Raw genomic sequence first — 72,089 nt, 5'->3', positions numbered from 1 at the left:
ACTGCTTGAGTTGTCGTGACCACGAGATTCAATCCTTGCCACACAATCATGCGGACCATTGCGGAAGTAGTCGAACGTGGAAGGGGGATATGAACACGCGTTTCCATTTGAATGTGCAAGACTTGTAATGCTCAAATAATAAACAAACTGAAGCATCACGAGCAAAGTGGCAACAAAACATGTATACCTTATTTTATTCTAATTAACTCGCCATTATAGGGCCATTCATCACCATTTCATATTCATCATCATTTCCCTTTTTCCTTCTGGTTCGTATTGTAAAAGTTTTTTGCGGATAAGTGTTAACGTCCAAACGTCCACCGCGGTGGTTAAAAGCCATCGCTCTGCCAAATGAGCTACGAAGACGTCATAATCCGGTGCAGATTTTTCTAGCGGCAGCCAATTTTACTGTTAAGTTCTTTACATAGAAACATATAAACTACTTTTGTGCGAGATCGTGCGTATTTGCTTGTTTTCCGCACAGAACCAATACGCGGTAAGTGTGAAATACCACATTCAGTATTCCCAACGTAACACACATAACAATTTCCCTCTTCTTACCGCTTAAGTGCGACATTCATTTTACTGCTTTAGGCTTTTAACATTTTATTTCTAGAGACGTTTAACATAGTAATAATTATAAATTGGAAACTTACCACTGCAATTTCACCTAAATTGCAATGTTAATTATTGTTTTTAAATATTTGCAAAAATTAAGTAAAGTCTACTACTCCACGAAACTTATTGCATTCCTGATACAAGTAACATTAAGGAAGCCGTGAAAAAATCAACAAGATTCCAGATGCGGATGTTATTACTGCAATATGTTATATAAATAATATTGTTAAAATATTAAAATGAAAAATAAATCATTACATAACCTTACCGTTTGTTTTAAGTTCCAATTTATAGACTGGGGGGGGGGGGAAAGACAGACGTATATCACGGCCTGCTGGAGTATAGTAAACACAGAAAACATTTTATAGCAACAATGTTGAAGAAAGATATTTTGGTTTTCCGAAGTTGCCGTCATTAAACAGAAACCAACATGGAGATTTCATTGCAACTAATTAGAAATTCGTCTTTCAGGTATGTAATAAACGATCTTCGCACAAAATAATGCACGATACACGAGCGGTATGTTTGTTTTCATGTTCTCGGAACTTAAAAAAGCTCAACTACGTTTCGCTTTTTCAATCTTTTCCTCGACCATGAAAACGTCAACATACCGCTCTTGTAACGTATATTATTATAAGAGTAGAGTAATTCTCCATGTTGAATCTTTCGTACACTACTTTTAACACTTGAATATAAATAATTGATTAAATGGCGATCTTACTCGTGTTAATTATGTAAGCATGTATGGCTTACAGCTGTTTCGGTGCTACTTGACACCATCCTCAGAGCGTACTAGATCTCGGCGCTATCTCAACTTCGCTGCCTGTTGTGTGATGAAGAGTTGTGTCAAATAGTGTGTGTGTTCTGAAATTGATCTGTGTGTTGAGAATTTGATAGGTTGTGTTTTAGTATGTATATTTCATATTGTTCTACATAACTAATGCTAACCACACATACAATAACATAAATACAGACATGGAAATCCTACACATACAACCCAAAAACCAAAAACTCAACACACTAGAAAAATACGTAATATACAGACACACTAAAACACACCCTAATCAAATTATCATCACACAGATTAATTTCAGAATACACACACACTATTTGGCATAACTTTTCATCACACGAACGCACCCACACAACACGCAGCGAAGTTGAGATAGCGCCGAGATCTAGTAGGCTCTGAGGTTGGTGTCAAGTAGCACCGAAACAGCTGTAACCCACACATGCTTACACAATTAACACGAGTAAGATCGCCATTTAATCAATAATTTAGAGTAAACCTGTCTAATGAATTGTAAACCTTTTCTACTTTCAACACCTTTAATAATCAAGTGAAATATGTATGTATTTACTCACACTGCAAATGGGTAAATAGAGCCCGGACGAGAAGTTATGGCACCGGCGCGAGAGACGCATTTTAGTTCGTTTGCTTGGACTCGCCCTCACACTCAACTGGAGGGGTGTTGGGTTAGTTGGTTACTAGCATTCCGAGTGTTCAGATCGTTCTGCTACTACCGCTATTGCTAATACTGAAAACATTGTCCTTCTGAGCGCCCTCATTATGGCATTGTCTAAGGTGTGAAATCATAGAGTAGTTCATAGTCAAGGACATGAAATAGCATGCAATGTATGGAAATTCATGTCAGAAGAGGCTGTAAACGGAATACCAATTCCATTGAAAAGCGTGAGTGCAAGAGTACTGGCTGCCACTGGTATTTCAAAGCGAACCTTGGCAAGCATCAGGAAAGAAGGGAAAAATATTGAGGCAGGAACAGCAAATCTTTCTCCAGTCCGGAAAAATCACAGCCGAAGAAGAAAATTGTTGCAGCTGTAGACAGTTTTGATGAGGAAGTCATAAGAAGACTCGTCTATAATTTCTACGCTACGCATAAGCAGAGGCCGACTCTGCAATCCCTTCTTCCAAAAATGGATATCAGTGTATGATTATGTGAAGAAAGTAGAGAATAATTACATTGAAATTGAGCACGTGATGGACAGTATTTTTTAGAACATTTCCATAAACTTAGGGATATCTGATTCCAGCACAGATCAGTCGTCTGATTCGGACGGAGAATAAGAATATAAAGATGGAATAGCGGGCGTAATTCCATTAGGTACCTTCGGACTCTTGAGTAGGAAATTGGTGACACTAAGGTAAGACGAATGTTTTTGGAAAGAGATGAAACGGATATGCCTGCCACTCTGAGCTTGAGAACCGTAACCCAAACAACCCCCACTCCTCTACCCTGCTGGCCGACAATTTAAAACTTCGCGCATGTTGGTGCCATAACATCTCGTCTCAGCTCTACCCGGTGGCAGTGGTAACTACTTACACACAATAATTACAATGAATAATAAATTACAATTTATAATATTTATAATAAAATAATAGCAATATATAATAATATTAACAAGGAACATCCTAAATTAGATGAATCACTTAATATAACATAATTAATTAAAGGTAATCTAATTTATATCAACCCTAAGTTCGAACTTAAAACCACGAGTATATATGATATGTTTATACATGCACAAGTACCTTTCAGCACTACACTCATTTCGCAATCAATTCACTCCCTGCACTGGTCTATGAAACATTTCACTGACACCATCCTGATTTCACTAATACTTCAAAAACATTTCACTGTTCAAATACTTTGCACTACCACTGTAAACTATAGAACTTCACTTCATTCATTCATTCATTTATTTTATTCCATAGATCTTACATGAGCAATGAAGCTTTAAGATGTGGAACATGTCAACATTTTCCAATATTACAATTACAATTTTTACAAATTTTTATAGTTTTACAATTTAGTAATTTTCTACAATTTTTACAATGTTGTACAATTTTTTTTACATTTTGGCGAGATGTAGTGAGATGACATGAGGTCCGAGGATTCCCCAAAATATTACCCGGCATTTGCCTTTTCGGTGGGGGAAACCTCGGAAAAACCCAACCAGGTAATCAAATCAAAGGGGGTAATCAAATCAAAGGTGTTGATGCCAAGGACTCGCCATAGACCATCCGGCTTCAGTCCCACGGCTGTGGAAAACCTCGGAAGAAACCAAAGTCCAAAGGGGGATCCAACCAAGCCCGAACGCAGCTCCGGATCAGCAGCCCAGCGAGTCTGCCGACTGAGCTACATCGATGGCTCTACTAAAAGTATACAATACATAGCCAATCAGATTATTAAATTTACAAACGCAAACGATCATTCATAAGTTGAGCTATATTATAATACAAAACAATTTAATTAAATTTAAGGCATAAACAATTCAACCAGTTGTGATATACAGAAATTGATAATACATATCATGCAAACTACTTCAAATTACAAACACAAACAATTTATCAGTGGAGCTATATAGATTACTATTCAATTTAAAGCATATACAATTCATCGGCCAAAAACTATACAAATATATGCAATACAAAGTAGCATACTTTCTTTAAGCTATACAAATTTGTGCAATTAATATCAAGTAAATTAATTCAATTTATAATCATAAACAATTCATCAGTTGAGCTATACATATTACCATTCAATTTACAGTAGGTCTATATACAATTCATCAGTAGAGCTACACAGACTAGTAATCATTTTAAGAACATATACAATTCATCAGCCAAACTATACAAACATATACAATCAAATAAGATCAATTTACAAACTTATTTTCGTTAAGCTATACAATTCATATGAAGTAGATTAATTCAATTTATAAGCTTAAACAATTCATCAGTTGACCTATACAGTATACTAATCAATTTACAGTACATACAATTCATCAGTTATGCTAAACAAAAAAACAATACATAGTAAACAGATTAAGTCAATATAAAAACATATTTTAGTTGAGCTATATAAAATTGTACATGTCATTTAAGTAGAATAATTCAATTCACAAGCATAAACAATTCATCAATTGTGTAGAAGGTATGAGTATGTAGAAATTTGGTTAATTCTTTTCTGAACCTTTTCTCGTTGTTCTTCAAATCTTCAAGATAATTAGGCAGTGCATTGAAGACTGTTATACATGAATAGCGAACTCCTTTTTTAAAACAGCTTAGACTAACAGAGGGTAGATGAAGATCTGATTTATGTCTTGTATTAAAATGATGAATGTCTTGATTAGTACTGAATTTATCTTGGTTCTTAATATACAGCATCATTAGGGAAAGAATGTATTCACAAGGTAAAGTCAAGATTTCTAAGTTTCGGAAAATATTTTTACATGAGGTCCTTTTATGCACACCGGTCATTATTCTTATAGCTTTCTTTTGTAAAACAAAAACGTGTTTAGCTTCAGACGAGTTACCCCAGAATATTAATCACTGACACAACACACTTCTTCACTGATACAACATTTCAAATAACAAACATCAATTACACCCTTATTATTCCGTAGAATCCTACTTGCTATATTAACCTCAAATCGCTAGCCTAGACCCCATTACAAGCAATTTAGGACGTTCACTATAAATCTGTCTCATTTCTCTGCCACTTTAACTCTCAGAATTTGCTTTTAAGCTCACTGCACTTTCACTACACCACACTGCACACCCAATATAAATCACTGGAGATTCACTATGTTTCTCTGCTTACTCACTATACTTGTAAAACCACAAAACAGTCTGCATAATGTATTACCGTCTATTAGTAAATTCCTTAAGCCTATTTATAGCCTATTGTATAAAAAGGGATTCAATCCACACATCAAATAGGGAATCGAATTCAGGGTACCTTGCATTGAAGTTATAAACACTACATCCATAGCCACAGCGGAAAAAGTTTCACGGATATGGATTTCATTGTACTTACTTGTAAAAATGTGACGGACTAGACACAAGCTCTTTTTTTGGTTTCAAGTGACTGAGAAAATCCAGGAATTTGTTTAGTTTGCAGCGCAAACCGATAATCGGAACGTAAATCTTGCAATAGGTGGACTGGATTGAATTAAAATTCAATAGGGAAGGCACTATGACACAGCACTGTTACCTAGATCAATTGCGCTAATTCTCGAACTAAAGTCATGTGATGTATCTTGTCTCACTGTGAAAAGAGAGAGAAAGATGTCTTACTTCGTCTGTATTGTTATGGCGGTGGGGGAGATGAGCGATGCCGTCCATCCATCCTGTGGCGGAAGGGACCAGTTGATACATTCTGTAGCGCAAAATAAAATTACAAAATATCTCTCTTCGTACTGTGTAGTTCCTCACTGAGCTTGTCTTTCAAGAAATTGAGTTCCGGTAGCCTGTACAATAACAAGGTTTTGAAAGGAATCCTGAAAATTTACAACCCTCCTATAATCACCACCCTCATTTGAAGGGACGTGGTTTTATTGCTACTGAGACAAGACAAACCTTACCAGGTATAGGCGCATTGCAAACCCACACATACTGACTACACTAAGGGTATGTACAAGACGAAGCCGGGCTGGTAGCCTGACCTGTTACCTTGCTGTAAAGAATGCCTAAATATTACGCAGTGGAGATGTTCAAGACGAAGACTGTTCGGTCGATTCTTAGCCCGCTGGTAACTGGTGGAATGGATCCCCTCATTTTTTCCAGCTACCAACGACCTAAATACCTTTACTTCGCATGCGTCCTTAGAATCCGTGCACACTTCCCCACGTGCTATAAGCCTACTGCTAATATTTCGACGTAGGCCTATATAATGGATTGTGAAAGATTAATTTCAAACGTTTACAATAGACCATTTCTTTGGACTCAAGCTCGTACCGACCACCAAAACTGATATGCAGTATCTGATGGAGATATGTTAAAAACTGGTCAGGTTATTATGATTTGCATTTAGGAAAATAGTTTTGAGTAAATGAGCGACAAACTTGCGGAAGGTGAAGCTGAAGTCAATGCATGGTAATATATTTTAATGCATGACTTGGTCAATTTTATAGATATTTTATAGCCATATTCATATACATTCTTAGCGCGGGCTTCCGGTGGATGATCAGCGAACTAACGTTTTTGGTATTCATAAACCAGTGTTAGCGATATGATATGAATCCTGTACAAGTAACCAGTCGATAGCCGGGGCTAGTTTAGCACGTTCATAGCGCGGGCTAGCGAAATGTCTATGCATAGCACCCGTAAAATGTATTTTACGGATATAAAGCTAAAAGTTCATATTAAATTAATATAAGAAAAACGAAAAATTATGTTTTACCAGCGATGATGTATCTAACCCCTTAACCCCTTCAGACCTGAATTTATATTAAAAAAAATACAAAGAAAAAAAACTGGTCAATCATTCTGGGGATCCAGAATTCCCAAATGAAGTCCACAGAAAATCAAAATTTCGGGACAATTTTGACCCCTGAGGCCACAAAATTTTAAATTTTAATTTTAATTCAGGTATAGAAATGTTTCAAAAATATTCTCCATTTCTATCACATTGAATTTTTAAAAATACTTGCAAGTGTCGAAGACAATCCAAAAAAGAAACACTGTACACTATAATGTAGGGTAAAGGTGCCTAATTCCGTGATACCCCTAATCCCGTGATAAAATTTCAATTGATTGCCATGGAGTTGTGGTCTCTGAATTTTAAGTTTTTGAAATACCTAACAGATGCCAGGAGATGTCTTCTTTTGAATTCTATTGATTACCCGCCGCATGAATAGAAGCAGTCGACTGCAGAAGCTTTTGTTCAGTGAAAGGTGGTTGACCAGTAAAGTTTTTCTTTCTCTTGTAACGGCTCCTGAAGAAATATTTTGTTTTTGAGATAAGAATTAATATAGCATTATAAAAATGATATATTACTGTAGATTAAAGTCAGCTGAATCAATGTGTATGATTATTAAAAATTATGAGACAATAACAATGCTACAGGAGCTTTCCCATTTTCGGATTTATTTTCATATTTCTCCTTCTTGGCTCACTCGATCAGTGATGACAACGCTAAATTGTGAAAATTAATGTCTCTGAAAGAAAATAATTCGTGGAAATAATAATAGAAATAAGTTATAGATAACATCAATTATAATTATAATAAAATAATAGGACATATTTAACTAAATTACTGGTCTTGTTAGGGATACAAATAATGAGAAATAATTGTGTTATAATTGAATTTATTCCATTTTAATTTTGTATTGAATTTAACTTTCAGTTTATTTTGTTTATAATAATTATATTAATATGTATTGTATTGTATTGTATTGTATTTATTAACATTCCATGGCATTCGTACATGCTTACAGCTAGAATATGGAACAAGTCAAAAAACTTAATACTATTATAAAATCTTAATTTATAGTCACAGTCTAGATGAAATATATACAGACGAGATTTACAATATAGTCTACTAGTACAACACATAGTTTTAGTATCAATTTCATGAAGTGTTATTGAATGTCATGAATTCACCTACAGAATAGAAGGCGTGAGAAATTAGGTACTTCTTTAATTTGGCCCTAAATAATTTTATGTTTTGAGTTTCATTTTTTATATCGATAGGGAGGCTATTAAAAATTTTTACTGCCATATAACGCACTCCTTTTTGATAGCACGATAGACTTGCCGATGGAGTATGAAAGTCATTTTTGACGTGTATTTATGCTATGAACTGTTGAATTAGTTACAAAGTTTTCACGATTACATACAAGGAAGACTATTAATGAAAAGATATACTGACAAGCCATGGGCATTATTTGTAGTTTTTTTTAAGTAGTCCTACACGATTCCCTAGATTTGGCACCTACTATTATTTTAAATTACTCTTTTTTGTAATAGAAATATATTGTTACTATCTGTGGAATTTCCCCAGAATATTATTCCAAAACTCATTACCGAGTGGAAGTATGCAAAGTATATTGTTTTTAAGGTATTGATATTTACTATCTTCTGCTTAGATCTAATAGCAAAACAAGCTGAATTTAGTTTGGGGGTAATTTCTTTAATATGATTTTTCCAATTTAACACATTATCGATTTTTAAGCCAAGAAATTTGGTTGTTGTTGTTTCTAATAGGGATCTATTGTTAATTATTGCTCTAGAAATTTACGACGTTGAATTTGGACACGATTTAAATTGAATTATGTTAGTTTTGTTACAATTTAATACTAATTTATTGACTGAGAGCCAGTCACATATTTTGAAGAGAATTTCCTCTGTTGAAGATTGGAATGTGTTGGAGTTATTGGCTGTAATTACTATACTTGTGTCATCTGCAAATAATATGGGATGATCTACATCTTTTATAAGGGGGGCAAGATCATTTATATAGACTAGAAAAAGTAGGGGACCTAATATTGATCCTTGAGGAATTCCATTATTAATAGTTCCCCATGTCGATGTAGATTTCATAGTTGTATTGATTTCAACTTTCTGTTTCCTATCTATGAGATATGAGTGAAACCATTGGTGTGCAACACCTTTAATTCCATAATAATCTAATTTATCTAGCAGCATTTTATGATTTATACAGTCAAATGCTTTGGATAAATCACAGAAAATCCCTCCAACTTGTAATTTTTTATTTACTGCCTCCAGAATTTTGTCAGTTAAACTAAATGTTGCATTTTCTGTGCCTTTATTTTTCCTAAATCCAAATTGTTCTGGGACGAAAATGTTGTATCTTTCTAGATGATGATATAATCTTTTATACATTACTTTTTCAAAGATTTTGGAGAAGACTGGTAGAAGTGATATGGGTCTGTAATTTGTATTCCTGTAGTTACACAAGTATTTTCTGTGAAATTTGTTACTTAGGCCCTTTTTCTATGTTGTAATTTCTTGCTTAATCCGTATTAAAACAATATATCATGACTTTAATGCGTTTTTCCAAATACACGTTTGTTTTCTGGGCAGTTAATGAGGATTATTTTAGTATCACGGAATTAGGAAACCACTATCACGGAATTTGGATCCCTGTCACGGATTTAGGAGCCACTATATAACAATGAAGAATCATATATTCTATATCAAACCTCTGAAACTGTTGACACTGAATGTTGTAAAAACTGTAGCTAAAGAACCTAATAACGTCATTTAGGTGTTATTTGAAAAATTTTATTACAATTTTGGCAAAATATAGACTTTATTAAATATGTCAGGGAATTAGTCAACCTTACCCTACATCAGGCCTGAAGGGGTTAATCACGTCTATGGCTATGACAATAATGACAAGTGAATAAAAGATGAAGAAATAAGGAATTCCGCTTCAATTGGTTGAAGGAAAACGTCGGAAAACCCCTAAATTGGTAAGTCTGTACCAACCGGGATTTCAACCCGCTTGTTTCACAAACATACAATCCGTTAGTCCACAGCTGTGGATTAATAACTGAAATACATGGACATCACTTTATTTTTACCAACATTTTTAACATTTACCTGGCTATACTCGGAAACACTTTGCCCCCTTACATTACAGGAGTTTGATGTTACTAGTGCAATATGTAAACAAATCATTTTACTAGCTATGGGAGGAGAGAAAAGTAGTGTATCCATTTATGTTGTAGGGAAATACGATATAACGATTTTCAGTTTGATTATCACTTTTACGGAATTTATCAAAATACAGTAGAGTAGTAACAATTTAAAAAAAAAAACTCAACTTTTCAGGCGGCTATGTTCGTTATGTAATGTCTACTTTATTTACCATATTAATTATTGGTGTTAACATACAATATAGAGAGTGCATTTAAATTGAGGGGCTCATAAGTAAAGGGATGTAAGTGCACTTAAGTTACTTTTGAGAAAATGGGGTTTAAATATTTAAGCTTTCGTAAAATCGGTGAAATTTTTATTTAAATTTTAATGTGTGATGCGATTAAAATATCCCTTTGCCACTAAAATTTTAGATACTTTTGCTTACACTGGATGCACTTAACTCATGTTATTACAAATGTCACTAGCATTCCTTTGCTTCTAGTCACCTCAATTCAAAAAAAGCTAATCGGAATTTTTAAACAAGTTGCTGAAAATGGTTGCCGTTCATTACAATGCAGGCTTCAATTTTTTACGCATATTATTAAAAACATTTTGAAGCATATTCTCTGAAATTGAATTTATCGTTTCTTGAATATAATTTTTTAGTACGATATTATTAATATAGGTTCTTTCTTCTTCAGAAAACGCAATCATATTTATGAAACACACTATACACTGCAGTGTTTACTTCACTGCTTGAAGACTTCGAATGCAACAGCGGCCGTAAGTTTGTGTGTCTGACGGGAGCAAGGACATTAGTGAAGGGGTGGGAGTGAAGTACATTCAGAAATGCAGGTACAATAAAAATGCAAGTGAAAATAAAATGATGTCCCTGTACAAGTATAAGGAAAGTTCTCCTGCAGAGAATGTCGCATTCGTGCTGACGACTGAGAACGAAGTCCGCCTCTCACAGAGCTGCCAATTCCCTCTGGTGCTTGTCTTCGTTGTTGGTGCCATAATTAAATAGATTAAAAAGACTTTAATGAATAATCGGAGCTCTTTCCAATTGAACAACATCACCCGTCGGTAGACTGAACCTCGTTCGGCGTGGCTCGGTCTGTAGATGTCGCTGCCTGCCTTGTTCTAATTGCAACTTGGCCCTTCGAAGTGACATCTGGTTAAAATAGAAAAACTTCGATGGAATCGAAATAGCGAACAACTTCTAACGGAACTGGTTGTAATTAAAATTTGTATGCGGATCATAACACGAAACAAGTTCACATTTATAAGCAGAGTTCGGTTTCTTTTACATCTTACGTATATTAGAATCCCGCTTAGAGTAATTGTTCCATCTTTGTCATAGTCGGGGCCCGGCGCCTTGCTGACTCAGACGACATATTCGTCTAGTGCAGGTTCAAATTTGATCCGAATTTATTTATTTGTGAGCATTACATAACACGTTCAAAATTGTGTCCATGATTATTTTAAAAGTATTCCCCAGTTTATTAGTGTACTTCTTCCAACAACCAGGAATTCTTTAATCCTTCTCGAAAAAACATCTCTGGTTCGATGTTTGTTTGTTGTTTAGTCAACTCAACTGTCCGAGGACATGTCTGAAACACAAAAGTGATACCAAAAAGGCACCACTTATAAGGCAACTATGCCAGGAGATAATGTGCAAACATTAATTCTTTACTTCTTTTGTCAATAAAGTCATTCGTTGCAAGCATTTTGCATCGAAAATATTTGTCTGCGGCTCAAGCAGGTGATAGTTGCTTACAACTTACAAATGGCTTTTAAGGAACCCGAAGGTTCATTGCCGCCCTCACATAAGCCCGCCAGCGGTCCCTATCCTGTGCAAGATTAATCCAGTCTCTATCATCATACCCCACCTCCCTCAGATCCATTTTAATATTATCCTCCCATCTACGTCTCGGCCTCCCTAAAGGTCTTTTTCCCTCCGGTCTCCCAACTAACACTCTATATGCATTTCTGGATTCGCCCATACGTGCTACATGCCCTGCCCATCTCAAACGTCTGGATTTAATGTTCCTAATTATGTCAGGTGAAGAATACAATGCGTGCAGTTCTGTGTTGTGTAATTTTCTCCATTCTCCTGTAACTTCATCCCGCTTAGCCCCAAATATTTTCCTTAGCACCTTATTCTCAAACACCCTGAACCTATGTTCCTCTCTCAGAGTGAGAGTCCAAGTTTCACAACCATACAGAAGAACCGGTAATATAACTGTTTTATAAATTCTAACTTTCAGATTTTTCGACAGCAGACTGGATGATAAGAGCTTCTCAACCGAATAATAACACGCATTTCCCATATTTATTCTGCGTTTAATTTCCTCCCGAGTGTCATTTATATTTGTTACTGTTGCTCCAAGATATTTGAATTTTTCCACCTCTTCGAAGGATAAATCTCCAATTTTTATATTTCCATTTCGTACAATATTCTGGTCACGAGACATAATCATATACTTTGTCTTTTCGGGATTTACTTCCAAACCGATGGTGATAGTTGCACGGGGATAAATCTGGACTGTATGGAGGATTTGACAGCACTACAGCTAAATTCAGTAAGATTATCTGGTTTTCCAAGGAGTCCACCACGCTCTATTTAATTTGCCTCGACATTTTCCACATTGTTTGAAATATTGGGTGTATTGGTTATGTGTATACGGTATATAAATATAAATTAGAATGAGATACAGTGTAGTGTTAAGGAAAGTACTACTGCATTTCATTACTTCGTTTCGAGGATAGATGTCTCACGCAATTTTTGGGATTTCCTTAACTCTCCTATCACTTTTTCCCCAATGAATAATGTTCACGAAAAGTAGGGATAATTTCCGTATTAGAGAAAGATAATCCAATTACTTTCCCAACAGAACAGAGTTGTGTGATTGCCCATTATTTTGGACAACGTCCTTCCCCTGACGTTATTTGAATCACAATATTGAGAAACCCCACATGTCCATTTTTTTACGAAATTGAGTTAATTTATTACATATATGATTTCGCATTCTAAACCTGTAGAACATCGTGTAATCACCGACATTAAAACGGGTACGAGGAGTTTCCTGTACATTGCTGTGTGTTTCATTCACGTACTGAAATCAAGCAGTGGCGGTATCATGTCGCTCAAACACCTCTATCTCTACAAGAAGTAAGAGGTTGTTCCGTAAAGAATGAGGAAAACTTTTTTGTTGTTCTGTCGGAAAAAAATTAATAAGTTTACTTTGCTCAACGGTTCAATTAGGAGTATATAGAAACATTAATTGCCACGCTGAATAATGTATTATTATTAATATTATTATTATTATTATTATTATTATTATTATTATTATTATTATTATTATTACTGACCACTAAGTATGTGTTTCTATAATTCTTTTGTACGTGCATAAATATTGATATTTTAAGATCTTGTCCCTAGAAGGATAAAATTATTAGGTTTTATCTCAATTTTAATCTTATTAATATTTATATGAGGGTAACATTTATTAGTTATTCATTTAGTAATAATATTGTACAAAACTGATTCAATATTATGTGCCAACGAACTGTTAAACACCAGGAATTGACATGTCTTAAATCATAGCCAGGAAGAGAAAGATGAGATAATAGTACATTATGCAACGAGCCTATAATGAAGGTAATTAAGAAGTGAGTATGGATATTTATGAAACGAGCGCAAGCGAGTTTCATAATTTTCATACGAGCTTCTTAATTACCATTATAGGCGAGTTTCATACGACTTTTTATGCTCGACCATATTTCTAACTTGATATTATTAATTTTATTGTATCTAACCTGGAGCAATGTTCCGTATGTTGTGAGATGTGCGCAGACGTGAAAGTATTGATTTTTTCCGAGGAACAGATGTCCACATTGACCTTGCTAGGCCATAAGAACCTACAGAGATAGCATTGAAATTAAATTAGACATTGAAAAACGAGATGACAAATTGAATTTATTTGAATATTATTTACAATTAACGCTAATTATTATAGTAACAGAACATAACCTTCTGCGACAGTATTGGATTTCCAGGCTCCGTGTCTTTTCGCTAATTCTCTTTCGATTGCATATCCGAGAATAATCGATACTTGCGGTTTTATAACGGTAGAAAGCTGACCTGTCATTGGCTGAACAGTTGTAACCTGAGTCGTCATTGGCTGAAAGACCTGACCTTTAATGAGTAGGTGTACTTTAATGACATGCATTAAAGGTCTGCTACCAGGTGTATAATTACTACATTTCGGCATGGTCGAGCATAAACAAATTTAAGGAAGTCAGCTACCTAATGTGCTTTGAAATATCTCGTGCTCTAAAGCCTTTTAATAGAACAGAATTTCTCAAAAGAGTAATGATTAAAATAGCTTAAATAACTCCACAATAACTTTTTAATTTTGAAAAGCAACGAATTTCTCGACCATGTATCGAGAGAAGAATTTAGAAAATTCTTCATTATATTCAAGAGGAAGGTTTAAAAAAGAAGCAAGAAAAATCATTTATTATTCATTGGCTTTTGATGATAGCAGTGACATTACTAATACAGCAAAGCTTGAGATTTTTACCCGTGGGATTGATTAAGATGTTAGTACAGGAACCACCACTGGTTGTAGTTTTCATGCCAAGAACCTTTCCTCCGTCTCCTTACTTCATAGGTTGTCTGTCGCATGTAATCACTGCAGCTCGTGTTTTGGTCACCGCTGAAGTAGACTAATGATATTACGAAGAGAAACCCCACATATTCCCATCAACATTCATTTTAGCTAAAGTGCTAAGAAAAATATAATTTGAGCACAAACTAGGCCTTTGGATCTGTTTTGTATCTCCTGGAAAGTTTAGTTTTCTAGACGTGATGCTTCTCAACATTCCGGTTAATTTACACCTTTCGTTTATGATATCTCTTCTCTATGCTATCTGCTCGTTGAAGCTGTTGGCTTCTTTCTTTCTTTCTTTCTTTCTTTCTTTCTTTCTTTCTTTCTTTCTTTCTTTCTTTCTTTCTTTCTTTCTTTCTATCTTTCTTTCTTTCTTTCTTTTTCTTTCTTATTGTGTGATCAGCACGGCACAGAGCCGCTGATGAGACAACACAGGACAACACATGACGAGAGACTAACATCCAGTTCCGTAAACGGAAGGCAAATCTCTTTCATTGCCCACGCCGGGAATCAGGCGAAGGTCCACAAGGTTGGGAAGCACATACGCTATCCACATAGCCACAGCGACGAACGTCATCGTACCGCCAACTAAATTTTCAAAATTATTTGTGATCCTAGATTAGGCTACACTTATGGAAACTTTATCCAATTGACAAGCCTTCAGTCATTGGAAGATTTCGATACTTCACTACGCTAAATGAAGCGTGGGAAATACGGGTGCGCATCTAATGAAGTTCTAGACCTATTTCAATTCAAATTATTATCGGCCTAGGCTTAGTCATGTTCACTTGTACAGGGACATCGTTATATTTTTACTAACATTTCATATATTAACCTGGCTATACCTTTGGATTAACGGTTGAGAACCGGAAACACGGTTTGCTACCCCTCTTACACGACTGGAGTTCGATGATACTGGCGTAAAATACAAACAAATCACTTTACTGGTATAGGAGGGGAGAAAAGTAGTTCATCCATTTACGTAAACTAGGAAATATCGCGATTTTGAGTTTGATAATTTTCATTGGTTTCTTTGTTTAATCAAAATACAGTACAGTATTAACAATAAGTATTTTTACTCACAAACTGAGCTATCCATGCGAACGTATTCATTATGCAGTGTATGTTATACTGTCTATAGCACATTAGCGTACAATATAGAATATGAAGTTAAATTGAAAAATAATCATAATATATTTAAGCACATCTTTGAAAATGGTGGCCGTTCATTTCTATACAGTTCTTTTGTGCATATTATCGCACTATAGGATATTGTACCTAAATTCCAATTACCAATTTCGTCCTTCGTACTAGTAACTCATGTTGAAATAATTCTGTACCTACTCTATAAAAAAGTACCTTACGTACTGTAACTTCAATCTTCACTTCTGCCCGATCCGAAAAGATAAAATTACTCAGACATGCTATCTACTCTCCGTCCAAGTGGTTTTGTCGCAGGGTAATAGAGAGAGGGGAAATCACGTGACACTTAATTACCTAACGAGACCCTTTTATTTAAGTTATTTTAAACACTTGTATAATATTACGTAGACGTCCAAATCCTAACAGAAATTAATGTTTCCAGAAAATAGCTAAGACAGCCCACCCACTAGCCTTTAGAGGGGGCGAGCAGATGCGGGTGGTGGAAACCGGGATGCGACTTAGGCAAACGGACGACAGTACCTGTGCGAAAGAGCTTGCATATAAATCACTAGTTCGTCCAGTAATGAAATATGGTGCTGCATGTTGGGATCCTTACAGATTAGAACATATTAAGACACTGGAAACGATTCAAAAACGGGTTCTCAAGTGCTGTCATTATAATTCAAAATTAAAATGGGACACACTCACGGACTGGAGAACGCAAATTCGATTATGCGCAATGTTCAAAACATACAGAGGTGAGCCTCCCTGGAGAGAAATAAAAAAATAGTTTGCAGCCGCCAAATTACTCTTCAAGGAACAACCACTCATATAAATTGAAGGAAAGAAGACAGAGGATGGACACTGGAAAGTTTTCTTTTCTCAATCGTACTATCAGGGACTGGAATGCTTTACCTGCAAACTTACTAAAGATTTACCAATAACCAAATATGTATTTTAAAACAGGCTTAAGGACTTTAATAATAGACGGTAGTATATTATACACACTATTTAAAGGGTGTAATTGATATCTTGTTATTTGAAGTGTTCTATCAGTGAGGAACTGTGTTGTGTCAGTGAAGTCTATTGTGTAAGTGAAGTGTGTTGGTGTTAGTGAAGTGGCTGTGCAAAGTATTTGAACAGTGAAATGGTTAGAACTGTTAGTGAAATCAGGTAAAATCAGTGCAGTGAGTGAGTTGACAGCGAAATAAGTGTAGTGCCGAAATGTACTTGTGCAGGTATGAACCTGTCATACTCGTGGGTCTTAGTTCGAACTTAGGGTTAAGATACATATTAGATTTACTTTAAATGTTACTTTAAGTGACCATGCTTCATCTAATTTAGGATGCTCCTTGTTATTATTATTATTATTATTATTATTATTATTATTATTATTTATTGTTTTTTATTATTTGTGTTTATTATTAATTGTCATTATTGAGTGTAATTAGTTACCACTGCCACCGAGTATATACCCATTTGCAGTGTGAATAAATACATAGGTCTACATACGGAATGCGATTCACTATTGAAAGTTCTTTCGTTACTGGAAAACGCGGACATATTTCTGGAACAAACTATACTCACTTACTCAATACTGTTTACTATGACCTAAGGCGACTTAATAAAATGATGTCCCTGTAGTTTCAACTATGAACAAGAATGCTGTGGTCGAGGCGTATTAATTACAGCAAAGTAGCAGACGAATTCGACGCCGGCAGTGATTGAGTGTCTCAAGAACGAGCTGCTGTCATATAAACCAGAAGTTGATAGTAAAAGGACAGACGACTGCAAGCCCAAAGGATTTCGGGCAACAGGGGGACGTCCGTTGTTTTTGAAAAGACGAGACATCGTTTTCTACAATATTTGCTATTTTCCGCCAGCCCTGCATTCTTTTTTGTCTCCCCCACCTTCAAACCCTTTCTCTTCCTCTCTCGCTTTCTGTCGATCTGTCTCCCTGTCTCTCTCGCTCTGACTAAAAGCTTCAGCAGTTGCGAACGTCAGCTTCCTGGCTTGGAGTTTTTCATACCCCCTCCCCCTTATTGACCGGGAGCAGAGTCCAAGCAGTAAACAAGAGTCGGATGCTGCTGAGGCTCGGAATGGCAGCACACACACAAACATACAGTGGGCTGCTTGGTTAGGCGAGGGATGAGGCTTGGCAGAGGTTGGGTCATCAGTCGGGTCATTGCTTTAACGACCACCGCTTGTTTTCCTCTCTCGCTCCCCCCCCCCGCCCGCCGCCCTCATGATACTATAGCGCACTACACTCGCTTCTTATTGTGGATGGACGCTCATTTATTGGGCCTTCGGAATTTCAGAAACCCAATTACCGAAAACTTCATGTCCAAGGAATGGCAATGGCTGTCATTTATTTTATTCGAAATCATTCTTGGTTTGGAGTTTTGATGCCTCTACTGGGAGTCCCCACGCTACTTCTTGCTGGAGGGGATGAGATGCGAGAGGGGGGATGGTCGGCTGATTAGCAACGTCGGAACAAAGGGCTTGCTGATTAGAAACCCGTGCTCCGAAGGCGAACACTTACAGGTAGCAAAAACATGAGATACGTCCGCCTGCTTCCTGCGACACTTCATTCCTGCGTCGGTAAACGTTAGTTAATGGCAGAAAGAATTGGCATCGTCCATCAATTTCAACCAGTGGCACATCTTAAGTCATTCTTTATTAAACACCCATTTGCGTGGTCAAATGGTTACCGTGGAGGTACGCGGGTTGATCCAATGTCAAGAGCACTAAAATCCGGAATAATAATAATAATAATAATAATAATAATAATAATAATAATAATAACAATAATAATAATAATAACAGTTTTATTTTCCCTGGCAGGGAGAAGGCCATCAGGCCTTCTCTTCCACTCAACCAGGATCAAATCACATACGGAAAATACATACCGGTATACAAATATTAATTTAAAAATAATAATAAACATAATAAAGTAAAAAAGAGAGATTGAATACATATACACAATCAGTATTAACCTTAAAATAATATATATATATATATGTAATAAAAGACTGAATACATACTCGTAATCACAAACAGGAAAATACATTCTAGTATAAGTAGGCTCGCTCTATGCATCCCCAGTTAAAGACAGAGGCTACCGCACGCTGAGCGGTTGTCTTTTGAAGTAAGACGGTCCCCCCAACCTTTTCTGTCCACTCGGGGGATGGGGTAATCTCTGTTTCCGCTTTCTGAGGCAAACATAAATGTTGCCAATTCTCCCCTGAATGCTAACACTAACTGCAGTCTTTCTTAATATGTTCAAACAATTCACAAGTGCTTTTGTTCGCTGTTTGAAAGTCTTCTGCAATTTTATTATTATTATTATTATTATTATTATTATTATTATTATTATTATTATTATTATTATTATTATTTCGTGGAGTATATTGTAAATAACTTAGGTTTTTACAACCCCAAGATAGCAATGATAGATAAACAGCAATTTTAAAGACATAATTAACTTTATTAGGACAATAATATAACCCTGCCCAACCCCATACCCATCAAGGGAGTTATGTTGCAGGATATCAAATCAGCCATGCAGTAAGAAACATGCAGTGGAGGAGCTCGCAGGCTCATATGGACACGTTGTGTTACGATTTCCTCCGTACCACTGTGTTCTAAATCCTTTGGGAATGTTAAATGCTCGCAACTGCGAGGTTATATCAGCGTCACCGGTGTGCCGGAATTTTATCCCGCGGGAGTTCTTTTACATGCCAGTAAATATACTAACATGAGCCTGTCGCATTTAAGCATACAAACGCCATCGTCCTAGCCCGGGATCGAACCCGCAACCTCGGGCATAGAAGGTCATCGCTATACCAACTGCGCCAACCAGGTCTACCTTCGGAAATGATCTGGCATTAACTGAAGTCTTATGTTAGGAAAAACAATATTATCCCGACTTGAGTTTAGTGTGTTAACTTCTGCGTGATGGAGCTGCAACAATCGGTCCTCATAATTGGTCCTCCTATGTTCAACATGCAATTAAAACGGAAGGGAATTATATGAAGCACGACAGGGACAGCAACCAAGAGAGATTTGTGATTCCTTTAGGAGAGAGTGACGACGAATAGAGGTAAGAGAAGAAAAATGCCATATTTTATTACATAACATTTCAGATTTCGCTGCGAATTTAGACACGAAACACAAATTGACAATATTCTTTCCGTGTTGTTATTATTATTATTATTATTATTATTATTATTATTATTATTGATATAGCCTAAGTATGGAAATATATTAGTTTGAAGAAGTTGACCGTACAATTATTCTACTATAAGGATCTTTATACACACAGTAACTCAAAATTAACCATTCATTAATTCGTGATTGATTGCATGAATGTACAATTTGTTGTATAAAAATAAATATACGATTGTTTCATACCCACGTGGCGAAGTCAATGTAAAATGTGACAACTGCGCGCCTAGAAATTTCCGCACGCGTCCCTTAATGACCGGGGTGGACCGTGCGGCTAAGTTCTTCTAGCAACAAAAGAGACCGACTGGGGATCCTTTGAAAAATCCTACTAATACAAGTATTAACTTGAGGGAAGTAAAGTTACTGTTCTCCAACCAGGAGATTAACCGTGAAAAGAATGTGCTTAATATTGCGTCATCTATTGGAGCGAAGTATACAGATAATATTACCGTTTTAACGTTAGTTTAAAAAACATGCGCTCTCCAGCATATGTTATTTCCTGTATGGAGGGATTAAAAGACTAGGAGATTAACCGTGATCTAACTTTGTAACTAGGGTAGTATAAGTATGTATCAGTGTTATCGTTTGTGCTTTGAGAGTTAGCCAATGGAGATGTGTGTACCCACTGTGTGACCTTATGACACATTATGACATCAATATTCATTCACAGCATTACCCTGCTGCTTCTCATTCCCCTGAGACTTTCTCCTGGTTGGAGTACAGTACATTACACTCGTATCGTATATATACGGCGAATAATGGAACTCTTACAGCAAGAGCGCTTCAGGTAAAATTGATCGTCTTGGCAGTGAAACGATCTGCCCCAGGTTCAAACCCTGGTTGGAACAAGTTACTTGCTTGAGGTTTTTTTCTGGGGTTCTCCCTCAACCGGTAAGAACAAATGTTGGGTAACTTTCGGCGCTGGATCGTGAACTAATTACGGTGGAATTATCACCTCCATTTTATTCAAAGGCTAAATAACCATAGCAGTTGATAAAGCGTCGTAAGATAATCCATTAAAATTATCGTTCATTTTTCGCGAATGTCCAAGTTTCGAGGTAGGACGATGAACCTTTACTGAGTGATTCTATAGATCCTCGTGAATTTATAGGTGACTAAAGATGGCGTCATTTGTAATAAAGAATGAGCAGCTCCAGATAAAATGGCTCTCCTGAATGTTCTAAGTTCCAGATTCAACGCAGTGCTCATGCTCTTTGTCCAAAACAGTGGTGCACACGAGGTCGCTTTGGCAGTTATTGAAATTCATTTTACGCTTATTGTTGTCGTAACCCGGAAGACATTTGTAAAGGTGGGATGAAAATTTATCTGTTCTTAAAATAGATGAATATTTATAAATCATACAGTGAAATAGAATGATACTAAACCAAATTAACCTGCATAATTAAATAAAAAAACTCTTTCCTCAAAGTATTCAAACGCTGAACTTTGCAGACTGAGAGCAAACACGCTAGCACAGAGGTCTGTGAATTCTTGCGATGAACAAAATTGTCGTTATCGGGGGTTGTTGTATGTAACGTATTTGTTTAATAATGACTTTAGTCATTAATTTGATCTTATTTTCAGATTAATTTCGTGCCTTTTCCATTAGTTGTGAAATACTTTATTGTAATACTATTAAAAATAATAATTCTAGGTTGAAAACTGCTGTTAAATTATTCTGGCATGAATCGTTGTGTAAAGAGCTTCAAGGGTTGGGCCATTTTTTTGTTTTTGGGATTGTACATAAACAAGCCCATTATTTGGAATAGTTTCTGAAATAATTACAGTTGAAATATTCTAACACACTATGTCAATTAACGTGTATAGCAAACTTTCTTCATCTGTCCATACTTCATGACTCTGGAGGGGGATATATTTTGCAAGCAAATTAGTCTCCTTGATAGTCGAATCTGCAAGAAGTTACAGAGTGTGAGACTTAGCTCACCGGCCCTAGCTGGAGGGGAACGTCACAGAGGGAGGTGAGAGTGAGGATGTAATGGAACTAATAAGAGGTGATGTCAGACTAAAGAAGTTGTGCCACCGTAGAAGTTAAGGGGAGAGGATGGTATTTTTTTAACTTTTTTTCTATTTGGTGTAAAATATTAATTTTATTATGTAGAGAGCTCATAGCTATAGTAACTCAAATATAAATATTTTGAAAAAATTATTTGGGGGCCCAATTTTGAAAATATATATATACCCAATGCAGGATTTTACTAAACCCGAAATGTCTAAACCATTTTTAAATATAGATTCAAACAATTTTTTGCAATGTGCTTGCAAAAGAATGCTCTACAATCTGTCTGTAACAGAATTTTGATATTAGTCCTACGTTTGTAAAATAAACAATTAAAATTTAATGACACTTTTTTATTTCCTTTTTCGCAAGCAAACGGGCATATTTTAAAAATGAAATCTATTAGCAAAATTCTGTTACAGAGAAACGTTTCCTAGTAGTCTAAAGAATGTGTGCTCTAAATTTCATGCATGTATCTTTAATAGTTCAGAAATTATATCCATTTCTGTCTGGCAATGTAGCAAAAAATGAAGTTACCGGAATCAACGATAGAGGGGGCGTGTGATTTAAAAATCCATAGCGCAGGAAGTATATAACTGGCGTCTTAACATCTGATAAGGACACAAATACCCATTAAATGTTATGCAATGCATTTCACACATATCAAAGTGTATTTTAAAGAATTTTTTAAATTTGATTTACCGGAAACAACAATGAAAGGAGACGTGTGATTTAAAAATCCATAGCGCAGGAAGTTTAAAAATGACGTCTCAACATCCACTAAGGACACAAATACCCACAAAATGTTATGCAATGCATTCCACATATATCACAGAGTATTTTAAAGATTTTTTTAAATTTACTCATTTTTCACCAAAAATATCCTTTTTTTTGTTTAGTCAACTGTCCGAAGACAGGTCTGGCTCTCATAAGTGATACCAAAAAGCACCACTTATGAAGCAACTGTGCCAGGAGATAATGGTGTAGGATGTCAAGTTTCTTTCCACATCCATTGCATATATCGCCAATTAGCTACTATATGTTACACTAATCAGACTTCAGATGCATACAAACAATTGTTCTTCCTCTGACAAATCGTCAAGTGAGATGTACTGCCTGATAATACAGGTACATACCAGCCAGAACCTCAATCAGAGGATTTAATATACAGTAGCGTGCAAATTAATCCGAACACGACATATTTTTACATTTTCTGTCATTGTTGGCCTCACAGCTGCTCATACCGCTTTAATTGACATCTGTAGTACGTGTAATTCCATTGTTGAAGGTTTGTCGTTATTATTTTTTTATAATATGTGACATTTTGCCTGTCGTTTTGTACTTATAAGCATTTCAGTTGTGTTGAAGACTTAATACTGCAATCCTGTGTACATTCTGTCGTCTTCACAAATGGATACAACTCCACGAAAACGGTCTAAAATTATAACATTAGCAGAGCATTCTTCTATGACACAGAGGCAAATTGCTGCAGAATGTCACATCGGTTTGGCTACTGTTAATTCGATCATAATACGACACAGGGAGACTGGATTCATCACACCCCAGAAAAAAGGAAACTGTGGCCGGAAAAGGAAGACTTCACCTGCAGATGATTGTTTAATTGTCAGGAAAAGTAAATTAAATCCTAGACTAACTGCTGTCGACTTAACCCGCGAGTTAATAGCTACCACTGGGGCGAATATTCACGTCACAACAGTGCGGCGTAGGCTTCTGGAAGCTGGACGAAGGGCTCGTAAGCCTATTAAGAAGCAAATGCTAACCCCTGTTATGTGCAAAAAACGCTTAATGTGGGCAAAATTACATCAACACTTGACAGTGAATGACTGGAAGAATGTAGTACTTTTTTCCGATGAGTCTCATTTCGAGGTCCACGGCCACCGTGTTTCATACGTACGGAGAGGATCCGAAAAAGTAACAGCAGCTCATCCCCAACAATCACCCAAATACCCCCCTAAAGTAATGTTTTGGGGTTGTTTTACACATGAAGGGCCTGGAGCATTAATACCTATCAAGGGAATGATGAATTCTGACAAATATATTCACTTATTGAAAACCAGAATCGTACCCCAGCTGCAAAAATCATTTCCGGATGGGAGAAGTGTGTTCCAACAAGTCCTGGCACCATGCCATACGTCTCGAAAAACTACAGAATTCTTCAACAAGAAGAATATTCAGGTACTCCCCTGGCCAGGCAACTCACCCGACATCAACCCCATTGAGAACTTGTGGTCAATTTGCAAAAGAAGAATGCAAAAAATGGATTGTTCTACAAAGGAGAAGATGATTTCTGCCCTCATTGGTGTATGGTTTCGCGTTGAAGAAATGAAGAATATTTGTGGGAAATTAGTGGAATCCATGCCAAATCGTCTCAGAGCTGTTATTAGGAACAAGGGAGGCCCCATAGATTACTGAGGTATGTCTTAGATTCTTTTTTTTTTATCCCGTTTGAGTGTTTTTGCATAAGTAATTATGTTGTTCGGATTAATTTGCACGCTACTGTACATAGGCATATTGATTCGTTAATGTTTTGTGCTACGCGGAATGAAATGATGTGTATGCCCTAAGGCCCTCTGCGTTACAGCCCCCGAACTCTCCTATAGACTTCAGAACATTTTCTACCTTTTCACATAGGCATCACCACGGTCCCTCAACTCTCGGTCCCATGACCTACCATGAGCCCCAAGGGAAGAGTACACGAAACATAGCACTACCATCAGCAACTAATGACCTCATACCACAGTGTCCAATTTCGGTGACAGCCCGCAGCCTACTCTACATCGACGCAAGTCCAAAATATGGTAAAGAACCGAAGACGATGTTGAGAAAGGGGAAGTGTAATTATGATGGCGAAATGAGTCAATTGGTTGAGGGAAAACCACGGAAGAAACTTCAACCGGATAACATGTTTGAACCGGGATTTGGACCCGGGCACGTTCGTTTCGCGTTCAGACATGCTAGCTGTTACTCCAAAGCTTTGGACCTGGTTTTCCTCACTGTGTTCTAGCATGTTGCGCTCTCTTTTCTGTTTTTTTCCTTCAAAATTCTCCAATTCCCTTTAGTGGAGTGAAATATACCGGATTGGGACAAGCGACCAACAACTTTGGAGCTCACACAAATATTTCATCAGTTCCGAGACATCCTCGAAGACTCGATAATTTTGTAATTTTTTTACACACCTTTTTCCTTCCAATATTCTCCTTTTTATTGTCGACGGACTCTGGCTTCTTCAATACAATTTAGCTTCATAATCTCACTAACTGGAAAAGATCGACAAGTATCGGGGAGAGAGAAAGTGTATAAGCAAATATGTAGAATTAAATATAAGTATTTATGCTCGACCATGCCGAAATGTAGTAATTATACACCTGGTAGCAGTCCTTTAATGCATCTCATTAAAGTACACCTACTCATTAAAGGTCAGGTCTTTCAGCCAATGACGACTCAGGTTACAACTGTTCAGCCAATGACAGGTCAGCTTTCTACCGTTATAAAACCGCAAGTATCGATTATTCTCGGATATGCAATCGAAAGAGAATTAACCAAAAGTCACGGAAGCTGGAAATCCAATACCTTCGCAGAAGGTTATGTTCTGCTACTATAATAATTATCGTTAATTGTAAATAATATTCAAATAAATTCAATTTGTCATCTCGTTTTTCAATGTCTAATTTAATTTCAATGTTATCTCTGTAGGTTCTTATGGCCTAGCAAGGTCAATGTGAACATCTGTTCCTCGGAAAAAAATCAATACTTTCGCGTCTGCTAACATCTCACAACATACGGGATATTGGTCAAGGTCAGATACAAAGAAAATGAATAATATCAAGTTAGAAATATGGTCGAGCATAAAAAGTCGTATGAAACTCGCCTATAATGGTAATTAAGAAGCTCGTATGAAAATTATGAAACTTGCTTGCTCTCGTTTCATAAATATCCATACTCGCTTCTTAATTACCTTCATTATAGGCTCGTTGCATAATGTACTATTATAGGAAGTGAGAATAGTGACAAAGGATCAGGTGTAAGCAGAATAGTGAGAAAGTGAAAGTGAGCGCAATTAGGAATGAGTGATAATAGTGAGAAAGGGTTAAAAGAAGTGTACAAGTGACAGCATTAAATTTGTATTAACATTTGAACGTTGGAACATTAAATGAATGTAAGAGAAAGGTATGAGAAAAGGTCAAAGAACAAATAAGACAAATAATTCAATATGATAATTTATAGAGAAAAATTGAAATTGAGATTTTAGTGAACAGTAGTTAGAGGGAAGAAGGGGTGTGAAAGGAGTATATAATATTAGATATACTAGGATTAATGAACTAATAGAGAATAGCAAATGAAATGTAGAAGAAATACTGAAGGAGAGATTGACCAAGTAACAAAAAAGGTACATATTGCAATTGGGAGTATTTGTGCAGACGTGTACTGCAAATAATGTGTTATAGTAATAATATGTTAATGGTGGCACCGGATACAGAAATGTGAGGTACATCATTACATGTAAAGAAGTGCTGTGACGAAATATATCATATCATATCATATCATATCATATCATATCATATCATATCATATCATATCATATCATATCATATCATATCATATCATATATCATATCATATCATATCATAATCTCACCGTGGGTGAGTTGTTTTGTACTCCAAGACCCGGTTTCTTAAATACGGTTAATCTAAAGATTATGTTAAACCTAAGTTAAACCTAACCGTGAGTTTAACTCAACTTGCCGTATTACAGAGTCTCGGTTAAGTAAAACAGTAGTGGAATGCGATTGGTATAACTGCTAGGAAAGAAAAGAAGAACATCGCAACTGTTTAATTGTATTATTGATTTAAAATAGCCGACGCTCGTGCAGAATCTTCAATAAGAAACATTTTTGTTCTTCGATATCTGAGAGAGTATCATAAAAAAAACCTAAAGAGGACAAATACCGCGTACTTCAGTATGTTTGTCAGACTTAACCTCAAATAGTTTCTCAACGCAGGCTACCAACGTTATACTCCCAAACACGATGCAACCAAACTAAACCTTGCATGGCCATCCGCGACGTAACTCCATACAGAATCAACTGAGTAATGAAGTAATAATATTAGTGTGCGTATTTTACGTGTTGTCTAAAATATTTATGAAACAGAATTCAGTCAAACAATGAAATTAGTTTTACACTCTAGTAAAATCTCGGCAATATTATTAGTGTATTTATAAATCAGGCCCCATAGTAAATCTTACCAGGAGACTGTCTTCCACACACAGTACAATACGAAATCTTCCATAGTTTTAAATATGTCTACTACCAAAGGAGAAATAGCGCAGAGCAACTAGTAATTGATGCAGAGATTCAACAGAATGTTTTCAAAAATAAAAAAGGAATTGCTTATCTTTTCAAATAATCTTTAAATTCAAACCCTAAAACACATATTTTTGCACTTTCTCATTTTTCTGTTGCATGTTGTATCCGAGTTTCAATTTTTCGTAACAAGGTTAGGACTATACGCCTAATTCTGAAGGTTAGGACTGTCTGCTTCGAAAACCTCAATCTGTTTTAAAACTTATGCTCATTTATGTATATTTAAAGGTGGTGCACTCTATTTCTTAAAATTCTTGGCCGCCGTGGTCGTTCAGTAATATTGATCACTCACATATCTTCACTCATAAGTTCTTGGAAAACATCTGCAATATCCATGTGTAATGCGAGAACCGTCATCTTGCACTATTGAGCCTTGAACTGCAGTTTAAACGGCAGAGAATTGCCGATCAAGCTAAACTCAAGTTAACTGGTAGTTAAGGTTTATAATACGAAGCAGAACGAAAAACTTCAATTTAAATTGAACCTAAGGTTTAAACGGCGTTTATAATATCGGCCCTAAACGTACTGTCAAATAATGCAATAGACATTTCGTTTTCAGTATAAAGCGGAGGGATATCGTCAATAATTTGATACCACGATTAATTTTCGTTTGATTTGTGTCTCCGAATTTCTTACCCCGAATTCGGCAAGGCGTTTGTTACTGTCATACTCAGACGTCTCTTGCCCCGATATAATTGTTTGGTCGTCTTGCGCTATTTGGATCCTTTACACAAAGTTGTGGAAAGCGAGTTGTCTTCTCTTAGCTTAATCGTACGAATGGGAGAGCGGGCAATGTCGCTGAAAATAAATGATGTGGAAAACCGTTAAACATTGGCAGTTAGCCACCATCAACTTTAATGAGCAATTATTCATAACGGTGACGTACTCAATGGGTTTATAAAGTCGTCACCTTTGCCAAGCCTCCTGTCGATTTATAGCAGTGTAAAATATTTTCTCAAGTAGGTGGAATAACTCGACTGCGGAGTCATGAGTTGTAATGATCAAGGACAGGCTTAACGGCCGAGAGTTGTTAACAGTAGTGTTAATATATTTAGAGACTCGTCGATTTAAAAATTCCTCAGCGATTAGAATGTTTAGATATAATTCTTGTCGCAGTGTTCAGTAATTGCATTACCAATTTAGTGGCACGCGACATAATTTAAAATGTATATTACTCTTTCTCTTAGGGCCGTATTCATAAATTAGACTTTGGATGAAGACTTCCCAAAGTCGACTTTAGTAGTAAAGTTTAACTTTGTCAAAAGTCCTATTCATAGGCAATACTTCTGAGACTTTGACTTTGGTAAGTCGAGATTTGAAGATCTTGTTCCAATGTTGGCAATCAAAATCACTGCCTTCTAAACGAATTAAATTAATAGATAGTTGAAATAGAGTAGGCATTGCCACAATCAAAGCCATCTTTTGAGTTACAAATCAATTAAACAATTGAACATCGGTACATGTTAACCAATTGTTAATCGTTCTTGCAGCTTTACATATTATTCGAGGGTTTATTGTGAAACTAACTTAAGTAAAAAATTGACATTTTTAGGTCTTTACACCAGTCGATAATGATTTGTTCTTCTACCTGGCCACAAAAAATCGTAACTCAGTTCGAACAGTCTTATATATAACACAATTCGTAACTACAAAACATGTTGGTATAGTTTATCTGAAATAGAATTGCCTGTTAAGAATTTTGTTGTGATTAAAACATTGATTGTAGTTACGTTAGTTTCACATTAAGCCCTGAAATTACTTCATTGTAAAGTAATTTTGTTGTGAAGTTATGGGAGATAAGAGTCCACCAATGACAGACTATGAAGAAGACATATTATCCTGCTGACAGTTGGCAGAGTTATTCCCTGCATGTCTGTAGAAACTACTTAAAAATTATCTGAAATCAACATGCAGAAAACATTATCATGACGACCGCAAGGATTATAAATTAACTGCAATTCCAACTCTATAACCTATCCTCTATAGAATTAAATAGTAAGAATCAATATTAAGCTATTAATCCTTAGGCCTACCTATAGCGTAAAATCGCGATGAAATAAGTTGTATTATTTATTGGTGGAACAGATAATCCTCTTTGATTATTCATCAATGAAAGTTGAAACATGACGGGGATATTTAATACTGTCTGTTTTTCAAATCTGTACCTTGATTTGAATTTATAATCTATAATAATATGCTAATGAATATGAACAGTTTTAATAATCTCCTAGATGTCTTCAATATTCTCGGCAAATTCAACAATTTCCCAAATATCAGTCATTTTCCTTTTGTCCACGAACGAAAGTCAAAGTCAAAGTCTAGATTTTCGGCGACTTTGAAGTAAAGTCAAAATTGAAGTTTACTTTCCTCAAAGTGTCGACTTTAAATAGGAAAATGGTGACTTTGTACTTTCGAAAGTCAACTTTGGTCCAAAGTCTCGTCTATGAATACGACCCTTAATAACTCTTCTGTGGAACTTTTCTTCCTAGAATGGAGTTCAAACCTCGGCAAATACATGTTGGAATTTGTTGTGGGAGGAAACGGTGTGGAAGAATCCTGTCATATCATCATCATAATCATCATCATCATAATCATCATCATCATCATCAAACTCTTTCTCGAACCTGACAGGTAGATCTGAAATTTGCGTCATAATCATCTGATTGTAGTGGCGTAAATGGAGAAAATCTTCAACGGTAGTGGTAGAATGAGAGTTCATAACATAAATGATGATGACGATGATGATGGTGAAAGGTGAGATAGAAGTCTTTATTTTCTCCATTATCATGTAAACTCCTTGAGGCTGGAAAATGGATCTGAAATGTCTATAAGAAATTTCTGATTATGGTGATGTGAATGGAGAAAATCTTTCTTGACAGTGATAGAATTGAAGTGATAACAGTGATGATGATGATGATGATGATGATGATGACGATGACGACGACGACGTGACGGTCTGGTAGAAATCTAACATTTCTCCATTATCATACAAACTCCACTTACAGACTTGACAACTGAACTTTCGAACAAGCTGCAGCGTGTGCACAATATGTGTGTCAGATTCATCAGCAATGCTCACAAATTTGACCGTATTACAGCCTCGATCAAATACTTATCCTGGCTGCAACTTAATAACAGTAGAACACATCATTCGCTGTCTCTTCTGTTTCGAGTTCTCCACACTTCTACTCCAAATTATCTTCGTTCCCGGTTTAACTACTTATCCTCCAATCACAATTTAAAACACCAGGTCACAGGAGAGCCAAATCCTAGCAATTCCTGCCCATAGAACATCCCACTATTCATCCTCTTTTACCGTCTCAGTCCCCCGTGAATGGAATTCTCTACATCAGAAGATTAGGAGCTGCCAGGCAATAACCACTTTCAAGAAAAGGCTAAACGATTTCTTACGGTCGCAGTCAAATTGAAGTTACAATTGTGATCGAGTTTAATAATTTAATTTAATTTAATTTAGGTATTACTGTTTTTATTATTGAAGGTCCGGGGTTCGATCCCAGGTGGTTACAGAATTTTTTCTCGTTGCCAAACTTTCAGAACGGCCCCGAGGTTCACTCAGCCTCCTATAAAATTGAGTACCGGGTCTTTCCCGGGGGTAAAAGGCTGTCAGAGCGTGGTACCGACCACACCACCTCATTCTAGTGCCGAGGTCATGGAAAGCATGGGGCTCTACCTCCATGCCCCCCAAGTGCCTTCATGGCATGTTACGGAGATACCTTTACCTTACATAATTATTTTATTGTTGTTTATGAAGATAAAAGAATTATCATTGTATTATATTGATTGCGTATTATATTGTACTGTATTGTAGTATTGTATTGCTTTGTATTGTATTGTATTAATTATATTATATTTATAGCAATGTAGTAATTTTCTATCATACTGGTTGAGTGGAAGAGAAGGCCGACTGGCCTTAACTCTAGCAGTTAAAATAAATTATTATTATTATTATTATTATTATTATTATTATTATTATTATTAAAAGTAGCAGAGAGGCCTGAAATACAGAGTGGACGTGAAATAAACTTCCAGATTAAAAGAGGGTACACATAAATGAATAGAAAACCTATACTACGTCTTGTGATTAAATACACGGTTAATTTGAAAATTAAGTTTTAGGTTTCAGGAAAATTAAGTTTTAGGTTTCAGTAAGTCCGGCAACATCGTCTACTCGGATACAGATGTAAGATGTCAACGAACTCAGCGAGTCTCCGTACGTACAGCTCATGCATTTTGTCAAGGCACTCGCGATGCGCAGTAGGGGAACAACGTTTCGGTGGACGGGGTAGGAGCAGAAGGGAAGGTCGAGCGTGCGTCTACCGAGTTCAAGACAAAGGCTAACCCATTTCCCTATAATTCGTAAGTAGACTCATCCGATCTCGTACGCAGCTCTGTAGGAAGAGTGAGGGAGTGTCTGGACATAATGCACGAGCTGTAAGATGCAAAGTTGCCAAGAATGATGCCAAGATGTTGCCACGCGTTCTCGTCGTGCAATGCTTCGAATTTAGGTTTACTTTAATTGAATTTACATCAAAACCGTGCACGCTATTGAAATACTCCAAAGGGATTATTATTTATTATATTTCCTATCGATATGGACAAAAATCACGATCCTACTCGCAATAGTTACCGAATAAGAGATTGTTGAACATTTTGTAGAAAACATTTTTTTCTGAAGAAACTATGAACTTTCCACCAATATACAGTACCTGGCCACATTATTATAATCACTCAAATTTTTAATGTACTTTACATATTACTTCCTCATTTGAACTCTGGTTTCCTTTCTTAAGCAGAATTCACATTACATTTTTAATTTTTAAACAATACTAAGTAAAATTACAATTATAACAATGTTAATTCAAGAAATATTGATAAATAACCAACTACACCTCATTTTTACAGAAATTTCAATATTTCGTACGACCTCCTTTGGCTTTAATTACGGCTTCAATTCTCTTTGGCATGCTCACAATACACTTCTGTATTATTTCCTGGATCCTCTCATTGTGATTCCAAACATGTGTCAGCCTTTCACTAAGTCGAACTCTGGTAGTAATAAATTCTTTTGCCATCTCTCTTGTTATGAGGTCCTAGACGTTCTCAATGGGATTCAAGTCCGGTGAGTTTCCTGGCCATGGCAAATGTGGAATGTTTTTGGAAGCCAGAATGTTTTGACTCTCCTAGCAGTGTGGCAAGGTGCACCATCTTGCATAAAAATCTATTTCTCCCCATTTGGGAACCATTCGTTCAACTGAAGGATAAGCCTGTTTTCCAATACCTGGATATATTGGTCTTGTTTCATTGTTTCCTGAACAATGTAGAGTCGTCCTGAACCTTTGCCTGATATCACAGACTATATCATGACTGATATTGAGTGTTTAACTGTGTTAACCCGGCATCCAGGAGCAAAATTTTCTCCCTTTCGTCGACGAACAAACATTGCTTTGTCCATCAAACACTGAAAGGTTGATTCATCGGAGAACCAAACCTGAACATTGTCAAAGAAACTGATAAAAACTCTAAATTTTGTCTTTAAGAATTAAATACAAGACAAAATTTAGAGTTTTTATCAGTTTCTTTGAAAATGTTCAGGTTTGCTTCTCCGATGAATCAACCTTTCAGTGTTTGATGGACAAAGCAATGTTTGTTCGTCGACGAAAGGGAGAAAATTTTGCTCCTGGATGCCTGGTTAACAGAGTTAAACACCAAATATCAGTCATGATATGGTCTGTGATATCAGGCAAATGTTCAGGACGACTCTACATTGTTCAGGGAACAATAAAACAAGATCAATAGATCCAGGTATTGGAAAACAGGCTTATCCCTCAGTTGAACGAATGGTTCCCAAATGGGGAGAAATATATTTTTATGCAAGATGGTGCACCTTGCCACACTGCTAGGAGAGTCAAAACATTTCTGCCTTCCAAAAACATTCCACATTTGCCATGGCCAGGAAACTCACCGGACTTGAATCCCATTGAGAACGTCTGGGACCTCATAACAAGAGAGATGGCAAAAGAATTTATTACTACCAGAGTTCGACTTAGTGAAAGGCTGACACATGTTTGGAATCACAATGAGAGGATCCAGGAAATAATACAGAAGTGTATTGTAAGCATGCCAAAGAGAATTGAAGCCGTAATTAAAGCGAAAGGAGATCGTACGAAATACTGAAATTTCTGTAAAAATGTGGTGTGGTTGGTTATTTATTAATATTTCTTGAATTAACATCGTTATAATTGTAATTTTACTTAGTATTGTTTAAAAATTAAATATGTAATGTGAATTCTGCATAAGAAAGGGAACCAGAGTTAAACGAGGAAGTAGTATGTAAAGTACAGTAAAAATTTGAGTGATTATAATAATGTGGCCAGGTACTGTACATTGTTATATTTTTTGTCACATACAACATGAACTATTCGGTCTGGAATTCTGCAAGGCTATTTCACTTCCACCCTGTATATATATATATATATATATATATATATATATATATATATATATATATACAAACGTGAATTGAGAAAACTCCTTTATCGGCAACGGTGCATTCAACAGTGATCATGATTTTAATGGTGATCGTTAGGGCTAGGATTTTGATGACCTATAAATCATGAAAAAATGTCCTAGAACAAAGCATTTATGACCTAAAAATCTTTAAAAAAATGCCCTTTAAAATGCCCTAAAAATTAATCTTACATAATTGGCTTAGTAGGAAATAGTAATATGCGTCACAAGAGCGGTATGTTGAAGTTTTCATGTTCGAGGAAAAGTTTGAGAAAGCGAAATGTAGTTGAGCTTTTTTAATTTCCGAGAATTGAAAGAAAGCATACCGCTCGTGTATCGTACATTATTTTGTGCGAAGATCGTTTATTACATACTTGAAAGAGGAATTTATAATTAGTTGCAATGAAATCTCCATCTTGGTTTCCGTTCAATGACGGCAAATTTGCAAAAGAAAAATATCTATCTTCAACATTGTCACTTTAAAATGTTTTCTGTGTTTACTATACTCCAGCAGGCCGTGATATACGTCTGTCTTTTTTTTTCCCTAGTCTATGATGAGTCTGGAAACTTGTTGATTTTTTCACGGCTTCCTTAATGTTACTTGCATCACGAATGCAGTAACTTTAGTGGATTTGTAGAGTTTACTTAATTTTTGCAAATATTTAAAACAATAATTAACAGTGCAATTTAGGTGAAATTGCAGTGGTAAGTTTCCAATTTATAATTATTACTATATTGAACGTCTCTAAAAATAATATGTTAAAAGCCTAAAGCAGTAAAATCTATATGTCACTTAAGCGGTAAGAAGAGGGAAATTGTTATGTGTGTTACGTTGGGAGTACTGAATGTGGAATTTTAGACTTTCCGCGGATTGGTTTTGTGCGGAAACCAAGCAAATACGCACGATCTCGCACAAAGAGGTTTTGTACTACTTAATATTTAGACAAGTAATTAAATTAAATTTGACATAATTTTTTCTAAGTAGTACAATTTAATTAATTATTTTACCTGATGTATTTTCCATATATGATCGTTCACCTCTGCTTCGGTATGTGGACGTGAGGTCAGCAGTTGGCTGGTCGGTCTTGGCCCTTCATGGGCTGTAGCGCCATGGATTTACTTTACTTTTAGTTTCCATGTAGTCTACCACAAGGCCACTCTTATCCGGAATTAGCAGGTATAGAGGAGTCTATATTGAAGGGATGGTTGGACTGATCGATTACATGGGGTGTACTACTTTAAAATGGCAATATTTGGGTAGAAAAACGATTACAATATTATAAAAAATAATGAGTATTAATACTTACTTACTTACAAATGGCTTTTAAGGAACCCGAAGGTTCATTGCCGCCCTCACATAAGCCCGCCAGCGGTCCCTATCCTGTGCAAGATTAATCCAGTCTCTATCATCATACCCCACCTCCCTCAGATCCATTTTAATATTATCCTCCCATCTACGTCTCGGCCTCCCTAAAGGTCTTTTTCCCTCCGGTCTCCCAACTAACACTCTATATGCATTTCTGGATTCGCCCATACGTGCTACATGCCCTGCCCATCTCAAACGTCTGGATTTAATGTTCCTAATTATGTCAGGTGAAGAATACAATGCGTGCAGTTCTGTGTTGTGTAACTTTCTCCATTCTCCTGTAACTTCATCCCGCTTAGCCCCAAATATTTTCCTTAGCACCTTATTCTCAAACACCCTGAACCTATGTTCCTCTCTCAGAGTGAGAGTCCAAGTTTCACACCCATACAGAAAAACCGGTAATATAACTGTTTTATAAATTCTAACTTTCAGATTTTTCGACAGCAGACTGGATGATAAGAGCTTCTCAACCGAATAATAACACGCATTTCCCATATTTATTCTGCGTTTAATTTCCTCCCGAGTGTCATTTATATTTGTTACTGTTGCTCCAAGATATTTGAATTTTTCCACCTCTTCGAAGGATAAATCTCCAATTTTTATATTTCCATTTCGTACAATATTCTGGTCACGAGACATAATCATATACTTTGTCTTTTCGGGATTTACTTCCAAACCGATCGCTCTACTTGCTTCAAGTAAAATTTCCGTGTTTTCCCTAATCGTATGTGTATTTTCTCCTAACATATTCACGTCATCCGCATAGACAAGAAGCTGATGTAACCCGTTCAATTCCAAACCCTGCCTGTTATCCTGAACTTTCCTAATGGCATATTCTAGAGCGAAGTTAAAAAGTAAAGGTGATAGTGCATCTCCTTGCTTTAGCCCGCAGTGAATTGGAAAAGCATCAGATAGAAACTGACCTATACGGACTCTGCTGTACGTTTCACTGAGACACATTTTAATTAATCGAACTAGTTTCTTGGGAATACCAAATTCAATAAGAATATCAAAAGTCAATCCATCTGGAGAAGTCCAAGTATATTTATGTATATCCTTATGGAGGAATGTTGTACTTTTGACAATTAAATTTTTCGATGTGGCAAAGTTGACTAATCTAACTCCATTGTCACTACTAATTGCGTGTAGGCTCTCTTTTCCAATAGTTGGTCTAAAAAAATCCTCCCGTCCTACTTTAGCATTGAAATCCCCCAATAAAATTTTCATGTGATATCTAGGGAACTGATCAAAAGTATGTTCCAATTCCTCATAGAAGCTATTCTTTATATGGTCGTCTTTCTCTTCTGTAGGGGCGTGAGCATTTATAACTATGATGTCGCACCATCTACCCTTAAGTACTAAATATGATAACCTGTCACTGATAAATTCGACCTTTTTTACTGCTGATTTTATTCTTTTATGAACAAAGAATCCTGTTCCTAATTGGTGATTATTGTTTCCTTCCCCATAATACAACAAGTAATCTCCTATTTGTGATATGCCATTCCCATCTAACCTAACCTCTTGTACTCCTACGAAGTCTATTCTATATCTAGCTAGTTCTTTTGCTACTAATGTTACCCCTCCTGTTCTATAAAGACTAGTTACGTTCCAAGTGCCAAATCTCAAATCCTTATTCCTTTGCTGTGGTCGTGCCAGAGAATCAGTCCTAATGGACTAATCAGTATTAATGGACAAAATATGTGAAGAAAATATCGAAGGAAATAAACATTATTTTACATCTTGATTACACAACTTTTAACATTGTATCACTTCGGAATATGTATGATAAGAACTTTCTGTGTTAAATTTTAACGTACCTTGTTATAACAGGTTTCGACCTATTTTGGGTCATCTTCAGAACTGGTCGTTGTTGGTTTTGGCGCCTCTTGTTTCCTGTGAGGGTACGTTCGTAGTGTAGAGTCAAAGAGTGTATGTGTTTTGAAATTAAGTTGTGTGTTGAGAATATCATTGGGGTGTGTTTTCGTGTGTCTATATTTCCTTTTGTTCTAGTATGTTATTTTACATTATTAATGGGGACTTATGACCAGAATTAAACGAAAATGCCCAAAAAATGACCAAATAAAACAAAAGATGCTCTTATGAGTTGAAAGAGGCAAAAAATGCAAAAATAATGTCCTAACAAATATGTCTTAAAACGCTCAGTTTATTACATAACATATAAATACTAAAGCAGCAATGTTTCTGGCTTACTAGAAAAAAGGTGCAATTTCATCAAAATCCTAGTCCTATTCATCGAAATAATTTTTCCGGCTTCCTCCATAGTACCGTAGTTCATGAAATGATGTTGATCATAATTAATGTAATGAAACGTCTTTTAAATATGCTACGACGATAAATTCTATACATTTGTAGATAGTTCGTACTGTCGTGAAAATTACTACCTATCATAATAGCGTTCATTTCTATGCTCAGTCGGTTGAATGATCTTAACCTCTTTAGTTTCAATGACATTTCAGGTGGACGATGCTGTTATGAAAAACATCGCCTCTATCTCTACAGCTGTTCTAATTTCACTACTGTTACATTATTTATATAATACCATCTAGGTTGACTATAAAGTGTTTGTACAATTTAAAAGCGACATGAATTAAAAAAGTACTTACAAAATACCAGCGCTGGGTTGACGTAACAAAGTACCTGAGCTTCTCGTCACGCAGATCTTCCGGAATTCGGGGAATGTTTACTATTACCTACAACCTTCTCCTCGCGTGCCTCTTTTTCTTCCTAGTAGGTTCAAAGCTTCTTTCTAATGATATCCGACTGCATTCTTTTGTTTCTGGCCGAGTGAAAGAGAAGACCTGATGGACTGAACTCAAAAGATATAAATGAATGAAATGAATGAATGAATGACTGGAATGAATGAATGAAATGAATAAAATGAATGAATGAATGGAAATCAAATGAATGAATGAATGGAAATGAAATGAATGCATGAATGAATGAATGGAAATGCAATGAAATGAATGAATGAATGAATGAATGGAAATGAAATGAATGAATGAATGGAATGGAAATGAAATGAATGAATGAATGGAATGGAAATGAAATGAATGGATGGATGAATGGAAATGAAATGAATGAATGGAATGGAAATGATATGAATGAATGGAATGGAAATGAAATGAATGAATGAATGGAAATGAAATGGAATGAATGAATGGAAATGAAATGAATGAATGGAATGGAAATGAAATGAATGAATGGAAATGAAATGAATGAAATGAATGAATGGAAATGAAATGAAATGAATGACTAAATGAAATGAAATGAAATGAATGACTAAATGAAATGAATGAATGGATGAATGGAATGAAATGAATGAATGAAATGAATGAATGAAATGAATGGATGAATGAAATGGATGGATGAATGGAATGGATGGATGAATGGAATGGATGAATGAATGAAATGGATGAATGAATGAAATGAATGGAATGAATGAATGAAATGAATGGAATGAATGTAATGGAATAAATGGAATTAATGAAATGGAATAAATGAATGGATGGAATGAATGTATTGGAATGGAATGGAATAATGAATTGAATGAATGGAATGAATGAATAAATAAATAATGAGTGAGTGAGTGAATAAGTAAATAAATAAATAGGTACGTAGGTAGATAAGTAAATAAATAAATAGATGAATTAATTAATATAAAAGTGAATGAAGAGATCAATGATACGTAAATTAGTAAACAAAAAATCGACGTAAATTTTTGTTAATGTATTAGGTATTATTTGAATTCTTATATCGGAAAATTTTGACCATTACATTTTCATCCTATTTTTATGTCGTACATTCCTATAGGTGCAAATTTGCACAGCATTAGACTTCGTTAATTATTAGCCGTAATAACCAGAATATTACTAAATTGCTCTCGTTGGCTCGTCTAAAGGAACGAAGAATCATACACGCTCTTTCATTTCTTTACAAAATTGTACATAACTTTTCTCCAAATTACTTGTCTTCACGCTTTCAGTTCCTCACTATGTACTTCACGAAATCAGCATCAATCTCTCCTTTCTATTCCTCGCCACAGCACTTCCCTATACTCATCCTCCTATACTGTACCATTACCTCTGGAATTCGTTACCTAGTGACGTCAGCGATTGCCGGACACTGTCACAGTTTAAAAATAAATTCGAAAAATATGTTTTATCTCACGAAATCCGTTTCTGAGAAGTTGCTAGAGTTTTGTCGAAGTTTTTAACTTTAGTATTTTGGCAATAATTTCCTTTTGTTAGATTAACCCTTTCTCTTGTCTTTGTGCCAGGATTTTTTAACAGCTTATTGTCCCTTAATTAATAGCAATGATGTTGAGTGACACTGTTATTTTGTGTCTGTATTTGTTGTGTATGTTTTCACTTTTTGTGTGTTCTTTTTTGCATCATTTAATATGTTAGACCAATTTTTAATTATTTTCATTTTGTATTTGTATGTTCAGTTTTTTATGTCATATTCATTCTGTCACTCGTTATTACTGTAGATTAATTGCATTGATGTATAATTTTTCTTGTAGTTGTATTGTATTTCTGGTGGTGTGGAAGAGAAGGCCTGATGGCCTTATCTCCACCAGAATGAATGAATGAATGAATGAATGAAGGAATGAATTTTCCAAGTGTTTTCGAACCTCTTTCTCTACCTGTGTTACAATATTTTACTGAGGTTCCTGCAGTTAGAAGCTGAACTTTTGAAACTTTTTATCATTCTTGCTTTTGGAGGAAAGTGACAATTTTTGCGATAAGTTCTTTTCTTGAATATACATCGTTACTCAATGTTAGAAATATTAATTGTATAATATATAATTAATATTATTATTATTTATTATTATTTATTATTATTATAATTATTTTATTATATTATTATTATTATTATTATTTATATTATTATTATTATTTATATTATTATTATTATTTTTTATTTTTATTTTAATATTGTATCTGAACTGCGACCGACCACGAGCGCTGCTCATTCGGTCTCAAATTTTGTTAATACTATTGTATCTTCCTTTTATATTGCTTGTATTATTTTATTTGTATTTCTCTTTGTTTGTTTTGTAATTACATTTCTTTATTCTGTATATTTCAATTTAAATAAATAAATTATTATTATTATTATTATTATTATTATTATTATTATTATTATTATATACTTCTATAGCAATGAATGTTTAATTGATTTCGTTTTTAAATTATGCTATGTTTTCAGGTTATATCTTACAACATCAGTGTGTCACAAATATGAAATAGTAACATTATTAGTATTCCACCACTATACTCTGGTTTTCTGTTTTCCTTACTAGTGTTAGCATCTGTAGGAGGAGGGAAAACCTCACCTTCAACACACTTATAAAACAGTGGAATGAAAAGGCAATGCAAGAAGCTATAAAACAAGTTCGAGAAAAGACGTGAGAGAGGATTTCGTCTGCATTTAGTATTGCGGTTGGGAAAACACCTTCTAATGAAGATGTTGAATGCTTGTTCTGTGCTTTTCTTGGTAGAAGCCATTTAACAGCAATTTTGTTAATCCTGTAACTTATTAATATCATCATCATCATCAGCCACGTGGTTTAAGCCTTGTTTGGCTCGTTCCGATCTCATGAAGTATATAAATTTTAAAATTGTTAAGACATCTTTTCCTGGGTCTACCTATGTTTCGTTTACCACTTGGTCTGTAGTAGAATATTAATTTAGCAATACGGTCTTTAGTCATTCCTTCAACGTGTTGCTTCTATTTATTCCTATATTCTGTGAGTTTTTTCAATTAAATTGGATATATTCAGTTCTAGTCTGATGTCTTCATTGAGTTTCTTGTCTAAGAGAGTATAACCTGCTATACTCCTCAAAAATCTCATTTCTATCATCGCGATTCTTTTTTCTTCGGATTTAGTGAGAGTCCAGAATTCAGAGCCGTATAGCAACATAGGGACAGCCATAACTATATTAAATTTTAATCTTGTTTCTTTACTAGTGTATTTTAAAGTTCTTTTTATTACCCCACGGAAATAATTAAATTTGTTTATTTTATTTGTAAAATCTTCTTTTCTTGCATATGAGAAATTGCAGCCCAGATAATTAAAAGTATTAATTTGTTCTATCAGACTTCCATTCAACACGATTTTGGCTCTAATTGTTTCTAATCCTCTAAAGGCTAACACTTTTGTTTTAGTATTCGATATAGTTAAGCTATTTTCTTTGCTAATTTTGTTTAATTTAAATATTGCCATTTGTAGGTCATCTTCGGAAGCACAAATTAAAACCTGATCATCGGCAAAAAGTATCGTATCTAAGTTTATGTTTTTTTTATTTTTAAAATGTACTTTCAAACCCATCTGCCACTTCAGCACGATGTCGTCCATATACACATGAAAAAGTGACGGTGACAATGGGCACCCTTGTCTTATTCCTCTATTTATATTGGCTATTTGTTGTCCTTCTTTACAATCAATTACAATTTGGTTATTAGTGTAAAAATTTCTTAATATTGTTATTAAGTGTTGTGGAACTTATTAATAGTATTAGAAATTTGTAGCTTCATTTTTATATTTTTTATGAAGGAAATATGTTAGATTTTGAGGAAATTTTTTCTTTCGAACATTTTATATCTTACGAACTTTAAATCCGGTGTATCATTCACAGGGACATTCAGTAATAAACTGCACGATACTGTTACGTTCAGTATTTAAAACCTGTAGGTTCCAAAAAAAAAAAAAAAAAAAAAAAAAAAACATAAAATGGTGTTCCATATTTCTAACACTTTCTCTACAGATCCGTTAACTGCTGTGTATAGTAATCCCTCTTTATCCGCGAAATCTGTACCCGCGGATTCAATTATCGGAGGTTAACCTCGTTGACATTTTTATGTAATTTAGTGCCTAGCGTCTTAATTTGAAGAGTTTTATAGAAACTCTTGAAGGCGAGCGCACATATTCACAAGTGTAATAACCCTCAGCGTAGGATAAAGGTTGGTAAATTGTGATAGTTCTTTTTGAGAATTTATTACAATTTTACTGAGCGAGAGGAATATAGTTTTTTTGCTTCAACGTATTAAGGAAGTGTTCGTGGACAAGTTTCTCACAAAACAAGAGAACAGCTCATCATAACACACTACTGCCATCTAGTGGAATATATGTTATGATGAGATGGTACAATAATACATTTTCAAGGCAATTTAGTAACTCGATTAATACAGAGGTGTGAAAATTATTAGAATAATCTTAATTTTAAAGGTTTTTTAATAGTTCCTTCACAAATATTAATTGAACTGATGAATATTGGTATATATTACTATACTCATGTAGGATATATTTATTACAAACAATGCCGGAAAGCATTGTTGTAGATTGGTATTTTTCTTATTTTACAATTGTTATGGGAATTCAGAAATTATTATATTATGTTGGCGGAATTGGAAACATAAAACATTATATGCACAAAACAGATATATACGTTCATTTGAACCTTCAAAACAATGTAAACGCAAAGAACAATTTGTTTCAAGCATTTCTTAATTAATTTTTTATGTTTCCAATTCCGCCAACATAATATAATAATTTCTGAATTCCCATAACAATTATAAAATAAGAAAAATACCAATGTACAACAATGCTTTCCGGCATTGTTAGTAGTAAATATATCCTACATCAGTATAGTAATATTATATACCAATATTCATCAATTCAATGAATATTTGTGAAGGAACTATTAAAAAACCATCAAAATTAAGATTATTCTAATAATTTTCACACCTCTGTATTTTATTAAATTAGAGTACTTTATTTCTTCTAATCTTTATTTGTTTATTTACTTATTTCTTCTTGTAACCACTACAGGTTGCCATTGACAAAGAGTACCTTGATACAATAAATAGAGTAAATGCCTTGAGGCTTAGTGATACATTGTTGTTAGAGTGAAAAATAACAATTTGAATTAGATTGAAACACATGATAATAAACGAAGTAACGTCAAGGATATGCGAATTAAAGTCATGGTCCATACGTATGATGCCTGAAAATAGATCCTTTGAGTGTTGCAATTGTTAGATCTCTTAAAATATCTTTATGCTCGACCATGCCGAAATATACTAATTATACACCTGGTAGCAGTCCTTTAATGGACCTCATTAAAGTACACCTATTCATTAAAGTTCAGGTGTTTCACCAATCAGAAAACACCATTGTAGCAATATGAAAGCGCAAGTATCGATTATTCTCCGATATGCAATCGAAAGACAACTAGCCAAACGTCACGGAGCACAGTGGTCTAAAATCCATATTTAGGAGGACAAATGCAGAAAAATGACATGTAAAAAATTGAAATTAAACCCTAAAATTATTTTTTCTATATAACTGAGTAACACTGCATTGATAATCTTAATCAGCGGAGGTGGCTGCATAGCGAGATAAGAAGCCGGTAACATAACACATTTCGCCACCCAGCATTCTTACTCAGCAAGCGCCGCGAGTCTGCCGTTTTCCTTGTGCTGTACCTCTGTTGTAAGTGGTCGATTCCATTCATATTTGGTACCAATATGTCAAGTAGTTCTTTAGGTATGTAACACTGTTTGTTTTTGTTACATTTAATGTTATTATAGTATGTAAAATTAGCATGAATGGACACGGGACAAAATATAAATATAACCATTGAGTGCAGACTTTGCTAAGGTAGAGAAAAAAAAACCCCTTTGGTTCGCCCAAAAATGATTTTTTTTCACTTCCTCCACTATTTACCTCTATGTTAAATCTAGTCTTAAGGTGCGCAGATTTGCAGAAGTAATAATTTATGAGAACTATTCTTTCGAGGTGCAGTAGTGCAATTTTTCTCAGTTGCAGTTATTTCAATATCTGTGAACCGAATCTGCTTCCGCAGTATAATCCAGGGAATTCAAGATGACAGCTTGTTAATTATGTACCAAATAAGCTTCCCGAATGTCCAAAAGGTGCCTAAAATGTTACATTTCCCCCCATAAGATTTTGTCTAAATGCATCCCCCTGTAAGGGGCACTTCTGTTCATACCAACGTAAACAGAGTTTGTACAGAAAACAAGTGCACTAAGTGTAACTACTGTATAAAATTTCATAAAAATCTGTTAGATAGGACAAAAGTTACTAATTTTGTCTAATCGCGCCCCCCTATAAGGGGTAGTTACACTTAGACCAATGTAATGAGAGCTTTATACAAAATATACATGCTACCTGTAACTACTTTGTAAAATTTCATAAAAATCTGTTAAATAGGAGAAAAGTTACTAATTTTGTCTAATTGTGCCCCCCAAAAAGGGTTAGTTCTCCTTATACCAACGTAATCAGAACTTGTATACAAAACATATATGTTCCTTGTAACTGTTTTGTAAAATTTCATACAAATCTATCAAATAGGAGATAAGTTACTAATTTTGTAATCTTATTGTTCATGTTATAGTTGTAATCCCCTGGTAGAGGGGCAGAGAAGGCCTGACGGCCTTATCTCTACCAGGTTAAATAAATAAATCTAAAATCTAAATCTAAAAATCTATAAGGGGTAGTTCCCCTTATACCAACGTAACGAGAGCTTGTATACAAAACATATATGCTACCTGTAACTACTTTGTAAAATTTTATAAAAATCTGTTAAATAGGAGAAAAGTTACTAATTTTGTCTAATTGCGCCCCCTAGAAGGGGTAGTTCCCCTTATACGAACGTAATCAGAGCTTGTATACAAAACACATATGCAACTTGTAACTGCTTTGTAAAATTTCATAAAAATCTGTTAAATAGGAGAAAAGTTACTAATTTTGTCTAATTGCGCCCCCCTATAAGGGGTGGTTCCCCTTATACCAACGTAACGAGAGCTTGTATACAAAACATATATGCTATCTGTAACTGCTGTGTAAATTTTCATAAAAATCTGTTAAATGGGAGAAAAGTTACTAATTTTTTCTAATTGCGCCCCCTATAAGGGGTAGTTCCCCTTATACGAACATATTCAGAGCTTGTATACAAAACATATATGCTACTTGTAACTGCTTTGTAAAATTTCATAAAAATCTGCCAGATAGGAGAAAAGTTTCTAATTTTGTCTAAATGCGCCCCCCTATAAGGGGTAGTTCCCCTTATAGCAACGTAACGAGAGCTTGCATACAAAATATATATGCTACCTGTAACTACTGTGTAAAATTTCATAAAAGTCTGTTAGGTAGCTGAAAAGTTATTGATATGTCCCGCTAAATTTGCATTCTAGACCACTGTGCGGAGGCTGGAAATCCAATACTGTCGCAGAAGGTTATGTTCTGTTACTATAATAATTAGCGTTAATTGTAAATAATATTCAAATAAATTCAATTTGTCATCTCGTTTTTCAATGTCTTAATCAGGCCTGGGCGTCGGGAGCGGAACTAGACTCTAAACGGGGACGCTTAATATTCATCCGTCCCTGAATCAACGCTGCGCGGTGTTCGGCGGGGAAGAAAGGGGATAAAGAGAAATCATATGGCTCCCCGTGAGAGAGTAGAATCCGCTCTTGTTGCCCAGCTCTGGTCTAAATCTATTTCAAGGTTATATCAAGATTCTGTCTAGATTATATCAAGGTCAATGACATTTCTTTCTCGGAAAAAATCAATACTTTCGCGTCTGCGCACATCTCACAATTTACGAGATATTGCACAAGGTTAGTTCCGCTCCCCATTCAGATAAGAATAACATGAATACTTATGAATAATTTCAAGTTAGAAATGTGGTCGAGCATGAAAAGTCGTTTGAAACTTGCCTATAATGCTAATTAAGACGCGAGTATGTTTATGAAACTCGCTTGCGCTCGTTTCATAATTTTCATATGATCGTCTTAATTACTACCATTATAGGCTCGTTGCATAATGTACTATTATGCAGGCCAAAGGATTTACAGAAATCGATTAGAAACCGGGGTATGGTCCTGCGGGCTCCTATCATTAATCCCGTAATGACGATGGATTCCAGATGGAATCTTCTAATCACGTAATAGTCAATTAAACTTCACTCGAGTTTTGATTTTTTCCAAATAAATCAGAACCTCCAGTGAGATTACAGTAGAGAAAAGTATTCATTGGAACTAATATGGTATTGTGCTTTTTTGCACTCTATCCAAAAATAAGGACAGTCATATTACTTCCAGTCTGTATATGGATATCTGTACACAGTGTAAGTATTAATTCCAAGGATCGAACCCAGAATATCATGTCACTTTCACTAGAGCGCAGGACGCGTCCAGGTAAATTCTGCTGTCAGCTTGGAATTCGATTTCCAGTGAACGCAGCTTTGTTTTGTTTTGTCCATTTTACTAAAATATATAAACAAAATTCAATTGTAGTTCAAACGTGGTAATTGCGACAGCCACTTTCCAGGAGAGACTAAACACAATTACAAATGTATCTAGTGGAATATTTCTGTGAAAAAGTTAATGTAAACACGCTAATGAAAAATAAAACTCGCATTTTGTACCGTACATTCTTTATTTATCGAAATGGACCTCCACCATATCGATATTTCTTTCTTAGCATCGTCCACGAGAAGGATCAGAATTCCGTATTAGATTGAATCCATTCATTAACAGTTTTGAACTCAATATAAATAATTACGTCAAGAGATTAATTTTACTTTATATGTAGCTAGCGATATTTCCATTCTTTCACGCATAAGAAAACACTGTCCAAAAAAGAAGAGCATCAGTAAGTGATGTTTTATTTAATAATGCTTTCAATTCCGATATTGTTAGTGTTGAAATGCAATTTGGCCGAGGAATTTCTAACGAATTATATTTGTAGTCTTCTGTCAGGTACAGGCATCATTTACGTGCTCTAAATCTACGTTACTAGCCTCCCAGCTTTAATTTCCTCCTATGAGAAAGGCATACTAAAACTTTTTCTCCCTTGAATCTCGATCGCCCAGGGTCGGATTTGAATTTTCAGAACTCAAATCTAGCTGTCAGCATCTAACTGTTGGTTATGTTGGCAGACCTGATCTTACATGCGCTTTACAATTGTCTAGAATGACGTAGGACGTTTTGTTCAGTATTTTGTCAGTATGACTGAACGATTGGTTGTACTATAATTATATATTTATTTCGTTTTTTATTTACCTGACCTATTATTATAGAAATAAATTTATAGAAAGAGGTAGTAAAAGAGCAAAGTTAGGAGAAAAGTGAATAGAGAAAGTTAAATACGTAAATAAATAGAGAACAGAATAGTAGGGAAATGGTAAGTGATGTGTTGTAAAATATAGAAAAGGGAAATGTAAGCAAATAATTTCGGAGAAAATAGCTGGGAAAATAAAGATTAAGAGCAGGTAGATTTGAGAATAGAGAATAAAATAAATAAATAATATAAATTTTAAGAAAGGGAATATGCAATATTTAATAGAAAAAGGCCAGAAATAGAAGGGAGACAATCTAGGTATGAGAAAGAGAATAGAATAGGATAGATAGGGAAGAAGAGATAACAATTCATTTAAAACAGAAGAATAGGAAATAACCAGAAAATACTTGGCAAATGAATATATTAATAGAAAAGGGAAGTATGTATTAAAGGGATGGTGGGTCGAAAAGCAGAAATGTGATAGTCCACCATAACTATGAATTGTAATCATATATCATATCATATCATATCATATCATATCATATCATATCATATCATATCATATCATATCATATCATATCGTATCATAAATCATATCATATCATATCGTATCATATATCATATCATATCATATCATATCATATCATATCATATCATATCATATCATATCATATCATATCATATCATACCATATCATATCGTATCGTATCATATATCATATCATATCATATCATATCATATCATATCATATCATTAGCCACCGGCGTGGCTCAGTCGTTTAAGGTGCTTGCCTGCCGATCTGAAATTACGCTCGGGCACGGGTTCGATCCACGTTTGGGCTGATTACCTGGTTGGGTTTTTCCGAGGTTTTCCCCAACCGTAAGGTGAATGACAGGTAATATATATGGCGAATCCTCGGCCTCATTTCGCCAAATACCATCTCGCTATTACCATCCTCGTCGACGCTAAATAACCTAGTAGTTGATGCAGCGTCGTTAAATAACCAACTAAAATAAAATATATATCATGTCATATATCTAACCTATAACTCTATTGCGAGTGAAGTAATTACTGCAAATTCATTACCTCTTATTTGCTGTATTTTGTTTAGGGACGTCTTTGATGATCTTCAGCATTAATGACGTACTTCTAACTGCCTTCTGGTTGGTTTATAGTTTAGTGTAAATTTTTCTTTGATATCTATTAACAGCAACCTCTTATATTCTTTTCCTAAATAATTTTGCTGATTTTAAAAAGGTTTTTACGAAAAAATGGCCGGTTATTTTTATCTGTCACACTCAGTCAGGTTAAATTAATTTTAAAATAACGGTTATTTTCGAATAACCTCCATCCGTAGTTCGTATCTAGTTTTTGTCTTATTGCAGGTTGGTTTGAAATCCCTGCACAATTGCCGAGTTTGAAATAAAAGAAAAATTTGTGACGTCGCGTTCATCAGCAGTGAGGTTTACTTCTAAAATCAGATTTTTCGTCTGTAGTTACCCCGGTGTTTTGAAATGTTCGTACTCTCCTTACATTTTTCGGCTAACAAACGCCATATAACAGTTGAGTAAAGCTGCTCCACCTTGAAAATCAATTTGACGCGCGCGAAGTTAACTGACCTTCCTCTTCGATGATCGATACGGCTCCTCCGAGCCTCTCCTCCTGATACCGCTGTTGATTTGTTAGGCGTGGATGGCGGTGCCTCGAATCCGATCCTTCCATTTGTCGCGCTGTCTGGTCGCACCGCCGCGTCAGGTCTATCTACTTCCTGTAAGCTTGGTGTTGCTGACCACCGGATGTTGTATGTAGTCGTTTCTGCCTCCCCCTCCCATTCTCTGCCCCTTTACACGGCACTCGTCTCCCTTGCCGTCACCCCAGCCAACCTTCCTCCCCCCAACCGTCACTTTCCTACACCCCTTTAAATCCAAAACCTTTTACCGACACTTGCATGCACGCACGGTGTCGATTCGGTTTGTGATTTTCTATGTGCGCCTTGTTAAGAAATTTGCGAAGTAGCGACAGAGGATGCTGGGTTTCGAATTGGATGCTCGCCAGATAACACACTTGTCCCCGATAACCCTTCATAATGCGAACACAGTATCTCTCCCAAGCTTCATTTTATTTAACACAAGTGTCCAAATCGTATCAAGCACGGCACTAATGGCCGCGACGGCCATCACGAGGCGAAGGATGGCCAGTACCTGAAGACTGAAAAAGATGTGTGCCTTCAGTTGTCAAGATACCGTGACTCTCGTACTGAACGATCACTGATAATTCCATGTAAACTGGTCTTTTAGAAAGGGTTGTTGCCTAAGTTTACACTCCACTATAATTGAAACTTTTTTCCTAGCTTTCGTTTTTAACGAAATTTTGAGAGAAGGTAGGTAAAGGACAAACAAAATCCTAATTTTGACCTCCCAAAAATTTTTGGCTTTTGATTTTATGTTTTCTTTTCTATTTTTTTTAGAAATATTTTCCAACCAAGTTTTTAATAGAAGATCTCAAATTTTAAGCTTCCTTTTTTTTTGGTTACATTCACAAGATATAGAAAAACATTTCTATCCATTCATGTAATGGAATATCTCACTTATTTACTTTGAATTTTTTAATGTTATTTTTTCTGTAAATCCTGAAAAAATTTATTAATAAACTAGCAGTATTTCTAACAAAATAAATGCATGGAAACATGTAATTACCTCATAAATACCTGGAGTAAAAATTTAATCCAGATTGACTAATATTTGGCATAAAAAAGGTTGGTATTGAATAAAAAAAAATAAACTTAAGGAAAAATGGATTTGAACGTAAAATGAATACACAGTGTGTTTCCGAGGTGATGTTACAAACTTTCAGGGATGATGGCGAAGGGCACATGTATCAATTTGAGATCAGGAACCATGGTCCGGAAATGACAGAGTCGAAAGTTATAAACAAAAATAGTTCTGTGGAAATGGAATTGTAATTTGGCACCACGTGCCCTCCTTCCCTTAACCTTTGGAACAGTCGTGGAAAAATGATATGGGCCGGATGTCTCCTACGTGGGTACTTACCCCGATACAATCTGTGAGTTTGTCTACTGTTCCCATTGGCTCATCCGTATTGGAAAATCAGGTCTGCTTATTCCGCTCTCGTGTACTCCTCCATTTCACTAGGACTGATCGACTGGACACTGAAACTTGTACACATACACTGCTGTCTACAGACGTGCATATCAGGACCGACCATGTCCGTTACACATTACGCTATCTGCATTGCTTTAGTGTAATTTCCTGTCCCCATCCCTCAGACAGCGCACTGAATGGAATACTGTAAGTAGAGAACGTAAACAACATCAGATGAATACAGTATGTGTAAGATGTATTGATAAATACATATAAATAAGGTGTACAGAGGAATAAAATTATTTCATTTCCACAGAACTATTTTTGCTTGTAACTTTCAACTCGATCATTTCCGGACCAGGGTTCCTTGTCTCAAATTGATACATTCAGGGAGCCAACTTTAAAAGAAAAAGTTAATAGATTTGGAATCAGAAATTTGTAAAAAGAAATACTTATTTGGTGAAAAAGTAATTTTGACAGTGCTTTAAATGTCACGACCCTCTTACAGCCTTCATTAAAAAAATAAACATATTTGGCGTATGAAAATATACATTCTAAAAGGGTCACGTAGCCGATAAATTTTTTCGAAAAATTGTCATGATTTTCATTGGAGTCTCTCCTTAAGAGAACTTGGAATGTAATGTCAATTATAAGTTCTGTATAGAACTTCCTTACAATTTTATTCTCTAAGTCAATCCTTCTGCTCCAGAAATTCATAAATTGAACTCTGCGTAATTTTATTACTTCTTTTTCCTAGAATTTCATTCTCTAAATATCCTGCAACAACGTTAATAAGTCTGTTTTTATATGTTCTCCCTTCGCACAGTATTTCAATGGAATTCCACTCAGTTGTATTTTTCTTCGATTTTGAAACAAAATCAATCTAAATTTTACCACATTTAAATTACTGTGTTAATTTTCTTTCAAATGAATCACTTTGTCTCGATCCTCCAGCGGGAATATACTTCTAATTTTACTAAACATGTTCTCTTTTTTCACACAACGCCAGAAAAAATTAAAATGTTAAACAACGAAGCAAAATATCGTCCAGGTAATCCGTAGTCGAACCCTGAACATTGTGTGCAGCAGCACAAGCTTTATTAACAACATCTTTCTCGCTAGAAATTCCCATATTCCTTAAGAAGCTTTAAAGGAACGGACATTCAGCACGTATAGTTAACTAGAGATGAACAAAACTAACTGCCGCTCTCGCTCGCAGTGTTCGTTGCATTTGTCTTTTGAGCCTCATCTCGTCATTGTCGTGCGCTTCGATTCTCGCTCATCACTCTCGAAATATAGTGGACCCAACATATCCTGAGGTACTAAAATGCAATTTCAACATATTCCCCTCCATTACTTGATGACCAGCCTAAATCTAGTGTTTTTCTAGCTGTCAGGTTCACTTCAGTACTGGAAACACTTGCTCCAACACCAGCATGCTACAGATATCACGATAGTTAGTAATTTTGTAATTGTTAGGTTGGCACAATTGAAGATATTCGTCGTATTCTATCATGCTGGCCAATTTGATTCGACTGAATTCACCCATTTTATATTGTGTGCATATTTTATTTCATATATCAAAGAGGAATGTGTGTAGCAAAATAAATGGAAAATAATAAATATTAATAGCGATGAATGTAATGTAGTTTTAAGAAGAAGAACTTTTTTAAGTCCTGAACATTTATTAGTTTTTTACGTTCAAGGTTGGTAGCATTGAAGTACAGTCATCTTTGATTTTTGGTACCTCACGATATGTTGTGTCGACTATAGCATTTGGTCGGAGTGGAAAGATTTCCTAACTTTGAATAACATACATAATTGAAATTAAAAAAAAAAAAACATTGTAAATGTTTAAATGAGACAAAAAGACAAAACAGAACAGTATCTTATTTATCAAAATGTTCTGGTTCAATTATGTGATATTACCCATGGTTATATAAATAGAAAAAAAACAATTCTCTAATAAATTTGCATTTCTAAGAAACATAAAACATAACGTTAATATCTTTTACTTGAGACTGCACACTTGATCTCAAACATATGAAAAGAAAATTACGAGCCTTTTAATAAGGGCCTAGTAATTAAATAAAGATTGGGAAACGGATTATTATACACTGAAAGGTAGAACTGATTTCCAAATAGGCTACTTGATTGTTTATACATATATAGGCCCTAACAGTTGCCAAAGTAGATAAATGTTCAGTCAGCTATAAACAACTGTGGCGATTCAAGGCTGCTTGACGTTCAGGGACTTCGGGAGTGATCAATCTCGACGTCTCGAAACACTGACAAGCAGCCTTTACGTCAACGACGCGACATATAGAACATTGTCGTGCGGATTTTCGGCTTTGCGGGCGCTGTTAGTCTCGCTTTCTCGATCGCTGTTCATCTCTAGATTGTGCGCGTTAAAACTCTCAATATGGCGATAAATATTCCTAAAATATAAATTTTACGTAGCCTATTCTTTAATTGATTATAAATTTATATTAATTACTATGCTGTCTTTTACCCGAATAATTCTTTTCACCATGACGTATTTATGAACTTCATTTCCGTTGGTTTCGAACGCTGTCTGCAACTGACCTGTGTTTAGAAGAGACTTCATATCCAGTTGCAGTTAACTTGCTGGAAGTGTCTAAAATGTCTGCAGTCTAGTAATAACTAATAACTCTTCCTAACTCGTCAAAAAGCGAAATATATTGTACTGAAAAATGACGAGTTGATTTATTTCAATACTTACTTGAATACATTATTGTTTGTGTTTTGTTTCTAGGTAAGTCGAAGATATCAGTGGGCTCATTACACGAAAATCTCTTCGCACTACATTCGAGATGATGGGGGAGTGACGTAGCTGTCCAGAAGATAAAGAGAGTCAAGGTCAGAACTATCAATATTCTGCCGGGGTACAGATGTGGAGCTCGCATTTACATATTATCCTGTCCAACTATGTGACGGGAAACTATGTCTTGATTTGAATTTACTTCGAATTAACTTCGATTTTGAGAAATACAATGTACAAAATTGCAATCTATTCCCATTGTATGCAGTAGGATAATGAAAGTCCGTGGTGTGAAAGACTGAATCACGAATTTGTAATTTTTTTTAATTTATGAAAGGAAGTGAAATGAAATTTCTCTTCTCTTTGCGTCCCAATATCTAGTGTTGAGGTCTTACAGGTAGATAACTTATTTTGCAAGATTTTCGTGAGGGTTACTTGGGAGGTGGAATAAATTTTCCGTGTTATACGTCCTGATATATATATATATATATATATATATATATATATATATATATATATATATATCAGATTGGCCATTCCAATGTTATGAAATGACATTAACTGTCAAATTTTTATCTTTGCACTACAAGTGCTCGATTTGGGACCCGTTGTTGACAAAACAAACGGTACTTCAGTTCTGTCCAGACTCATGCCAGTATGTCCTCAGATATTGAGTCCACTGCTTTGTGATGAGTCGACTCAGGTCGTTCAGGTTGACAGACACGAAGTCCTTGGTATACCCCACAGAAAGAAATAGGTTAAGTCTGGCGATCGCGGGGGCTAGAAGGATACTGGTGAGTCATATTCAGGATGACTGATCCAACGTTCTGGGAGGGTATTATTACGCTTCCATAAGATATGCCATACTGTAAATTATGGCACCTGTGATTCCCTACTAACTGGCCTTGTTTACTTGCTAGGACTACGTTCGTACACGGCTCGTATTTTGTTTACTCTATCTTCCGAAGTATGTGGACAGACCGGACATAGACAGCCACAAGTTTCGAATTACCTCACCCAGCGCGCAATGCAGTTTCTATGTGGTGCATTCTTACCAAATTCAATCCCATAGTCTGACAGTTCTGTCACAGCAGCCCCTCGTTCATGCCTAATCCATGACGCAAAACTCCTCTTGTTTGTTAGATGTCGCTATCTTGTGCAACACCAAAGTCTAGTATATACAGTCACGAAGCTTGGGATGATTTTTTGTATTTCTCGTGATAGTTGCTAGCCGCTTGGAGCGAAATATTGCGAAATTCTTGTACATTCATTTGTGCACGATTCAAACATTTTCAGTTCCCCGCACTGATATTTAAATATGTTGAAATTATAGGTTATGTTCACTGCACCAGTACTTCAATATTCGCCTTTATACATTATATTAAGCATAATGTAATGTATGATACCCCGCACATCCAATTTGTTTGTATTTGAATACTTCAATTGAGTATTGAATTATTGTATTAATTATTGTATAATTCACAACTCATTTTGTAAACTCTCTACAACCTGTAAATACCCTTGCCTGAAAGAATCTGTAGATGTGAAATACCTGGGAATTATTGTTGATCAGCACTTGAAATGGGATAGACAAATCACCTTTTTATGTAACAGGCTCCGTAAAACAATTTAAAAATTTGTAAACCTTCGCCATTACTTACCTACTCATGTATTACGTTTGGTTTATTTGGTTATAGTTGAATCTGTTATCCAATATGGTATAACTGGATGGGGAGCCATTACAAAAACTGCTCTTCTTCCTCTAATTATGTTTCAAAAACGTATAATCAATATTTGTTTGAAAAGGCGACTGGATTATCCAACAAATTTGATCCATTCCGAATTGAATGTTTTTAGAATTGACCAAATTTATAAATACTCTTTAATGAAATTCTATCATAAAAATATAATGAAATTTGTAGCTCAGCCACATGATCATAATACAAGACGAAATTCTTAAATTAGTTGAACCTAAATGTTTCACATCTGCTGCTTTACTACACAGTACAAATTATGGTCCACGCCTATATAATTCGGTAATAAAATTTTATCCAGAATTGAATACTTTAATCAATGAAATTTTCAGATCCAGAATTAAAAAATTTATGACAGACTTCCCTGTATTTATATTATGTACCATATATTGTAAAACAAGTTTATTTCTATCCTAAGTATATTTTTTCTATCCTATCTTGGTTACTATATTAACATGACCTGTACTAATTATACTACTAATAATAATTTAATATTAAGCCACCAATCTCAAAATCATCTATGTTTTCACTCAGTTATTACTAGTATTATTATTTACTAAATTTATTATCATCTTTATGTAACCTTTTTTCTTAAGTATTTTGTGTACAAAGTATGTATATCTATGTAACGGAACTGTCCCCGAACACGAACATTGCTTTTTCGGGGTATTTTAATTTAACGTTTTTATGTATATGTTATTATTAAATAAATAAAAAGTAAATGAATTTAGTACCTAAGAGACGAAGTAACACAATCGTACGTATACGTGGTATGGTATTTTTCTGTCTACAATTAAGGAATGTAGATGTGCTAAATTAAAATCACAATATAAATTATTTTTTATTAAACCTCAAAATGGCTTCCATTCTAAACTTAAAATATTGATGCGAACATACGTATTATGTTAATATGTAAAATTCTCCACACATTAAAATAACACAATTTTGTAATCATTTCTGCAACATATTATGCAACAAGAAGCAAACAGAACTTGTGAACACATTACACTAAATAAAATTTAGCAATGATACGCCATATAGTTATAATACAATATTTCACTGAGCTCCATACAATGAAATAGAAAACCCGAACATATATTACGGCCTGGTCTAGATCGAAAAGGCATTGACTGTACCGTATTTCGCATTGTCGTGAAAAGTTGTGTAAACTGTGAAATATTCGTTATCGTTTGTAATAACTGTAAATTACTAAAATACAATAATTTGAATTATAATATGAGACAAGGAGACGTTTGTAGTACTCTAAATTGTAAGAAAAAGAGGTCAGAGTTATTCTTCTTCCAAAAGATCCAGGAAGGTGAGTTTATTAAATATAATATATACTTTATGAAAATAATACATAAACCTTATGTATTTCGTATTTCAATAGTGAAAGAAGGTGGTAATTTTTTCAAAAGAACACGATATCGAAAGTATAAATTTTATCGTCTGCTAGGGAAAGGTTCTGTGATGAGGCGATAGTAGCGATCCTGGTGGTTAACAACTATCTATGGATGCATATTTATTAAGTATTGAGCTTCGTGACTGTATATATTAGACTGTGGTAACACTATACTACGTCTCTGGTGATGAAGACGTGAACTGTCGAATACACACACACAATACCTTGAGACCTGTTGCTTTTACTATTTTGAATAATTAATAAGGACGTCTCTATTTGTATATCATAGGACTGAATAATTCCTTTAGCAACAAGTTCATAGATCACTAGATCTAGGAACTATAACAGGTTTAAATTTTCTCTAGGAAAGGATGAGTTGTATTTCGGATTTAAGCCCCGCATGTCGTAGTTCCTGGTCATGACAAAAAGTAATTGCAATTACATTTGACGAAATTAGTTGTGATGATGAAATACTGTACTGTCTGTCGTTTCCATAATCAGTAATGCTGTTTCATTTTCCTTCCCGAATCGATTTCTTACTTATTTGTGGGAAAAGGGAATGGCTTAGGCACGAACGTCGCCGTGCATGTGAACGCGATGTCACTCACCCTCCTCTTTAAGAGGAAAGGAAACAGCAAGAAATTCGCTATTGCTGTTTAAAATTTAGCATATAAGAGCACACAGTGAAATGTCTCTTCACTCCACAACACTCGGAGTCAATATCACTGCCCGCAGGGACGTAGAATTCAGCTTTCGGGGATACGTGGCTGGTAGGATTTATTGGTAAATCATTTAGAAGGAAATAAATGCCTTGTAAAAAAATATATACAGGGTGGAAGTGAAATAACCTTGCAGATTGAAAGGGACGGTAGAGTACACTTAAGGGGACTGGGTAGTGATTAGTGGTGAAAAATTCGATTTTTTATTTTATGTTTCGGAAAAAATTACAAAACTTATTCTTTAAAACAATATATATTGTGGGGGTTTCTCTGCTCATAAGCAATTTATGTGGGCTCTTTAAATATAGCGGCGCATCTAATTCATACATTCCTTTTTTCTCCGAATTAGTTTTCCGTAAGTTACGGATTTTCACACTTGAGCGCATTTTTCTTTGAAATAAATTAATAAATTTGCATGAAATTTTTTCAGTGTTTTCTACAGCCTATGTTCTACAAAGTATACCTTTGGGTTTGTGAATATCACACACATAACATAAGAACATATATATATGCAGTGAAAAAAATAGTAGAAATTGTTAATCAAAGTATGACATTTTTTTTCTGTTTGACTAATGGTGAGATGTTTTACTAAATATCGGTTTAGAATTTTCAGTAAACATTACTTGACATCTAAAAAAATACAATGGATATGAATGAAGATTTTAACAATTAATAGGCAATTAAAGTTTGGGGTACATTTAGCAAAGAGGGAAAAACAAGTTATGAGTTAGGGCCTTTTCTTTGCACTTTCATAAGAAACTAATTAGTTATTTTTATGCCACTAAATTCAGAATGATTTATTGTATAACCATGGCAATTTTTATTCCACACTGAACACTAAACGCCTAGATATACTGAACTAAACTTTTGTACTGAAATGCTTTAATCGTACAGACATCAAAATTCGGTTGCCTTAAATAAATAGAAAACCTACATTACGTGTTGTGATTAAATGGACAATTAAGTAGAAAATTAAGTTTGAAGTTTTAGCAGTCCGGAAACATCGCCGCGAACACACACTACTTGTGATAGAGATGTAAGTGGTCAACGAACTCTATGTCTTGGTATGTGAGCTGCTCTCTGCCTGGACGTTGCCACTTCGTCGCATCGTTCAGTGGCTTGAAATTAGAGGTTTTTAAAATTAAATTTACGCGAAAACTGTCCAGAGCAGGCTTGGAGAACTGGGCGACAAATGTGGCGTTGCGTCACTCATCGGATACGTCACTCACCCCTTCCTTCCATCTCCGCGTCATTCACTTGCTAAGGGAGAGGATTTGAATTCAGTGTCTGTCTTATGTGATTGGTAGAGACAGTAAAAATTCGTGACTCGCGAAATCGCGAAAAACCTAAACACCAAATAAACATAGTTCAAAACAAGGTTTACATTAAAAAAAATCATAATTACACGTTTCAACTCGCGAAACACTCGCAAAAAATCGCAGAAATCCTATGACTTGCGAATTTAGCTTCTTTTCTGTCGTTATTCGCGAAAAGACGCAATTTTTCAGCAATTAATAAATACATTATTTAAATTTGGAAGTTTTGGAAGTTTTGGAAGTTCTGTTTGAAAAATGCACAAGGTTTGGAATGCTGGCGCTAGATGGTGTGAGTTGAAATGGTGTAAACTGTTTCATGCAACTGAAAGCAGTTTGAAACCTCTCTTTGACCAGGTGCCAGCCTTAAAGAATCTATCACTTGATCCAGCAGTACATGCATACAGTTAACTGAAGGACATAGTTAAAAATATTCCTGGACTTTCAGTGCGAGAAGGTTTGCTGTTGTTACGTGAAGATCACAGTGATTTTGTGGACGGAGCACTCCAAGCCATATGGATTCAAGTTTCCAATATTGACTGTGAACATTATTTTTTCACTGTTCTCGTGTGTGCTAACATTCTCCTCCATCTTACAATAACAAACTTAGAACTGATGTCTGCGTACAACTTTGCATGTTAAAATATGTTAAATATTATCTTAAAATTGTTGTCAACGTAAAGTTTGAATAGGCTATATAATTATAATAGATGTCAATTACCATAAGCAACTTAATAATTTAATAAAACATGATGAAAATTTCAGGTTTACTCCAGAAATTTTCGTTTTCTCTCAAGAATTTTATTCAAGAATTTTGACTGTTTCTAGTGATTGCGTACGGGCCACAGATACGTCATTCAACGCCGGTGGACTGTGGAAGGGGAACCAACGCTTTCCCCATGCTTTCCACCCCTCTCGCCAGTTCTTCATCCCTGGTCCAGGGGGATAAATTATTTTTATTGGATTTCATATTGATGTGGACAAAAAATCACTATACAATGGTTATGGAATAAGAAGCTCTCAAACATTTGGGGAGGGGGCATTTTTTTATTGGGTTATTTTACGACGCTGTATCAACATCTCAGGTTATTTAGCGTCTGAATGAAATGAAGGTGATAATGCCGGTGAAATGAGTCCGGGTCCAGCACCGAAAGTTACCCAGCATTTGCTCGTATTGGGTTGAGGGAAAACCCCGGAAAAAACCTCAACCAGGTAACTTGCCCCAACAGGGATTCGAACCCGGACCACCTGGTTTCTTGGCCAGACGCTCTGACCGTTACTCCACAGGTGTGGACGGGGCATTTTTTCAACTATGAATTTTCCACAAATATGATGTTATAGTTTTTTTGTTACATACAGCATGAGCTATTCGCTCTGAAAATTTAAAGGGCTATTTCACTTCCACCCTGTTTATAAATATGCGCTGTATTAGGGATAGGCCTACATGGGCACGTACATAGAATACATCACGTAGTTTCGAGAATGAAACCACAGTCACGTTTGTTTGAATGTTTTATTTTTGTTTAGGTGTATGAATAATAGTAAGGATCTATGATCAAGTTTATAATTCATATTTTTCTGCCCAAGGGCAGGTCCTTCACTGCAAATTTAATAATCTCCTCCTTCCTGTTTGTTTGCGCATACGATGCATATATTTTAATGTTTTCTATCACCTGATATTAACTTCTGTCACTAAATTTTCTCCCGTTATCCATTCCTTCCAGTGCTTCTTTCAGTAGACAGTTTCTTCTTAGCCATTAAATGAGCCAAGTTCTTTTTCCCTTCATGATCATTTTCAGCATTATTCTTTCTTCACCCGCTTTTCTAGCACAGCTTCATTTCTAAGTCTGTACATTTCACACGCTCCATTCTCCTCCATATCTACATTTCAAATGCTTCCAGTCATTTCTCTTCACTTCGTAATATTTTAGTAAGTTATTTTGCGACGCTTTATCAAAATCTTAGGTTATTTAGCGTCTGAATGAGATGAAGGTTATAATGCCGGTGAAATGAGTCCGGGGTCCAGCACCGAAAGTTACCCAGCATTTGCTTATATTGGGTTAAGGGGAAAACCCCGGAAAAACATCAAGCAGGTAACTTGTCCCAACCGGGAATCGAACCCAGGCCACCTAGTTTCGCGGCCAGACGCGTTAGCCGTTACTCCACAGGACTTTGTCGTAATGCGCATGTTTCTGCCCCATATAAAGCCACACTCTACACAAAGCAATTCACTCATCTCTTTCCTGGTTATTTTTTCCAGAGGTCTGCAGAAGATACTCTGTTCCTACTACTAAAAGCTTCCTTTGCCATTGCTATACTTCTTTTGACTTCCTTTCAGCAGCTCATGTTACTACTTATAGTCGCGACGCTGTTATTCACGGGGTGGCTCCTCTTCTCTGCTTACACCTTAGGAAGTGAAGGCTCTATAAAGTATAGGTAGGAAGCATCGTTCGCCATTTTTGTTCTTTCTTTACCGAGCTACTAGACGAGGAATCTATTTGCCACATCGTTAAACATTATCATGTCGTAGCTTCTGTGATAATCAAACGCACTGTAATTGAGCAAATAATTGAGCGGCAAATAACGTCCTCGTGTGCTTTCTGCGAACTCCAACGAAAGAGCCAAAATGGCGGGCGATTATATTAAGTATTTATCGAGCCTTGGGAAATGCATAACGTCATCAGCAGCGAACCACAAGACGCACACCACGTTTAAATGTAGCCGAACTGCAACGTGATTGGCTGCCGAAAATAAGAGCGACGAGAGTTATAGTACACTTTTGACACTTTATATTGCCTTCTCCGACTGTTTGCTATGTGACAGAGAAGTGCATATTTCCTGTTTCTTTTGTGTTCATTTTATATATACATACTATAATCCTATATATAATAGTGTATTGTGTATTACGCTACTCTAATCTGAACATGCCTTCTTGTACTTATATTTTGCACTGAGTTGTAGTCAGCCGAGCGCATAGATAAAGTCCCGGAAGTTTACACCCCAACTATTTGAAGCTGTTCTCTTGTTCTACAGCCACATATCGAATTCGCACGTTTACCTTTTTTTTCCCAATAACCGTGGTTTTCGTATAGTTTGCATTTATCTTCATCCCATGCTGCTCAAAGCTATCGTTTAGCTCCAGTAAAATCCTTTAGTCTCATTTTCTCTTCTGCCCACAAAGCTGTATCATTGATAAGAATAGTAATTAATAAAAGACATGTAATACATTTTTCCTTCATATGAAACAACAGTCCGAAATAAGTCTCGGCTCAACATATTTTCACTCGAAGTGCATCACTTTAATATTGCAAAACTCGCGATTGCAACTCAAACGAGTAGTCGCACAGGTCTGTAGCTGCTCTCGATGCCGAGATATTACTAAGAGAGACCGCCCGGTATGGTTAATTTCATACATTTCGGCGCCCTCATGCCCTTAGCGAGTGGACGTGCAGCCTTTGGGCGTGGTCACACAAGTTACATTGGTTCAAGCTCGAACTACTAATAAGTACAACCCGACTATGGCTTATACACAGTAATTCATTTAATGTTCTGCCCAAAGGCAGGTCTTTCACTGCAAACCCAGCTTTCTCCAATCATTCCTATTTTCTGCCTTCCTCTTTGCGTCTTCATATGATCCATGTATCTTAATGTCGTCTATAATCTTATATCTTCTTCTACGCAGTGGCGGCTCATTGACTGAGGCAAGTGAGGCCGGGCCTCAGTCACTTGGCTTAACTGAAATCAAATTTTGTGTTTTTATATAATATATTAGTTATTTGAATGAAGCATATATCGCTATAGAAGCATTTGAAAATTTTGATGTATATAGAACTGTTTTGCAGTAAAATTTATTCCTGAGGCCGGGATCGCTCGTGCCGGGTCTGGCTTGTGATGTATATAGACCTGTTTTGTAGTAAAATTTGTTCCTGAGGCCAGAATCGTTCGTGCCGGGTCTGGCTTAATGCATTCCATGTCCTTTCGCGGGCTTTGAGTTTACGCTTAAAACGTTGTAGCTGAGGCACAATTCGTCTGGCCTGGTCAGGTTTCACTCCTCCCATCCATGGGCCGGTCTCAAGGATAGAGTGGGGTGGGAATAGCAGTGGTGACTTGTTTTCCTAACTAGGCCATAAATAACAAAATTCCAGTTCTTTGGCAGGCAGAGACCCACTCGATTCTCTCCCCTTATGTCTCAGTTTATGACATAAGCGAGGGTGTTCTGCTATTGTACTTGGTAGTACAGTAGTGAATCTGGGCCAATGTTGTTATGTATTTTGGGAAAATATAAACAGAAACAAATGAGAGAAATAATGCTGGAGAAGTTAATTCATTGTTAGAGTGTCCTTTTTCGAGAAGAAATAATACTGAAAGAAAGAAAGTTTTAAATAAAGAGAGAGACTACCTACGACATCGCTGATAATTTTTCTGACACATAATCTTAAAAGGCGAGTTTCTATTGCATCCTGGTATGGGCAACATAAATGGTTATGTGGTAATGTGGGGCAAAATAAACTTCTCTTGGCCTTGTTAGTATGTTATGTTTTTTATTTAACGACGCTCGCAACTGCAGAGGTTATATCAGCGTCGCCGGATGTGCCGGAATTTTGTCCCGCAGGAGTTCTTTTACATGCCAGTAAATCTACTGACATCAGCCTGTCGCATTTAAGCACACTTAAATGCCATCGACCTGGCCCGGGATCGAACCCGCAACCTTGGGCATAGAAGGCCAGCGCTATACCAACTCGCCAACCAGGTCGACTTGGCCTTGTTTGTTGCTGTCAAAGGAAAAAATAAAAAGAAAAGAAAGAAAGAGGAATTTCAACACATAATATGGGTTGCTTCATCACACTGAAACAATCATTGAAACTCACAGCATAACAGCTTATTTGGTGAGTGAAATTATTATTTTTCTTGATAGTAATAAGAATAGACTAATAATAGTAATAATAATAATAATAATAATAATAATAATGATATTAATAATATAATAACAATAATAATTAATATCATAAACAAATATTTCCTGTCGGAAGCACTTAAACTAGTTGCATCTGGCCTCACCGAGGATTTCGATCACCGGCCGCTACTGCTTCTACCTTGAACTCTTCTCCCGTTCACCATTCCTTCCAGTGCATCCTTCAGTAGAGAGATTTAAAAAATGGCCGCGCGAGTCAGTAAGTATAACTGTCATGTGTTTTCCTCCGTTTCGCCGAACGTGCGACATATCCACTCGGGCAGCAGTTGCTAGATATTTGAGAAACATGAATTCTGCTGATCACAATGAAGTGCGCATGCGTCAATTTTCCTCGTCGGGCCAACAAACTTTCAGACACATCTTCTGGTGCGACATCTCTATGTGAAATTTTGATGTAGAAAATGGCTTTCCACGCACCGAATATGGACACCTGTTCTGGGATCCGTTGTGAAACAAAAAATGACAGAATGTCAATCCATTACTGTATATAAGTAACATGAGCTGCTGCCAGGAAGTCAAAGGGAGGATAGCATTGGCCAAGGAAGCTTTTAATAGTAAAATGAACATCTTCTGCGGATCTCTGGAAAAATAATTAAGGAAGAGACTAGTTAAGTGCTTGGTATGGAGTGTAGCATTTGTTTATTTGTTTGCGAACATTTCAAACTGCAAATTTTTTTACGGTACTATAAAACATGCTTTCGGGTCGTCAATTGTTTACTTTATAGATAGTCTACTGAAAATGGCGGCTCCGTTCAAACGTGTAGGTGAAACTAACATTAGTGAAATATAATTTTACTAAGTCACTTAATATTTTATTGTATTAGAGTATTTTATTTCTTCTAATCTTTATATACTTTCTTCTAATCGTGTAATAGTCAATTAAATTCCACTCGAGTTTTGATTTTATCGAGATAAATCAAAACCTCTATTGAGATTACTGTTGACTGTGTTACACTTTTACTATTTCATACTACTTTTTACAGAAAAGCTGTACGAAAGGGTGTTTTTCAACCAATCATGGCTGCTTATCCCACAATTTTATCGCTTCTCTAGCATTTGTTTAATTTTATCGCTTCCCTAGCATTTGTTTCTTTGTTTGCCAACATTTCAAACTGCAAATTCTTTACGGTAATATAAAACATGCTTTGCGATCGTCATTTATTTACAGCATAGTTAGTCAACTGAAAATGGCGGCTTCGTTCAAACGTTTTGGTGAAGATAACATTAGTGAAATAGAATTTTAGTAAGTCAATTAATATTTTATTGCATTACAGTACTTCATTGTTTTTAATTTTTATATACTTCCTTCTAATCGTGTAATAGTCAATTAAATCCCACTAATGTTTTTGATTGTCTCTAGATAAATGTGCTCGTGTTCCACTGGCAGATTTATCGATAAAATCAAAACCTTTAGTGAGATTACTGTTGACTATTACACTCTTACTACGTCATACTACTTTTGACCAATAAAACGGTACGAAAGGACGTATTTCAACCAATCATGGCTGCTTATCGCACAATTTTATCGCGTCCCTAGCATTTGTTTAATTTTATCGCGTCCCTAGCATTTGTTTCTTTGTTTGCCAACATTTGAAACTGCGCTGGTCTGGACGTCAAAAATATATATAAAATTACAAACCACTCCAGTCGATGCACAGAAGTTTCAAATGTGACTCGCATTGGCATTCAAGAACAAGAATTAATAAAAATCACTGATCATACCTATGCATCTTCTGAAATCCGATTTAAAATAAATGAAGAGCACCATTCGGAAATCCTGAATAAGTTGAATACACCATGTAGGCCTAAATCAACGATTTCCACTTCTATATTGCACACGTCCAATATAACATCAATTGAACCACCAACCACATTCAAATTTGAAAATTGTACATTCAATAATTATTCCTTTTAAAATTATTCATTCGGAAATTCTGAATAAGTTGAATACACCATGTAGGCCTAAATCAACGAGTTCCACTTCTATTACGCACACGTCCAATATAACATCAATTGAACCACCAACCACATTCAAATTTGAAAATTGTACATTCAATAATTATTCCTTTTAAAATTATTCATGTTTATTTTTTATGTCATCGTCGTTAATTAAAACTTTTCTAACACTTGTGTATTTTAGTTAGGTTATGTTATAGCTTCTGCTCTGAGAGGATAAAAAGAACTTCTGCTATATGATATTGTGGATAGTCACGTATCAGAGATTGTTTAATATTAAGATTTATTGAATAGTAATCATTACAGTGTCTGTATAAAGACACTACTGCCATCTAGCATGCATCTAGCGTAATATTTGTAATGTTGAGATGGTACAATAATACATTTGAAGACAGTTGTATTTTCGTAAGTCAACTAATATTTTATTGTATTGGAGTACTTCGTTACTTCTAATCTTTATATACTTTCTTCTAATCTTGTAATAGTCAATTAAATCCCACTCGAGTTTTGATTTACTCTAGATAAATCAAAACGTCTAGTGAGATTACTGTTGATAAAATTATTCCTTTCTAAATACAAGGTTTGACATGCCTGAAGCTTTTGTCCAAAATCCCGTCATTGAATTTTAATTGCAGTTATCCTTCACATTTGAAAAACCCTGTATAAATTGAATAATAATGGATGAACTATTGAAATGTATATCAAAGATAGAAAAATCAATGACATGAAGTTAAGATTTTTCTGCTCAAAATATTTTTTTTCTGTTGTATGTTAAGAATTTTGGAGTGGCTGGAAACTCTCTAAGAAGTTGGAGGTGCAACCTTAAAGAGTTGCCTATTGAACAAATTACGATCTGGTGTGAACCCACCTTTTGTCTCAATGCTTGTATTTCTGCTAGAGCGCAGCCTTACAATACATACGACCAGATATTTTCATTTAAATTTCTACCCTCCCTTGTGTCCCCAGCTCTTTTCGCAGCCGCGCGTATTGAAGCTGCTGCCGGTTCTCTTGCGGCCGCCACCCCTCGCCGTCGCGCCTGCCCAGCGCATATTTTCATTTCGAGACTGTTGTGTTGAAACATGACCTAACGTATTTATTAAAAGGAATTGCTTACTGTGTACTTTAAAATAATGTCGGAGAAGGGTTACCGGATTTATATTACACTAGCTCCCGTAAAAAAGGATACGCCCTTCATCAGTTCTAGTACAGCCATTTCCACAGCGTGCTTTGCCCATCGAAGCCAGTGGATTTCATTTGCGCCACATTTCGTAGACGTTACAGATTAAAAAAACATCTCTCGTATTAAAGAGCGGCGCTCCCCTTGCAGAGAGTGAGAGGCGAACCGACGCGACGCGACTCTCGGGTTTGTTTATTTGTTTGTTTTTACTTCGCCACGGTTCCGTCTTAATTCTTTATAGTCCTCTTCTTTTCTCCCCGCTCTTTATTATTCTTCTTATTTATAAAATTAAGTTTGTTCTTACATAATAATTTCGAGAACAATAGTAATATTGGACGAGGGAAAGTTGAGAATCTTCTTGAATAAATTTGAAGGAATATTAATTCAGGAAATCGTCAGCTGATGAATACCGCAAGTAACTATTTACGGTTCCTTACTTGCGACAACAGTTGCAATTGCAAAAGGACAGAGTTTACTGTGGAATAAAATTTTCGTCTTCTACTCAGCATTTTCAAATAACGCAGAGATATTTATTTATCTAATTTATTTATTTAAATCCACCAACAACAGAAGCAGGATTCCAATTACAGGTGGCTTACACAGATACATACACAAAATACATAATAAGAAAAAAAAAGGAAATACATTACGATAATAGATGCTAGAATATAGTATTGCAGTTAATATAGTGCCAAATGTCAATATAATGATGCAAAATTATTTAAAAACTAGAGTAAAAACAATATAATACACTTCTTCATAATTTAAATATCTAAGGAAATACAATTCTTTTTAATATTGTATGAAATTTTTCAGCTGTTAAACTGAAATCTAATTGAGAATCACAGTTTAAAGACAGAGAGTTGTAAGTATTACACATAACAAACAATGGAGAGGTCTTGAAGAAAACAGTTCTAGGAATGGGAATAACAAAAGGTTGCCTATGACGTAATTCTGTTTTTTTTTTACATTGAACTGAAGGAATTTAAGAATATCACATTTATTCAATATATCGTTAACAGTCTTATAGAGTAAAATTTGACTATTTATTAATCGTCGAGATGTTAAATTTTTAATTAAATTCAAAAAGTAACTGATTATATGAAATTTGCTTTTCATAAGACGACACGTGATGTTTTTTAAAATATAAATAACGTAAAAATCTTTTCTGTATCCTTTCTATTTGCATCTGATGGGACTGGAACTGAGGTGACCATATTACAGACGCATACTCTAGTTTACTCCTAACTAGAGTTTTATATAGAGTATCAATAGTATTTATATTTTTTAATTCTTTTGTATTTCTGAGTATAAATCCTAATGTTCTATATGCATCAATTACCACGCGATTTAAGTGCATTTTAAAATATAAGCTGTGTGTAAAATAAATACCCAAATCCTTAAATGATTATACTCTAGGAGACATCACACCATTAATTTAATACGAATTTTGAGCAAGTCTTATTTTTTAGAATAAGTCATAAAGCAACATTTATTAAGATTTAACAGAAGAGAATTATCGATACTCCATCTATATAGTCTGTCCAAATCATGCTGTAGATCAAAAACGCCTTGTTGTTTATCAATGACTTTATACAATTTAACATCATCAGCATATAGTAAATATTTAGAGTGCAACAAAATCTGTTTAGGTAAGTCATTGATATAAAGTAAAGAGAACAAGGGACCAAGATTGGATCCTTGGGGTACACCTGAAGTTACTGTGAATGGTTTTGATTTTACTTGATTGAATGAAACATACTGCTGCCTGTTTGTAAGATATGATGTTATTAACTGTAAATATGAAAAAGATAATCCAAAACTTGAAAGTTTATTAATTAAAATTTTATGGTTAGTTTTATCAAACGCTTTGGAAAAGTCATGGTATATCACGTCTAAAATTTTCTGCGATATTCCTCAATAACAATCATAATAATGATATAAAGATAATAATAATAATAATAATAATAATAATAATAATAATAATAATAATAATAATAATAATATCTGATGCTTTTCCAATTCACTGCGGGCTAAAGCAGGGAGATGCACTATCACCTTTACTTTTTAACTTCGCTCTAGAATATGCCATTAGGAAAGTTCAGGATAACAGGCAGGGTTTGGAATTGAACGGGTTACATCAGCTTCTTGTCTATGCAGATGACGTAAATATGTTAGGAGAAAATACACAAACGATTAGGGAAAACACGGAAAATTTACTTGAAGCAAGTAAAGCGATCGGTTTGGAAGTAAATCCCGAAAAGACGAAGTATATGATTATGTCTCGTGACCAGAATATTGTACGAAATGGAAATATAAAAATTGGAGATTTATCCTTCGAAGAGGTGGAAAAATTCAAATACCTTGGAGCAACAGTAACAAATATAAATGACACTCGGGAGGAAATTAAACGCAGAATAAATATGGGAAATGCATGTTATTATTCGGTTGAGAAGCTCTTATCATCCAGTCTGCTGTCCAAAAATATGAAAGTTAGAATTTATAAAACAGTTATATTACCTGTTCTTCTGTATGGTTGTGAAACTTGGACTCTCACTCTGAGAGAGGAACATAGGTTAAGGATGTTTGAGAATAAGATGCTTAGGAAAATATTTGGGTCTAAGCGGGATGAAGCTGCAGGAGAATGGAGAAAGTTACACAACACAGAACTGCACGCATTGTATTCTTCACCTAACATAATTAGGAACTTAAAATCCAGACGTTTGAGATGGGCAGGGCATGTAGCACGTATAGGCGAATCCAGAAATGCATATAGAGTGTTAGTTGGGAGACCGGAGGGAAAAAGACGTTTAGGGAGGCCGAGACGTAGATGGGAGGATAATATTAAAATGGATTTGAGGGAGGTGGGGTGTGATGATAGAGACTGGATTAATCTTGCACAGGATAGGGACCGATGGCGGGCTTATGTGAGGGCGGCAATGAACCTTCGGGTTCCTTAAAAGCCATTTGTAAGCAAGTAAGTTAATAATAATATTAATAATAATAATAATAATAATAATAATAATCATCCTGGGAGTCAGAGCCCATAGAGGACCAAGGCTGATCAGCCTCCTGCTGGTGTTATCCACTGCTGTAGTCCAGATCATCTTACTTTATACCCTAAAGATGCATCTACACCAGGGCTGGGGGGCAGGGCATGGTTGCGCCCCATGGTCAGGTAAAATGCAGCAGGTAGAAAAGGATCCATGTTTTGTGGGCATACTTGCGTCCCGTTCCCATCAGGTAGAAAAAAGGGGCATGGCATAGTTGCGCCCCAATGAAATAGGTAGAGAAAAATACATTACGGGAACTCGAGCCTCGTAATCAACCAACCTTATTGATTTCTTATTTGATTTGATATTCATTATCGATACCGTTAAAATGAAGACCATGAAGTTGGCAGTACTTTATTAACTGTTTTTCTGCTGTTTATGCATTTATTTATTTTCTCTTCTCCTATACCTAGTAAAGTGATTTGTTTGTACAGGGGCATTATTTTATTTTTACTAACATTTCTAATATTAACCTGGCTATACCTTTGGATCAACGATTAAGAACCGGAAACACCGTTTGCTACCCCCTTCCAAGACTGGAGTACGATGATACTGGCGTAATATACAAACAAATCACTTTACTAGGTATAGGGGGGAAGAAAAGTATTTCATCCATTTACGTAAACTAGGAAATATCGCGATTTTGAGTTTGATAATTTTCATTAGGTTTTTGTTTAATCAAAGTACAATACTGTATTAAGAATAAGTGTTTTTACTCACTAACTGAGTTTTCCATGCGAACGTATTCATTATGCAGTGTATATTATACTGTCTACAGCTCATTAGCGTACACTATAGAGAATGAAGTTAAATTAAAAAGTAATCATAATATGGATATTTAAACACAATTTTGAAAATGGTGGCTGTTCATTTCGATACGGGCTTCAGTTCTAATGTGCATATTATCGTACTATAGACTATTGTACGTAATTCCAATTACCAGGTTCGTACTTCGTATCAATAACTCATGTTGAAATAATTCTGTACCTACTCTATAAAAGAGACCTTACGTACTGTAAATTCAGTATTCACTTCTGCCCGATCCGAATAGATAAAATTACTCCGAAATGCTACCTACTGTCCGTCCAAGTGGTTACGTCGCAGCGTCGTAGAAAGGGAGAAAATCACGTGACAGTTAATTACTTAACGAGGCCCTTTTATTTAAGTTATTTTAAACAATTGTGTCGGTATAATATTACGTAGACGTCCAATTCCTAACAGAAATTAATGTTTTCAGAAAAGAACTAAGACAGCCCAGCCACTAGCATTTACAGAGAGGCGAATAGAAGCAGGTGGGGGAAACCTTGTTGCGACGTAGGCAAATGGAAAATGATGCAATTTTGAAAGCTCTTTCGTCACTGGAAAACGCGAACATATTTTTGGAACTTACTGTTTACTATGACCGTAAGAATACTATGACTGTATATGCGGTCTTGCATCTGTGTGGAGGACGGTTGAACTTCATTAGTAGAAGGGGTGGGAGTGAAGTACATTCAAATCTCAGGTACAATAAAAATTGAAGTAAAAATAAAATGATGTCCCTGTATTTTACGCCAGTATTATCGAACTCCAGTCGTGGGAGGGGGTGGCAAACGGTGTTTCCGGTTTTCAGCCGTTAGTTAAAAGATATAGCCAGGTTAATATTAGAAATGTTAGTAATATAAAATGATGTCCCTGTAGAAGAATGTACAATTTCTTGGAGAATTCGATTTTTTATATATTTCGTAAAATTTTCAGATTCTCCTTCTAGTTCGCTTTTAAAAGTTCTGTTGTGGGCCTATGACTTTAGTTTGAGAACATTACTTTAATTCCAAGCTTCTCAAATCATCATAAGGTAAAACTTGTCTCTGTTACGAAGTTGGCAGTGAATATTTATTTCTGAAGGTACGAAATATTTTAAGCCGCCAGAGAATTGCAGGCAACCCAGCTACATCTTGCACACTATTAGTAAAGTTGTCGACATTGTAAGCCAAGGAGGCCCACAGAGTAACAGTAGGTTAAGCCACTCACCTGCACAGATAATCGGCATTAGTATCAGTATTGGTATTAGTCTTACGTGCTAGTATTCATTACATTCAAGGAAATAGCATTGACACCCATTTTATGAGAGGCTGTATAAACCCTAGATTCACAGTGCAGCCAAAAGGACTACCATGAACTTGTCGGAAATCGAACACGTGACCTGCCAGCTTGCAGCAGCTGAAGGCGTTAACAGCTACACTCCGCTCGCTTCTGTTGTTTTATTTGGTTATTTAACGACGCTGTATCAATTACTAGGTTATTTACCATCGATGTTATTGGTGATAGTGAGAAGGTATTTTGCGAGATGAGGTCAAGGATTCGCCATAGATTACCTTACATTCACCTTAGGGTTG

This window comes from Periplaneta americana, chromosome 10, assembly GCF_040183065.1.
Source record: "Periplaneta americana isolate PAMFEO1 chromosome 10, P.americana_PAMFEO1_priV1, whole genome shotgun sequence".
Taxonomy (NCBI): Eukaryota; Metazoa; Arthropoda; class Insecta; order Blattodea; family Blattidae; genus Periplaneta; species Periplaneta americana.
Note: the sequence above shows the minus strand (reverse complement) of the source record.